Genomic DNA, 72,089 nt, shown 5'->3' with positions numbered 1-72,089 from the left:
TCAGAAATTGGTGATGCCGCCCTACAGCGATGCGTGTCAATAGGTACTTTGTCTTTTAAGGAGATGATCGGATGGAGAGCCGCCGCTGGAGAGGTGTGACCCCAACCCGCCGAAGGAGAGGTTGTGGTTTTCACTGATCATCTAGAACGAGGCTTCTCTCCCCCTGATTTGAAATTCTTTCGGGATGCTCTCAACTTCTACAACCTTCACCCCCAAGATCTAGGTCCCAACTCAATCAGTAATTTATGTCAGTTTCAAGTCTTCTGTGAGGCGTACCTAGTGATAGAACCCACAGTTCCCTTATTTAGCGAGTTCTTCTATTTGAACCGCCAGACAGAATGGGCTGATGGCCCCAGCTTAGAACTCGGCGGAGTCACAACCCAGAGGCGGCGTTAGTGCGGTTTTCCTGATGTCACCTTGCCCAGTCACCGCAAGGGCTGGGGGAGAACTTTGCTTTATTGCAGGAATACTGCACCGACTCAGGAAAATCCTCTGCCGGGTTTCAGAGAAGAGCGTCTTCTAATGGATTTCGAGCTTCCCGGTGCACTAACTCCAGAAAAACAAGCCGCCCACACTTTTGTCTGGGCAAAACTTAGAGCTTCGAACGCCAATGGCTTGACTGGAGTTGACTTGATCCGATGGTAGGTGGAATGGTGCATTATGCCCCTAAGCCGCCGAGATGGACTGATGTGCCATTAAAACGACGATTTAAACAATGCTCAACGCTTCACCAATGTAATGCTTGACTCTAAAGAAGTTAATAGCCTTATGAAGAAGCTATGTGGTGATTCGAAAGATGTATGTTCAAAAATTGGTTTGAAACCATTCTATATCCAGAATCTGGCTCCTCGGGTAAATATATTCAACCATCACCTGACTTATTTGGTATTCCCTTTGTTCTTTGGAGAACTAACTTCCCCTCTTTTCTACTGCTATAGAAAAACGTGCCCTTCTGGAAACGTAGACCAACAAAGCCGCCCGTTGAAAAGGTCATGACTACCACAAAGAAAAAGAAGAAAACCAAAACAGGTGCGGGCGAGTCATCCCTTGTGGGCGAGTCACGGGACATTAAAGAACTCTCCAAGGTAAATGTCTATACAGTCCCTTTAGTGTGTCACATGTTGTTCTAATCATTCAATTTATTCTCAGGGGGGTGACGTTGAAAGTTATGTTGAAGATGCTGAGGTAATTTCAATATCTTGTGACTCAAATATTTCCTTGGAAAAACCTCCAAGGCGGGTTTGTAGGAAAGTCCCTATGAATCATCCAGATGATCATTTGGATCCTAACTTCCTTTTGAAGAAGGCCTTATATACTCCAAAATGCCACACCCGCAGCTCCTCAGGTGATCTTATGGCGGGTCTGCCTGAGAAAACATCCGGTCGTAAACGCCACACGAAGGTACCTTCTCTTTCTTTATCAAATGTACCCTGTTTGTCAATTTGCTCAAACTCGCAAGGGTACATCACTACTTGTTTTACAGCACTTGCTTCAATACTTTACATGTCATTATATATACCTTAACCTTTCGTTTTTAGGGCTCAAGCGAAGAAAAGGAAAACCGGCAGGTCAGTCCCAAGTAGTGAAGCACCTGAAGTCAAGGAAACATATGCCTCTATCTGTGATGCTCTGGTTGAACCAAGTGAAACATATGCTGAACCTCCTGAGAATAATGCTATGGATAATATCCCTCACATTCAAGTTGACCCAGCAGAAACTGACAATGCGACCATGGACCCGAGTCAGAAAGATATTCTAAATCCGCCAAGCCCCCTGAAGTCATCCAAAGATGCTATGCTTGAAGAAGAGGCAGTCGTCATTACTGGGACAGGTCACACGACGCCCGTCTTGAATGTGTTGGCTAAGCATACTGCTAAGGATGTCTCAACCGAAATAGAAAAAGGGAAAGATAAACTTGAGCTTCCCAATATTGATAAATTGAACTTTAAAGAGCTGCATGCGGGATATCTAAGCCGCCTCTCCATGAGTCGGGACATGGAAGTTAGTTTGGTAAATATGATGAAGAAAAGATATGAGGTATGGCATTGTGTAATAAATTACCCCATATATCCCTCCATAGCCCCCAAGGGCCGGGTCATCTTCTTTAAGATGAGTCAGGTCTTGGTTTATTAACCTTGAAAACTTCAACCTGTAGCCCCCAAAGGGCGGGTCATTTTCTAGAATACGATTCGTGTCTTGTTTAATAACCTTGAAAACATCAACCTCTAGCCCCCAAGGGCCGCGTCATCTTCTTGAAGATGAGCCGGGTCTTTTAATAACATTGAAAACTTCAACCTATAGCCCCCAAGGGTCGGGTCATTTTCTTGAAGATGAGCCGGTCTTTTAATAACCTTGAAAACTTCAACCTCTAGCCCCCAAGGGCCGGGTCATTTTCTTAAAGATGAGTCAGGTCTTTTAAAAACCTTGAAAACTTCAACTTCGAGCCCCCAAGGGTCAGGACATCTTCTTGAAGATGAGTCAGGTCTTGTTGAATAACCTTGAAAAAGCTAGTGCATTAGCCCCAAGTGTCAAGTGTATTGCTTGCAATCTGCTTGGGACTTGATGCCAAATGATCAATCCGATCAGGCAGCACCAACCTAACATATCCACCCTGCTTGATTATGTAGGAAACTATAAGTCAGGCTGATTCATCCTTGAGTGGTATGAAAAAAAGTTTGGGACGTCAACAAGAAGCCAGGGCTGCAGCTGAAGAAAAACTTCGAGTCTCTTTGGCAGAACTTGAAAAAACCAAGGCTGAGCACATACTATACAAAGAGTCGGCTGAAGCTGACAAAGCCGCCCTATTTAAACATGCTGAAAATGTCGAGGGTCAGCTGAAACTAGTCACACAGGAATTGACTGGTCTTCGGCGACACATCTCCAAGACGACCGGTGTTGTCTTTGGTACGTATTTGGGATATTATCCATTGTAAAGGACACAAGGCGCCAAGCGACTTATGTTTCATTTGTTCCTTGCAGGCCCTCGATCCACCAATCTTCAAGATGATTGTGTGCTGAAGCTAAAAGCACTATATACCCTGACAGAGCAACTCTATGTTGGCGGCTTATTCACCATCAAGGCTGTGTGGGGTGACAAAGACCCAGTAAAATACACCATTGACATGCTGAGGTGGCTCTCAACCATACCCCAACATATGGAGGAAATAAAGAAATCTTCTGCACGAAAAGGGCTAATCACGGCTATGAGCTGGTGTTTAGCTTATGCCCCAGAACTCAAGCCAGACGAAATAGCAGGCGGGTTTCCTGAGTATAAGGATGATGGCTCAGAATTTACGCAAGAAGACTACGTCCAGTGCGTAAGGGGTGTTCGTCGTGTAGCAAGCCGGCTTGCTGAAAGTCTTGACATGTCCAAGTATCAGTCGGCTTATGATGATAACCATAAATGTGTGGCGCCTCCCAGTTTTGCACCAATGAATCTGACTCCTCAGCGTCGTAAGCATCTTTTTGCCCCTAATGCTGACCCGTCAACCATCTTGATAGAAGAAGCTGGATTTTATGCTTTAATCAATTGCACCTGGGATATGGACAACTTCCACATCCAAGACCCGAAAGCTCGACACAGGGTGACCCAGAGGCGGCTTAAACGAGGCGACTCCCGAAGCTTCAACCTGAAGCAGGAGACTAAACCCGGAGGAAACTTGCCACCGGGTTAATATGGAAAAACTTTGGCCTTCCGCGAGCCATGTAATTTGTTTTTGAGTATACTGGAACTGCTATATATTTGCATGAGTATGGATGCCAAAACTTTCTGGCATTACCTTGTAATATAGGCCGCATGTTTGAGCTGTCATTGGTTAGAAAGTATGTTTTCTTCCCCTCTTTGAAAAGAAGGTCCTTTAGAATCACCAAATTTTGGATGAGTCAGTAGAGCTATTGCATCTCTTCCTGAAAAAGATAACACCATATAAGGTGACAAATAAGCCGGCCGAGTGAGTCACGGCAGGTAGACGATCTTGTAAGGCTCTAGTCATTCCCTAAGAGGTTTTTGCAAAAACCTTTATGTTTTTTAGACTGGCAGATCGGGCTCAAGTCAAGCTTCAGTGAAGCAGGTTCTGTGAAACCATATGATGGCTCTCTCAAGCACCTCAATGTTTTGACCTTGAAATTTCAAGGTCCAAGATTGGATTGACTCGCTAAGAGTACACACGACTTATGGCACGAGTCACAAAACATACAGTCTAGTATAACCATTGTAATGCGTTAATTTTTCGCTAGCCAAGAGGGTATTAAGGCGAAACTCAATGAGTCATAATCCCCCAAGTGACCTATGATCAAGGAAAAACGGGCATAGGATTGCAGAAGACAATGCTATTACTGCTAAACAACCTGGGGACTAGTAGCCCCCAAGTAAGCCAGTTTTATTCGTTCATGATCATATGTTGGCGCCTATGTTTGAACCGTGCATCATGGCACTTGGTCCTCTTTGGCTTATTAGTATCTATGTTTGAACAATCACAACAGAGCAACTCGTCCTCCTTGATACTAATAGCGTCCATGTTTGAATGGTCTCCTTGGCGGTGACTCATCCTCTTGGGCGGCTTATTTAATCAATAAAGACTCATGCTCAACATATAAGTTGAAACGGCAGAGACCCCGAATTTCGTGGGCACCGGCTTTATTGTTGTGACATAAATAGTACACAAGTACTAAACTATGTACATGGATAAGGACCCGATGGCTCTAAGTGTAGTAAGGTCGCAGATGAGCAATGTTCCACGGGCGAGTCATCTCTTCATCCGAGGTTGGCTTGTCAGGGCGAAGATCAATGAAGTAGTAAGAGTCGTTGCGAAGGCTTTTGCTGATGACGAAGGGTCCTTCCCATGGAGGCGAAAGCTTATGCATGCCCGTGTGATCTTGAATCAGTCGAAGCACCAAGTTGCCCTCCTGAAAGACCCGGCTCTTGACCCGTCAGCTCTGATAACAACGTAGGTGTTGTTGGTAGATAGCCGATCGTGCTGCGACTAAATCACGCTCTTCCTCCAGAGCATCCAAGGAATCCTAACGTGCTTGTTCATTATCTGCTTCTACGTATGCGGTGACTCTGGGAGAATCATGCCTGATATCACTTGGAAGAACCACCTCGGCCCCATAGATGAGGAGAAAAGGAGTATAACTAGTGGATCTATTTGGTGTTGTTCTGATGCTCCAAAGTACTAAAGACCCAACAACCCGGAGTTCACTGCAAAGGAACCATGAGCCGTTGGGGCTTGATTCCACACAAGATCTCATGGTTAGCCCGCTCAGCTTGACCATTGGACTGTCGATGAGCCACTGCGGATACATCAAGCCGGATGTGCTCTCACTGACAAAACTCCTTCATTGCCCCCTTGGATAAATTAGTACCATTATCGGTAATGATGCTATGGGGGTAACCAAAACGGAAAATCAGCTTCTTGAGGAACTTGACTGTCGTCCCTGCCTCACAATTGTTGACCGGCTCTGCTTCAACCCACTTGCTGAATTTATCAACCGCCACCAACAGATGAGTCTTTTTGTCAGAAGACATTTTAAATGGGCCAACCATATCAGGCTCCCAAACTCTAAAAGGCCATGTGATTGGGATCATGCGCAACTCCTGAGCCGGCACATGTACTTGGCGTCCAAACTTGTGACACCCATCACATCCGCGAACTATATCCTCTGCATCGGCATGAGCCGTCAACCAGTAGAAACCATCGCGAAAAGATTTTGACACCAAAGATCGAGATCGGGTGTGATGTCCACAGTCGCCAGCATGTATCTCATTGAGAACATGTCGCCCTTCTTGTGGTGAAACACAGCGCTGAAAACCCCCACATGTGCTCGGTTTGTGCAACTTGCCTTTATGGATAACCATGGACTTGCACCGTCGTACGATATGTCTAGCAAAAATTTCATCTGTTGGCAACTCACCTCGGGCTAGATAAGCCATGTAAGGTACTGTCCAGTCAGGAATCGCCTGAAGAGCCGCCACCAACTGTGATTCCGGGTCAGGAACTACTATATCTTCCTCAGAAAGCAACTTCTGGGTGAAGACCAAGCTCTATTGCTCATTTAGCAATCCGCCAGTGGCTTCACGGTTCTGAATAATGTTCCCAATTGGCGCATAACTGACCATGGTGATTGGATGCTCCAGGAAGTAGTGCTTCAATTTCCGGCTTGCCATAAAAATTCCAAAGGCTAGCTTCTGCCAATGCGGATATCGTTGCTTGGACAGAGTCAATACCTCACTGTCAAAATATACTAGCTGATGAACCGGATATTCCTTGCCTTCTTCCTTGCATTCAACAACCACCGCTACACTCACTGCTTTAGAGTTAGCAGCAATGTACAAGAGCATTGGTTCTTTGTCAAACGGGGCTGCTAACACGGGCGGCTCAGCAAGTTCCATATTAAGGGCCTCGAAAGCCTCATTAGCTGCATCGGTCCAAATGAAGTGATTCGTCTTTTTGAGCAACTCATAAAGAGGGATGGCCTTCTCACCAAGGCGACTTATGAAACGACTCAGTGCCGCAATACGACCCGCCATGCACTCGACCTGATTAATGTTAGCCAGCTTGCCAAGCGAGGTTATCGCCTTGATCTTGTTCGGGTTAGCCTCAATGCCACGCTCTGACACCAGGAATCCCAATAACTTTCCTGCACGAACCCCAAACACGCACTTGGTTGGGTTAAGCTTCATCTGATACACCCGAAGGTTGTCGAATGTCTCCTTGAGGTCGGCTAAAAGTGTCTCCTTCTTTTGTGATTTCACCACGATCTCATCGACAAAAGCATGGACATTACGTCCAATCTGACTGTGCAAACAATTCTGAATGCAACGTTGATAAGTCGCCCCTGCAGTCTTGAGTCCAAAGGGCATTGAGACATAGCAAAAGGCACCAAAAGGAGTTATAAAGGCCGTCTTCTCCTGGTCCTCCTTGGCCATCTTGATCTGGTGATAACCAAAGTATGCATCCAAAAAGCACAAATGCTCACAGCCCGCCGTAGAGTCAATGATTTGATGGATACGGGGAAGGGCAAAAGGATCCTTCGGACAAGCTTTGTTGAGGTCTGTATAATTGATGCACATGCGAAAGGTGCCATTCTTCTTGAGAACTAAGACCGGGTTAGCCAACCACTCAGAATGAAAAACCTCAATGATGAATCCGGTGGCCAAGAGTCGGGCGACTTCTTCCCCAATTGCTTTACCCTCTCCTCGTTGAAACAACGGAGGTACAGACGAACCGGCTTCATCTTGGGATCTACATTGAGATGGTGCTCAGCGAATTCTGTCGGTACTCATGGCATGTAAAAAGGTTTCCGTGCGAAGACGTCCCGATTCTCATGGATGAATTCGATGAGCGCGCTTTCCTATTTGGGATCCAAACCGGTGACAATAGTAAACTGCTTAGAAGAGTCGCCTGGGGTGAAATCTACTTGTTTAGTATCATCTGCCGGCTTGAACTTAAGGGGTGATTTAGAATCAACATTTGGTTTTTTGAGCGGGCTCATGTTAGCTGGGTCCACATTGGCCTTGTGGAACTTCAACTCTTCGGTAACGCACGCCAACTCAGCATATGCGACGTCTCCTTCTCTGCACTCCTGTGCTATCTTTCGATCTCCATTGACTATGATGGTGCGCTTAAGACCATGCATCTTAAGCTTAAGGTATACATAGCAAGGCCGGGCCATGACATAAGTCGGCCGCCCGAACAGAGCATGATAAGGACTCTTAACTTTGACCACCTCAAACATCAATGCCTCACTCCTGTAATTGGACTCATCACCAAAAGCCACATTCAACTTGATCCGCCCAACAAGATACACCAACTTGCCTAGTACAATGCCATGAAAAACCGTGGTTGAAGGCATCAAGTCCTTCTCAGCAAAGTTCATCCGCCGGAAGGTGTCATAATACAGGATGTTGATACTGCTACCGCCATCCATAAGGACCTTAGAAAGTGTGTATCCCCCAACCCGAGGCGCCACCACCAACGCCAAGTCGTCAGGGTTATTGATCTGGGGTGGGCGATTGATACGTCCATTTTGCATCATGCTTTCATGTTGATATTTATTGCTTTTTGGGTTGTTATATTACTTGTGGTACCATATTTATGTCTTTTCTCTCTTATTTTGCAAGGTTTATTTGAAGAGGGAGAATTCAGGCAGCTGGAATTCTGGACTTGAAAAGGAGCAAATCCTAGTCCACTATTCTGCACATCTCCAAATGCCCTGAAAAGTTACGTGGATTTTTTCTGGATTATATAAAAAATACTGGGTGAAAGAACTACCGGAGGGGGGCTGCCAGGGCGCCACAAGCCCTGACACCACCACCCCCTGCTGGCGGAGTGGGGGCTTGTGGGCTCCCTGACGGCCCACTAGCCCCCCTCTTTTGCTATATGAAGTGTCCTGGTCCAGAAAAAATCAAGAGGGAGCTTTTTCATGGTTTCGCCGCCGCCACGAGGCGGAACTTGAGCAGATCCAATCTAGAGCTCCGGCAGGACAATCCTGCCGGGGAAACTTCCCTCCCGGAGGGGGAATCGTCGCCATCGTCATGACAACACTCCTCTCGTCGGAGGGGAGGCATCTTCATCAACATCTTCATCAGCACCATCTCCTCTCCAATCCCTAGTTCATCTCTTGTAACCAATCTTCGTCTCGCGACTCCGATTGATACTTGTAAGGTTGCTAGTAGTGTTGATTACTCTTTGTAGTTGATGCTAGTTGGATTACTTGGTGGAAGAGTTTATGTTCAGATCCTTGATGCTATTCATTACACCTCTGATCATGATTATGATTATGTTTTGTGAGTAGTTACTTTTGTTCCTGAGGATATGGGATAAGTCATGTTAATAATAGTCATGTGACTTTGATATTCGTTCAGTATTTTGATATGTTGTATGTTGTCTTTTCCTCTAGTGGTGTTATGTGAACGTCGACTACATAACACTTCACCATATTTGGGCCTAGAGGAAGGCATTGGGAAGTAGTAAGTAGATGATGGGTTGTTGGAGTGACAGAAGCTTAAACCCCAGTATATGCGTTGCTTCGTGAGGGGCTGATTTGGATCCATTAGTTTAATGCCATGGTTAGACTTTGTATTAATTCTTCTTTTGTAGTTGCGGATGCTTGCGACAGAGGTTAATCATGAGTGGGATGCTTGTCCAAGTAAGGGCAGTACCCAAGCGCCGGCCACCCACATATCAAACTATCAAAGTAACGAACGCGAATCATATGAACATGATGAAACTAGCATGACAGAAATTCCCGTGTGTCCTCGGGAGCGTTTTTCCTCCTATAAGACTTTGTTCAGGCTTGTCCCTTGCTACAAAAGGGATTGGGCCACTTGTTCCACCGTTTCTACTACTTATTACTTGTTACTTTTTGCTCACTACGTTTCACCTCACTACACCATCACTTGTTACCGCTACTTTCAGTGCTTGCAGTTATTACCTTGCTGAAATCCGCTTATGAGAGCCTTCGGCTCCTCGTTGGGTTCGACACTCTTACTTATCGAAAGGACTACGATTGATCCCCTATACTTGTGGGTCATCAAGACTCTTTTCTCGCGCCGTTGCCGGGGAGTGAAGTGCCTTTGGTAAGTGGAAATTGGTAAGGAAACATTTTTATACTGTGCTGAAATTTATTGTCACTTGTCACTATGGAAACTGCTCCTTTGAGGAGTTTGTTCGGGGTATCTTCACCACGAACGGAAGCACGAGGAGTTGCTCCTCAACCTTAGGTACCTACTGAAAATATCTTTTATGAAATTCCTTCGGGTATGCTTGAGAAACTGCTGGCTAATCCTTTCACACGAGATGGATCTTCACATCGAGACTTGCATCTAATCTATGTAGATGAAGTTTGTTGGTTATTTAAGCTTGCAGGTTTGCCAAGGATGAGGTAAAGAAGAAAGTCTTTCCTTTATCTTTGAAGGATAAGGCGTTGACATGGTATAGGCTATGTGATGATACTCGATCATGGGGCTACAATCGGTTGAAATTGGAATTTCATCAAAAGTTCAACCTATGCATTTAGTACATCGTGATCGGAACTTTATTTATAACTTTTGGCCTTGTGACAGGGAAAGCATAGCTCAAGCTTGGGGAGGCTTAAATCAATGCTATATTCATGCCCAATCATGAGATCTCGAGAGAAATCATCACTCAAAACTTATATGCTCGGCTTTCTCATGAAGATCGTACCATGCTTGACACTTCTTGTGCTGGTTCTTTTATGAAGAAGGATATTGATCACAAATGGAATTTATTGGAGGGAATCAAACGCAACTCTGAAGATTGGGAGCTGGAGGAAGGTAAGGAGTCAGGTATGAACTTCCAGTTTGATTGCGTTAAATCTTTTGTTGAGACAAACACTTCTAGAGATTTTAGCGCTAAGTATGGACTTGACTCTGAGATAGTAGCTTCTCTATGTGAATCTTTTGCTGCTCATGTTGATCTTCCCAAAGAGAAGTGGTTTAAATATCATCCTCATGTAGAAAGCAACATAGCCTAAACCAATCTAGTTGAGGAGAAAGTCATTACTTTTAGTGATGCTGTTGTTCCTTGTGCTTACACTGAGAAACCACCATACCCTGCTAGGATAAAGGATTATTCTATAGCTCCAACTATGATACGTAGGGGTTACATTAGACCACTTGCACCCCCTTAAGAGATTAGAGTTGAACCTAGTGTTGCTATTATCAAAGATCTCTTAGCCGAAGACATAGATGGGCATGTTATCAAATTCTGTGAGGACTCTGCTAGAATTGCTAAACCTCACGCGAAAGACAAACACGGACCTGTAGTTGGCCTGCCCGTTGTGTCTGTTAAGATAGGAGATCACTGTTACCATGGTTTATGTGATATGGGAGCTAGTGTTAGTGCAATACCCCGTTCTCTATATGATGAAATCAAAGATGAGATTGCACCTACTGAGTTAGAACCCATTGATGTCACTATTACGCTACCTAATAGAGACACTATCTGCCCTCTGGGAATTGTGAGAGACGTAGAAGTCCTGTGTGGTAAGACGAAGTATCCTACTGATTTCCTCGTCCTTGGTACTGCACAAGATAGCTTTTGTCCCATCATATTCGGTAGACCGTTTCTCAACAGTGTCAATGCTCACATTGATTGCATTAAGCAGACTGTCACAGTAAGTTTCGAGGGTGTGTCTCATGAATTTAACTTCTCCAAGTTTGGAAGACAAACCGATGAAAGAGAGTCGTCTTGTAGATATGAAATCATTGCTCTTGCTTCTACTGCCGTACCTCCTACGGATCCTTTAGAGCAATATCTGCTTGAGCATGAAAATGATATGCATATTGAGGAGAGAGATGAGATAGATAAAATTGTCTTAGAACAATATCGTATTCTCAAGAATAATCTGCCTGTTGAACTGCTTGGGGATCCTCCCCCACCAAAGGGTGATCCTGTGTTCGAGCTTAAACAGTTGCCGGATACTCTTAAGTATACCTATCTTGATGAGAAGGAGATATATCCTGTCATTATTAGTGCTCTCCTCTCAGAGCGCGAAGAGAAGAAGTTACAAAAAACTCTGAGGAAGCACCGCACTGCTATTGGATATACTCTTGATGATCTTAAGGGTATTAGTCCTACTCTATGACATCACAAGATTAAAACCGATCCTGACTTTAAACCAGTTGCTGATCATCAAAGGAGATTAAATCCTAAGATGAAAGAGGTCGTTAAGAAAGAAATATTAAAGCTTCTGGAAGCAAGAATCATTTATCCTGTTGCTCATAGTGATTGGGTAAGTCCAGTACATTACGTACCTAAGAAGGGAGGTATCACCGTCGTTCCTAATGATAAGGATGAAGTAATCCCACAAAGGATTATTACCGACTATAGAATGGTGATAGACTTCCGGAAATTGAACAAGGCAACCAGGAAAGATCACTATCCTTTGCCGTTTGTCGACCAAATGCTAGAAAGGCTATCAAAGCACACACACTTCTGCTTTCTAGACGGTTATTCAGGTTTCTCGCAGATACCTGTTGCACAATCTGATCAAGAGAAAACCACTTTCACCTGCCCTTTCGGTACCTTTGCCTATAGACGTATGCCTTTTGGCTTATGTAATGCACCTGCCATCTTCCAAAGATGTATGATGGCTATATTCTTTGACTTTTGTGAAAAGATCGCCGAGGTTTTCATGGATGACTTCACCGTTTACGGGTCTTCCTTTGATGATTGCCTCAGCAACCTTGATCGAGTCTTGCAGAGATGCAAAGAAACCAACCTCTTCTTGAATTGGGAGAAGTGCCACTTTATGGTTAATGAAGGTATCGTCTTAGGACACAAAATCTCTGAAAGAGGCATTGAAGTTGATAAGGCTAAGGTTGATGCAATTGAGAAAATGCCTTGCCCCACAGATATCAGAGGTATACGAAGTTTCCTAGGTCATGCTGGTTTCTATAGAAGGTTCATTAAAGACTTCTCTAAGATTTCTAGGCCTCTTACCAACCTCTTGCAGAAGGATGTTCCTTTTGTTTTTGATGAGGATTGTGAGGAAGCCTTTGAAATACTTAAGAAGGCTTTGATAACCGCACCTATTGTTCAACCACCTGATTGGAACTTGCCCTTTGAAATCATGTGTGACGCTAGTGATTATGTTGTTAGTGCTGTTCTAGGAAAAGAGTTGACAAGAAGTTGAATGTCATTCACTACGCTAGTAAAACTCTAGACAGTGCCCAAAGAAACTATGCCACTACGGAGAAGGAATTTTTAGCAGTCGTGTTTGCATGTGAAAAGTTCAGATCTTACATAGTCGACCCCAAAGTCACTATTCACTCTGATCATGCTGCTATTAAGTACCTCATGGAGAAGAAGGAGGCTAAGAATAGGCTGATCAGATGGGTTCTCCTGCTACAGGAATTTGATCTGCACGTCGTTGACCGAAAGGGTGCTGATAACCCTGTAGCAGATAACTTGTCTAGGCTAGAGAATGTCCTTGATGACCCACTACCTATTGATGACAGCTTTCCTGATGAGCAACTAATGTCATCCGCACCTCACTTAGTGCACCGTGGTATGCCGATTATGCAAACTATATCGTAGCCAAATACATACCACCCAGTTTCACCTATCAACAAAAGAAGAAATTCTTCTTTGATCTGAGACACTACTTCTGGGATGATCCTCACCTTTATAAGGAAGGAGTAGATGGTGTTATTAGACGTTGTGTGCCTGAACATGAACAGGGACAGATCCTGCAGAAGTGTCATTCTGAAGCCTACGGAGGACACCATGCTGGAGATAGAACTGCCCATAAGGTATTGCAATCAGGTTTCTATTGGCCCACTCTCTTCAAGGATGCCCGTAAGTTTGTCTTGTCTTGTGACGAATGCCAAAGGATAGGGAACATCAGTAAGCGTCAAGAGATGCCTATGAACTATTCACTAATCATTGAACCATTTGATGTCTGGGGATTTGATTATATGGGACCCTTCCCGAGTTCCAATGGGTACACTCACATCTTAGTTGCTGTGGATTACGTTACTAAGTGGGTAGAAGCTATCCCAACTAAAAATGCTGATCACCACACCTCTATTAAGATGCTTAAAGAAGTCATATTCCCAAGATTTGGAGTCCCTGGATACTTGATGACTGATGGGGTTCACACTTCATTCATGGTGTTTTCCGCAAGATGCTAGCTAAGTATGATGTCAACCATAGAGTTGCATCTCCTTATCATCCTCAGTCTAGTGGTCAAGTGGAGTTGAGTAATGGGAGATCAAGTTGATCCTACAAAAGACCATCAATAGAACTCGAAAGAACTGGTCTAGCAAACTTGATGATGCACTATGGGCTTATATGACTGCTTATAAGAATCCCATGGGCATGTCACCGTATAAAATGGTTTACGGTAAGGCCTGTCATTTACCTCTTGAGCTGGAACACAAAGCTTATTGGGCAATCAAAGAGCTCAACTTTGATTTCAAACTTGCCAGTGAGAAGCGGTTATTTGATATCAGCTCGTTAGATGAATGGAGAGCCCAGGCATATGAGAATGCCAAGTTGTTCAAGGAAAAGGTTAAGAGATGGCACGACAAACGAATACAGAAACGAGAGTTCAATGTAGGTGATTATGTCTTGCTATACAATTCTCGTTTGAGATTCTTTGCAGGCAAGCTTCTCTCTAAATGGGAAGGTCCCTATGTTATCGAGGAAGTATATCGTTTCGGTGCCATCAAAGTCAATAACACGGAAGGAAATTTTCCTAGAGTGGTAAATAGGCAAAGAATCAAGCATTACATCTCTGGTACTCCCATAAATGTTGAGACCAATATCATCAATGTCATAACTCCAGAGGAGTACATAAGGGATGTTTATCAGCCTGTTTCAGACTCTCAAAATGAAGAGGTATCTGTTTTGGTAAGAAATTGGACTCCGATACTTTTCCAATAGGAAATTTCTTCCGTTTTGGAGTTTTTGGAAAATCAGAAAAATAAAAAGAAGTCTGGAGAGCGAACGAGGCGGCCACAAGCCCTGCCACCGCCCCCTCCCCCTTTGGTGGCGGAAGGCAAGCTTGTGGGCACCTCGTGTGCCTCCCGGACTCCGTTTTCTTGCGGAGGACTCCTTCTGGCCGAGAAAAAAAAATCAATATATAGTTGCCCGAAGGTTTTGATCTCCATATCGCGCAGTTTTCCTCTATTTTTGTTTCGAGCTTGTTGTCTGCCGCAGATTTAGAGCAAAGATGTCTCAGGAATCTGTTGGGGAGAATGATCTTCACCAAGTTCATGAGGATGTAGATGCTGATCTGAAAAGAGTAGAAGTCACGGAAGCCAGGGACCAAGCTAAGGAGAAAACCCAAGCTAGGGAGGAAGTTCAACCTATGTTCAACATTGAAGACGTTGAAGGAGTAGATTTTCTCCAACCCTTCCTCCATGTGTTGTCTCCATCCTTTATTGAACTCTTGAGGTTTTGCGAAACAACTAGTGATCGCAATATTTCTCTTTCTCATGAAGTTGCTTTGCTGGAAAACCATGTCACAGATCTCAAAGGTATAAGTCAAAGATTGATAGCTCTCTTGGAATCAAAGGCGACAACAACACCACCATCACCACCAAAGGAAGACAACTAAGCATTGGTATGGGCAATCCCCTTGGCTTCTGCCAAGCTTGGGGGAGTTGCCCTGGTATCGTATCACCTTTATATCTTTTGCTTTTACCTTTGTTTTAGTTCTTTACTTTTCAGTTTTTATTTCTTCTTTTAGAGGAATAAGTCTTTAGTTTTTAGTTTGAGTCTTTTGCTTTTGTCTCTCCCCCGATGTATTCGAGCTTACGAGCTATATAATAAAGAGTTTCTTAGTCAAGGGCTTTACTTTGTGCCATGATCAAAAGTATGAAAAGAACGATAGCATGAAAGATCATGAGATGATCTTATGGAAAGTGATAACTTCATGTATGACACGTATGATGATTGAAACTTGTTGAGAATAAATCAACATAGACCTCAGTCATTGTTGCAATTAATAGGAAGTAATAAGGAAAGAGAGGTTCACATATAAATATATCATCTTAGACACTTTTTACAATTGTGAGCACTCACGAAACTATTACATGCCTAGGAGTAGATGTTGGACAAGGAAGACAACATAATGAATTGTGTTTGCTTGGTTCCAAACAATGTTATATGATTAGAGATCCCTTAGCATGTGACGATTACTTCCACATCATATTAGCCAAAACTCCCGCACCAAGTAGAGATACTACTTGTGCATCCATAAACCTCCAACCAGTTTTGCCATGAGAGTCCACCATACCTACCTATGGATTGAATAAGATCCTTCAAGTAAGTTGTCATTGATGCAAGCAATAAAAATTGCTCTCTAATATGTATGATCTATTAGTGTGTGGAAAATAAGCTTTGTACGGACCTGTGATGAGGAAGACATAAAAGCGACAGGCTGCATAATAAAATTCTTTATCACAGGAGGCAATATAAAGTGACGTTCCTCCGCACTAAGAGGACACGCATTCAAACCTCAAAAGTGCATGACAACCTCTGCTTCCCTCTGCGAAGGGCCTATCTTGTACCTTTACTTTTTGCCCTTGTAAGAGTCATGGCGATCTTCACCAATTCCCTTTTTTCCTTTGTCTTGGTTACCGTCACATGTTTGGGAAAGATCTATATTCATATATCAACTTGGAGTTGAGTACTTATGCTTTATTATTGTTGACTTTACCCTTTAGGTAAATGGTTGGGAGGCAAAACTATAAGCCCCTATCTTCCTCTGTGTCCAGGTGAAACTTTGACACCATGAGTACCACGTGAGTTGTACCAATTGTGGAAAACAAAAGAGATGATTGAGTATGTGGGTTTGCCTTACAAGCTCTTATTTGACTCTTTCTGATGTTGTGATAAATTGCAATTGCTTCAATGACTATGGACTATTGTTGGTTACTTCTCGGTAAGGTTTTTGCTTCATGCTTTGCTTTGTGAAGGAATTGTTACTTTCCCATAAGAATCTTTATGATGTATTGTTGTTCTATGTGTGATCATCATGCCCTCATGTTCGTATTATGTTTTATCGACACCTTCGTCTCCAAACATGTGGACATGTTTATGGGACTTGGTTTTCGCTTGAGGACAAGCGAGGTCTAAGCTTGGGGGAGTTGATACGTCCATTTTGCATCATGCTTTCATGTTGATATTTATTGCTTTTTGGGCTGTTATATTACTTGTGGTACCATATTTATGCCTTTTCTCTCTTATTTTGCAAGGTTTATTTGAAGAGGGAGAATTCAGGCAGCTGGAATTCTGGACTGGAAAAGGAGAAAATCCTAGTCCACTATTCTGCACATCTCCAAATGCCCTGAAAAGTTACGTAGATTTTTTCTGGATTATATAAAAAATACTGGGCGAAAGAACTACCGGAGGGGGGCTGCCAGGGCGCCACAAGCCCTGACACCGCCACCCCCTGGTGGCAGAGTGGGGGCTTGTGGGCTCCCTGGCGGCCCGCTAGCCCCCCTCTTTTTCTATATGAAGCGTCCTGGTCCAAAGAAAATCAAGAGGGAGATTTTTTGTGGTTTCACCGCCGCCACGAGGCAGAACTTGAGCAGATCCAATCTAGAGCTCTGGCAGGAGGATCCTGCCGGGGAAACTTTCCTCGTGGAGGGGGGAATCGTCGCCATCGTCATCACCAACACTCCTCTCGTCGGAGGGGAAGCATCTTCATCAACATCTTCATCAGCACCATCTCCTCTCCAATCCCTAGTTCGTCTCTTGTAACCAATCTTCGTCTCGTGACTCCGATTGGTACTTGTAAGGTTGCTAGTAGTGTTGATTACTCTTTGTAGTTGATGCTAGTTGGATTACTTGGTGGAAGAGTTTATGTTTAGATCCTTGATTCTATTCATTACTCCTCTGATCATGATTATTATTATGTTTTGTGAGTAGTTACTTTTGTTCCTGAGGACATGGGATAAGTCATGTTAATAATAGTCATGTGAATTTGATATTTGTTCGCTATTTTGATATGTTGTATGTTGTCTCTTCGTCTAGTGGTGTTATGTGAACGTCGACTACATAACACTTCACCATATTTGGGCCTAGAGGAAGGCATTGGGAAGTAGTAAGTAGATGATGGGTTGCTGGAGTGACAGAAGCTTAAACCCCAGTCTATGCGTTGCTTCGTGAGGGGCTGATTTGGATCCACTAGTTTAATGCTATGGTTAGACTTTGTCTTAATTCTTCTTTCGTAGTTACGGATGCTTGCGAGAAAGGTTAATCATAAGTGGGATGCTTTGGCAAGTAAGGGCAGTACCCAAGCGCCGGTCCACCCACATATCAAACTATCAAAGTAACGAACGCGAATCATATGAACATGATGAAACTAGCATGACAGAAATTCCCGTGTGTCCTCGAGAGCGTTTTTCCTCCTATAAGACATTGTTCAGGCTTGTCCCTTGCTACAAAAGGGATTGGGCCACTTGCTTCACCGTTGCTACTACTTGTTACTTGTTACTTTTTGCTCGCTACGTTTCACCTCACTACACCATCACTTGTTACCGCTACTTTCAGTGCTTGCAGTTATTACCTTACTGAAATCCGCTTATCAGAGCCTTCTGCTCCTCGTTGGGTTCAACACTCTGACTTATCGAAAGGACTACGATTGATCCCCTATACTTGTGGGTCATCAGTGATCGGCTCTACTCCATGTGATAGGCGGTTCAGACCAGTTTTGGTATTTCGGAACCGCCGGCTCAACCATATTGATTGCCCTCTGCTTTATTTTCTTATCCCTTTTACATGTGCTAGTGGTGAAGACATGGTATTGCCCGCCATTCAGCTGCTTAGGATTGCTCTGAAAGCCGCCCTGGTTGTTTGGCTGCTGAAAACCACCCTGGTCATTATACTGCCGATTACCTTGGCCAAACGATTGTCCACCATTGTTATGCGAGGCACCTCGCCCTTGAGGACCTAGGTTAGGGAAATCACCGAACGAGCCACCTCGTGACCCGCTCGGGCAAAATTGACCCGATTGGGCGCCTTCGTTACATCCTTGGTGGTCTCTGCATGCTTGAAGACGGAATTCCTGCATTACAAAATAATTTTCACAAGAATGAGCAGACGGGGCACCTAGGGTGCTATGCTTAGGGTAAGGTCCCTTGAGCAGCTCTTCATAATTGCGCGATTTGCTTCCGCTAAAACCTCGATCCTGACCGATGTTTCGGCGCTGGTTTCTGGGACCGGCACTGGCGTTAGCAACCAAATATGACGCGCCATCTTGCTGCCTCCTTTTTCCTTGACCTCCCTAGTTTTTGTTGCGCCCGTGAGTCTGAAACTGGCCCCTAGCTCCATCTACCCTTTTAACTTCACTGGACTTATCATCATTAGAGCCTGCATCCTTCATGTCATCTAACTCGGCGTATCTGGTGAGGGTGTCCATCAACTCGCCCATATCTTGGACCTTTCTCTTAAGACGGTCGAAGTTCAACACGAGAGGCTGAATATGGTAGTTATTTTCCAAGATCAGCACGGCCTGAGCCGTCGTGATGTCATCCGAAGAATGGATAATCTCCGCGACCCGCCTCGTCCAGTGATGAGCCGACTCATCCGCCCACTGAACACAATGTTGAAGATCCACAATCATCATTGGACGCTTGCAAGTCCCTCGAAAGTTCTTAACGAAACGTTCCTTGAGTTATGCCCAAGTATTGATGGAATTGGGTGGTAAATTTTTCAACCACGTGCGAGCCGTCCCCTCTAACATCATGGTGAAATACTTGGTGCAGACCGCATCACTAGCATCAAGCATGTCCATAGCCAGCTCGTAGCTCTCAACCGATGCTCCCGGCTCAAGATCAGGTGTATAATTGGGCACCTTGCGAGGGCCCTTGAAGTCTCTGGGCATGCGCTCGTTGCACAAAGCAGATGATAGGTTGGGGACACCTAAGTTCCTTCCTCCCGATCCACTATACCCGGGAGCCAACTAAGGATATGATGGAACTCCCTGACCCGCCAATGTCGTCGTCGCCTCTGCTTCTGCCTGTCGGGCAGCTCGTGCAGCATTGACAAGCGCATGAGCATTTAATGTCGGCGGCTCGGGCGGGTTGATTTGAGGTTGGTGTCGATGGCCCACGCTGGAATCCGCTAGGGGATCATCTGGGCGAATCTTCGTTTGCCTTACCTATGGCGTGGAGTGCAATCGATCACGACTATCTGAAAACTGCGCCTACTGGACCACCGCCGTCTTTAACATCTCAATAGCATTCCTTTCTTCCACCTCAAGCGCGGTGTTTCCATGGATTGGGAGATTCTCCAAGTGGCGGGTCACAGCCAGCACGTTATCCACCGGTTTGGAGAAGTGACCTTGGGGTGTTTGGAAGTGTTGAGCCGCCTACGGGATCGTTGGGGGTTGCATCGGCTGTTGGACGATCTCGACCTATGGGTTATTCTGACGAGGCGGATTGTGCTCTGCGCTAGGCGTATGTGAGCTGATAAACACACGAGTAGGGTTAAGGTTGGTCGGGATACGACTCTGATGCCTCCTCTGATGGACGACATCAAACGCGACTCGCTGAAGATTAAGTCACCACGACTCCAACTTCAAGTATTCTACCTCTTCGTCAATCCGAGCCTGCTGATCTGCCATCTGGGTCTTCTCAACATCAATCTCGCGTTGTATGTGTGACATCTCCTCCCGAAATTTGGCCATTTCCGCATTGACTTCCTCTTGGTTATCAGCCATCACGTCGATTGCCATAAGTTTGGACATCTCCACCATCATATCTGTCATGGCGTGGGCCGACGTCTTTCAAGACCCACTGGCCCCGTTAGCGGTCGTCGTGTTTGGCTGATTTTGAGTCATCGTTGCCTCCGCCATGTATATGGCGACTTGGCATGGTGGTTCCTGTGGCCCTTCAGAGATACCCGCCTCGGGAAGGCCCTCAAGCCTTCCTTCGTAGAGAGGACAAATTAAGTCAGTATCTCCGATTGGTGACTCGTCGTCAGAGTTGACAGGGGCATCTCCACCAGCTTCCGGTTCATCCGGGAGGCTAACCCCCTGTGTAAAGCCGACGAAGACGTGACTCCGCCTGATCCGGGGCCTGGCAGGTTGAGCGAGCCGAGACGGCTCGATGATGTCGGTGCAGATGTTTGGCTCAGGGACCGGTGTTCCAATCTTGCCGATGAAGACATGAATCTTGCCGAAGGGGGCCCAGTAACCTGATTTGATTGAACCGGCCTCGGGACCCCAGCTTGAATTGTCGGTGTAGTACCTTCCACGGCGGCCCTTAGTCATGAGTCCAACCACATAGCTCCCGAACCCTGGAAGGGCTCCCTTTGAAAACTCAACTCCACCGTGCGCAAGCCCTACGATGGGTGCCAATTGTCATGGTTTTGTCACGGCAGATGTCCTCCTGAGAGGACTTAATGATGGGGGCATTGCTATCCCACAGACAACAGCGCCAGCAATTGACACGTTGACAGAGGCTGGGCTTGGGTTGGTTTTTCCCTTGAAGAGGAAAGGGTGATGCAGCACAGGAGCAGTAAGTATTTCCCTCAGTTTGAGAACCAAGGTATCGATCCAGAAGGAGGGTCTCGTCAAGTCCAGAGTACCTGCGCAAACACAAACAAGCTTGCACCCAACGCTTCAAAGGGGCTGTCAATTCCTTCAAGATTGTTTGCAAAGTGAGATCTAAAGGCGGAAAGTGCAACGAAGTAAAAAGTGTAAGGCTGAAAATATGGTGCGGAGTAGACCCTGGGGGCCATAGTGTTCACTAGAGGCTTCTCTCAAAATAGCAAGTATCACGGTGGGTGAACAAATTACTGTCGAGCAATTTATAGAACCGCGCAAAGTCATGACGATATCTAAGGCAATGATCATACATATAGGCATCACGTCCGAGACAAGTAGACCGATACTTTCTGCATCTACTCTATTACTCCACACATCGACCGCTATCCAGCATGCATCTAGTGTATTGAGTTCATGACGAACAGAGTAACGCTTTAAGCAAGATGACATGATGTAGAGGGATAATCTCAAACCAGTGATGAAAACCCCATCTTTTTACCCTTGATGGCAACAACACGATGCGTGCCTCGCTACCTCTTCTATCACTGGGTGAGGTCACCGCACGGTATGAACCCAAAATCAAGTACTTCTCCCATTGCAAGAATCATAGATCTAGTTGGCCAAACAAAACCCACAACTCAAAGAGAATTACAAGGATATGAAATCATGCATAAGAGAGATCAGAAGAAACTCAAATAAGATTCATAGATAATCTGATCATAAATCCACAATTCATCGGATCTCGACAAACACACCGCAAAAGAAGATTACATCAGATAGATCTCCATGAAGATCATGGAGAACTTTGTATTGAAGATCCAAGAGAGAGAAGAAGCCATCTAGTTACTAACTATGGACCCGTAGGTCTATGGTGAACTACTCACTCATCATCGGAGAGGTCATGGTGTTCGTGAAGAAGCCCTCCCTGTCCGAATGCCCCCTACGCAGGGCACCAGAACGTGCCCCAGATGGGATCTTGCGGGGACAGAAGCTTGCGGCGGCGGAAAAGTACTTTCGATGATCTCCTGATTTTTTTGGGATTTTTAGGGAATTTATAGGCGCAACCACTAGGTCAGGGGATGCTCAGGGGGCCCACAAGCCTGGATGGTGCGGCCTCCCCCCTGGCCACGGGGTGGGGGCTTGTGGGGCCCCTGGGGCTCCCCTGCCTTGGCTCCCAAGCTCCCCAATCTTCTTCCGTTCCAGAAAATTATCTTTTCGGGGATTTTCTTCCGTTTGGACTCCGTTTCAAAATCTCCTGTGAAAGGGGTCAAAAACATGGAAAAAACAGGAACTGGCACTTGGCACTGAGTTAATAAGTTAGTCCCAAAAAATATATAAAAGGCATGCAAAACATCCAAAGTTTGACAAGATAATAGCATGAAACCATCAAAAATTATAGATATGTTGGAGACGTATCAGGCATCGCAACCATGTGGCGAGACAAAGGGGTTATTAGTAGGGAGCAAGAGATGATCTTACCCAGGTTCGGCCCCGCTGGTCGTGGTAAAAGCCTATGTCCTGCTTTGTGTATATTTATGTGGAAATCGATTTCAAGGGTGCGGATTCGCGTGACCTAGCTCTCGATTCATGATAACTTAAGTCTATCAGCCCTAGAGACTCGCCTTTATATATAGGTCGAGGCCCTAGGGTTACAATTGTACGGGTCACGTATTATTCGTGACTTGACATATCTCTAACTCACCTTTACTTTTATCGCAAGGAAACTTCTCGAGGCCCCTTCTTCTACATGGGCCATAAGTCGCCATCTTTATGTCTTGGGCTACATCGGGCTCTTCTGGCTTCGCTTTGTGCCTTCTGCTTGATAAGTCACAACCCATCTTGAACATAATGTTTGAGCCTCCATCATCTTGACCCGACCTCTTAGGGCGGGTATCATGGTGGGATAATATCCCCAATAGTGACCAAATGTTGTTCGGAGTCCCGGATGAGATCCTGGACGTCACGAGGAGTTATGGAATGGTCCGGAGACAAAGATTGATATATAGGAAGAGTACATTTGGCCACTCGAAGGATTTCGGGCATTACTGGTAAAGTATCGGGAGTGAAAAATGGGTTTCGGGGTTCCACCGGGAGGGGCCACCCACCCGGAGATGGACCAAGTAGGACCAAGGGTGGCGCACCAACCCCTAGTGGGCTGGGAAGCCAACCCAAGTGGGCCTATTTCGACCGAAGTGGAAAGAGAGAGAGAGAGTGGTGGGGCCAACCTACTAGGAGGAGGACTCCTCCTCCACCAAACCGAATTGGAGGAGGACTCCTCCCCCTCCTTGGTGCATCGGCAACCCCTAGGGGGTTTTCCCTAGGGCGCCACCCCTCCCTCCCACCTATATATAGTGGAGGTGAGAGAGGCTAGCCGCACCTTAAACCACGTCGCAGCCCTCTCCCTCCACTACTTCGTGACACCCATAGGTTATTCCGGTAGTGCACGGCGAAGCCCTGCCGGAGTAGCATGACCACCATCACCGTCACACTGTCGTGCTGCCAGAGAATTCAGCTACCTCTTTGTTTCTCTTGCTAGATCAAGAAGGCGGATATCGTCATCGATTTGCACGTGTGCTGAACGCGAAGGTGTCGTCCGTTCGGCGCTAGATCGGGATGGAGTTCGTGGGAAGGATTGCGATTTGGATCGCAAAGATGTTCGACTACATCAACCGCGTTTCTTAATGCTTCCCGCTTAGCGATCTACAAGGTTATGTGGATCCGGTCTCTCCTCTCATAGATGATCATCACCATGGATAGATCTTATGTGTGCGTAGGATTTTTTTTTGCCATTCAACCCAACAACAACATTATTTGTGGCCTAAGGAATTTGTGATACATTCCGACCATGAATCTTTAAATCACCTTAGGGGTCAACAAAAATTGAACCGTAAACATGCAAAATGGAGTGAGTTCATAGAATCTTTTCCCTACATTGTCAAGTACAAGAAAGGAAAGGATAATGTTGTTGCCGATGCTTTGTCTAGACACCATATTTTACTCTCACAACTTGATACTAAAATTCTTGGGTTGCAATGCATCAAATAATTGTATGCCAATGACCCATATTTTGTTGAACCACACTCAAAATGTAGTGAGTGCAAAAGTTGGTAAAAGTTCCACTTGCATGATGGATTCTTGTTTCGAGCTAACAAATTGTGCATCCCAGATTGTTCTGTTCGTTTGTTGCTTTTCTAGGAGACCCATGCAGGTGGTCTCATACGGCATCTTGGAGCAAAGAAAACTGAGAGTGTGCTGCTTGACCATTTCTTTTGGCCAAGGATGAGGCATGATGTTAAGCTCTACGTGCTACGTTATGAGGTCTTTCGCAAAGCTAAGTCACGTTTAGACCCTCATGGACTTTATACGCCTTTATCAATTCCTATTACACCTTGGGAAGATATTTCAATGGATTTTGTTCTTGGATGAGCACACACTAAGAGGGGGACTGATTTAGTTTTTTTGATGGTTGATATGTTTAGCAAGATGGCTCACTTTATTCTGTGTCGTAAGAGCAATGATGCTTCACACATTGCTGATTTGTTTTTCAGGGAAGTCATGCGGTTACATGGAGTACCACGCACTATTGTTTCACATCGTGACACCAAGTTTCTGAGTTATTTTTGGAAAACATTGTGGGAAAAGCTAGGAACAAAGCTTCTCTTTTCCACTACATGCCACCCACCAACAGATGGACAAACTGAAGTTGTCAACCACACACTATCCATGATGCTGAGAGAAGTTTTAAAGAAAAACATAAATATGTGGGAAGAGTGTCTCCCTCACGTAGAGTTTGCATACAACAGGGCGGTACATTCGACCACTAAATTTTGTCCTTTTGAAATTGTTTATGGTTTGAAACTTTATGCTCCTATAGATATTTTGCCTTTATCATTGCAGGAGCGAACTAGCCTTGATGCAAGTAAGTGTGCTGACTTCGTGAAGAAAATTCATGAGAAGACCAAGGATAATATTCAAAAGATGACTCAACAATATGCAAAACGAGAAAACAAGAGAAGAAAGAACGTGTTGTTTGAATAAGGTGATCTTGTGTGGGTACACCTGCGAAAGGATTGTTTCCCTAATCAACACAAATTCAGTTTTCAGCCACGTGGAGATGGTCCATTCAAAGTACTTGCAAAGATCAATGACAATGCCTACAAAATTGTCCTTTCGATGGATTATGGTGTTAGTCCAAGTTTCAACATGTTCGACCTCTCTCCATACTTTGGACCATTAGAGTCGAGGACGACTCCTATTCAAGATGGGGAGGATGATGAGGACACCACAACCATCGACAAGTCTCCAACAATTATAAATCCAATCACAAGAAGTCACGCCAAAGTAATAAGTGACCAGGTGAACGCTAACTTAAGTTTACCTTGTAATCTTCATTACACAACTATGCTTTCATCACCATTGTTGGTTGAACTTAGGTATCACATGGAAGAAATCCAATAACCTATGAGTTCTTGAAGCTACCTGTTTGGAGGAACAAGTTTGGAGAAAACAAGTTTCGAGTGAAGCTGATGCTATCATTTTTATTAACTCTGATGTTTCGTTGTTCCACACTCATGTGATTGAGAGACGGGGCCATAGGGGTACATCACCAAAAGCTCCATCATATTATCTTTCCAAGGCAACAAACCTCGCATCATTTGGAGTTGTGAGTCAAAAGTTGTACTCATTCTCGTGGAAGGTATTCAGGCTGTCAAGGCTTCGCGAATTTCCTAGGAGCTCTCCAACAACTTCCAAAGTTGACTGATTATTCCCCCAAGTAAGCCATGCAAACCTTCCTACTTTTGAAACCATTTTCACACCTAGCTAAGGAGGGTTGTCCCTGCTATGAAACCCATCTCCCCCATCTTCTTGAGAACCTTTTGCCAAACCATTCAGCTACAAGCATATGTAGCAAGACTGCTAGAGAGATCCGAGAGATCCTTGCTACCTTTGCTCTTGTGAGTTCATTCACATTCGCGAGAAGGAGCCTCTGGTTCCCTCTAATTAGTGCTATACGGTTCCGGACATTTTTGTGGATTAGTCCCGGTTTGTGTTTCTGTGCTTGTTCGGACAATGGGTTGGAGTTCTTGTAGCTTCGGTCAGCCATCCCCAACGTACGGGTTGCATCTAACCTTGACAGATATAAAGCTAGTTATCCCGACTGCTTGCAGCTAGTTATCCCTTATGATTCCATCCTACGATGTGATGATCAAGGCACACCCATGCATAAACTCGTTCATCGGGTTCATACCTATCACATCCATCTGCCAAATTTCATAATCGAAAAATGCACCTATTGCTAACATGATTCTGATGGACTTAATCATTGCTACGGGTGAGAAAGTCTAATCGTAGTCAACTCCTTGAACTTGTAAAAAAACCTATGCCACAAGTCAAGCTTTATAAACGTCGATATTACCGTCGGCGTTCGTCTTCTTCTTAAACATCCATTTATTCTGAATGGTCTTTCGGCCTTCAGGTCATACTTCCGAAGTCCACACTTTGTTTTCATACATGGATTCTATCTCACATTTCATGGCATCTAACCATTTGTTGGAATTCGGGCCCACCAGTGCTTCTCCATAGCTCGTAGGTTCATTGTTGTTCGATAACATGACTGTTAACATAGGGTTACCGTACCATTGAGGAGCAGTACGTGCCTTTGTCGACCTAGGAGGTTGGACAACAACTTGATCCAAAGCCTCATGATCATCATCATTGGATTCCTCTTCAATTGGTGCAAGCTCCACAGAAACATCTTTCTGCGCTGCGCTACTCTTTGGTTGAAGCAAAGGTTCAATAACCTCATGAAGTTGTATCTTCCTCCCACTCAATTCTTCCGAAAGAAACTCTTTCTCAAGAAATGTTCCGTTTCTAGCAACAAACACTTTGCATTCGGATCTGAGATAGAAGGTATACCCAATTGTCTCTTTTGGGTATCCTATGAAAAAACATTTCTCCGCTTTGGGTTTCACCTTTTGAGGCTGAAGCTTTTTGACATAAGCATCACATCCCTAAATAAGAAATGACAATTTTGGTTTCTTGCCAACCCATAGTTCATATGGCGTCGTCCCAACGGATTTAGATGGTGCCCTATTTAAAGTGAATGCAGTTGTCTCTAACGCATAACCCCAAAACGATAATGGAAAATCGGCAAGAGAGACCATAGAATGCACCATATCTAATAAGGTTCGATTACGATGTTCAGACACACCATTACGTTCTGGTGTTCCAGGTGGTGTCAATTGTGAAACAATTCCACATTGTCTTAGGTGAGTTCCAAACTCATAACTCACATATTCTACTCCTCGATCAGATCGTAGGAATTTGATCTTCTTGTTATGATGATTCTCCACTTCACTCTGAAATTACTTGAACTTTTAAAATGTTTCAAACTTGTGGTTCATTAAGTAAATATAACCATATCTACTTAAGTCATCGGTGAAGGTGAGAAAATAATGATATCCACCGCGCGCCTCAATGCTCATCGGACCACACACATCAGTATGTATGATTTCCAATAAGTCACTTGCTCGCTCCACTGTTCCGGAGAACGGAGTTTTGGTCATCTTGCCCATGAGGCATGGTTCACATGTGTCAAGTGATTCAAAATTAAGTGACTCCAAAAGTCCATCAGCATGGAGTTTCTAGATCTTTTGGCATCAATGTTATGAACATGTGTGTCATCACTATCGAGATTCAATAAGAACAAACCCCTTACATTGGGTGCATGACCATGAAACATATTACTCATATAAATAGAACAACCATTATTCTTTAATTCAATTGAGTAACCGTCTTGCAATAAACAAGATACAAATATAATATTCATGCTCAGCGCAGGCACTAAATAACAATTATTCAGGTTCATCACTAATCCCGATGGTAATTGAAGTGAGAGTGTGCCGACGGTGATCGCATCAACCTTGGAACCATTTCCCACGCGCATCGTCACTTCGTCCTTTGCCCACCTCCTTCTATTCCGTAGTTCCCGCTTTGAGTTGCAAATGTGAGCAACCGAACCGGTATCAAATATCCAGTCACTACAACAAGAGTTGGTGAGGTACACATGAATAACATGTATATCATATATACCTTGTTTCGTGTTGGCTGCCTTCTTGTCGTACAGATACTTGGAGCAGTTCCGCTTCGAGTGACCAGTCCCCTTGCAATGAAAGCACTTAGTTTCTGGCTTGGGTCCAGCCTTGGGTTTCTTCACGGAGGGGAAACTGCTTTGCCACTCTTCTTGGACTTACCCTTCTTGCCCTTGCCATTTTCTTGAAACTAGTGGTTTTATTGACCATCAACACTTGATGTTCTTTCTGAATTTCGGACTCACCGACTTTCAGCATCGCAAACAGCTTGACGACTGATTTATTCATCCCTTGCATGTTATAGTTCAACAGAAAGCCTTTGTAGCAAGGTGGCAGTGATTGAAGAACTCTGTAAGTGATTGTCCCTGGCAAACCCAATTCCCAATTCAGCCATACGGTTGGAATACCCACACATTTTGAGTATGTGTTCACTGACAAACCCGTTCTCCTCCATCTTACAAGCATAGAACTTGTCACAGGTCTCATACCTCTCGATACGGGCATTCTTTTCAAAAATGAACTTCAACTCCTGGAACATCTCATATGCTCCATGATGTTCAAAACATCTTCGAATTCCCGGTTCTAAGCCATACAAAATTGCACATTGAACTATTGAGTAGTCATCCACACGCGACTGCCAAACGTCCATAACATCTTCAGTCGCCGGGAGGGGGCACATCACCAAGCGGTGCATCTAGGACATAAGCCTTTTTGGGAAACCATGAGGACAATCCTCACATTACGGACTCAGTCTACAAAGTTACTTCCATCATCTTTCATCTTGGCTTTCTTTAGGAACACATTAAAATTCAGGGGTGCTACTGCGTGGGCCATTAATCTACAACATAAGTTTGCAAAGATTACTTAGACTATTGTTCAAGATAATGAGTTTAGTTAATCATATTACTAAAAGTCCCACTCAAATTGACTTCCCTCTAGTCTTTCGAGTGATACATGATCCAAATCCACCAAGCCAAGTCCGATCATCAGGAGCTGGTTTCAATGGTGAACATCTTCATGTTTATCATATCTACTATATGACTCATGTTCGACCTTTCGGTCTCTTGTGTTCCGAGGCCATGTATGTATATGCTAGGCTCGTCAAGTTTAACTCGAGTATTCCGCATGTGCAAAACTGTCTTGCACCCATTGTATGTGAACGTAGAGTCTATATATCACACCGGATCATCACGTGGTGTCTCGAAACGACAAACTTTCGCAATGGTGCACACTCAGGGAGAAAACAATTTTATCTTAAAATTCTAGTGAGGGATCACCTTATAATGCTACCGGCGTCCTAAGCAAAACAAGGTCCATAAAAAGGATTAACATCACATGCAAATCATAAGTGACGTGATATGGCCATGATCTTGTGCTTTTGATCTCCATCTCCAAAGCGCCGGCATGGTCTCCATCATCACCGACACAACACCATGTTCTCCGTCATCGTGTTGCCATTAAGGTTGTCGCGTCAACCATGCTTGTACTACTATTGCTACCGTTTAGCGATAAAGTAAAGCATTACATAGCACTTAATGATTGACACGGAGGTCATACAATAATTAAAGACAACTCTATAGCTCTTGCTGGTTGTCGTAGCATCGACATGCAAATTGATATCTTCTATCTATTATATTATTAAGACGATAGAAAACTTGCGGTCAAGATTTATTACTCAAGAGTTAAGATATTTTAATGGCCTAGATTCATCCGCATATTTGCTACAGCCCATAGAGAAAAAATAAATCCTATCACGTACATGTGAAGGACATCACATTGAGGTGTATGTAAAAAAACAAGTAATCAATTTCAGTTAGGATTCTATAACCGGGCAGAAAAAGGCAGGCACGTTAGACATGCCATGAAAAGGACGTTACGTTGTGGTAACGTGGAAAGACAAATACGTATTCAATTTCGGTTAGGATCATAATAATCGGAGACAAAAAGCAGGCACACTACACAGATACCTGAACCAATCTCACGTGCATGTACGTAGCTAGAAAATATTTTATTGGCTCAAGTCTATTGCCCTAATAAAGGGCTGTACTACTAGCATAGCAAACGGTTACACAACACATGCCCTAATCAGACGCTATTCCGGTTGATCGATCGGTATTGCTTACACTCACATCACATATGATATGAGTAAAAAAAATGTTCTCGTAGCAAAGCAACTTTGCATTTTTCTCTTCGGCTTTCCTCTATCACAACTCTAAATTAGGCAACACACTTTTCATAAATTCCAACACATGCAAATGAACGAATTTTGTTGGCTTTAAGACAACATTATCTTTACTAAAACATAAAAAATGTATAAAATATCACATGGAATATTATAAATAAGAACAGAATGAATTAGATTGTGTATATAACTTGATAGAGGTAAACCTCTTATTGGTGGATGTACAAAAGGGCAACTAGACGTTCTAGAAATATGCAAAGTAGATTAAAATCGAGGATAATAATATTTATTTACATGAAGACCAAAACAAAATTATACAATGTTCAGAAGTAGCTAACATTGTTGGATTTACATATGAAATTAGAATTAGTAATTCTTTAATTCATTGCATCCAGTATGCAGTGTGGGTTTCAAATGTTAGGATAATACGGTGAGAGAAGTGGAAGAAGTGGTTAACGAGAGTACAATTGAGACAAATTGACGCATACATTAATCAGTTTTCATAGTAGAGTTCAAGATGGTGAGAAGCGATAAGGAAATATACTGTATCGAAAGAATTACAACTTTTAAAAGGACCACATACACATCATACGAAAGATATTTGATGTGAAAAATGACATACAAATGCCAACACATTACATGCGAAAGTGAGCATATTATGTGATAGAAGAAAAATGTTTTTCAAGGTAAAATATCATACATTCAAGATATAATTCTTTTTGGAGTGTAATAAGTCATATTGATCGTGTTTAACAACATGCGGATGCTAAATAAGGAAACATGTATCAAAAGCGAGTGGGATAATGTTTTCCGTAACTTTCGATAAATACACATAGAAAAACAAGTTAATTTCTTAGACTCTTAACAAAATGAAAAAAAATATGGTGAGCATGTGCGGAAGCATGCATCCGAGACTTGATCTTGCACCAATTGTAAGTCCAACTACAAAACACAAAGGGAAGAGGCTAACGTTGGGTTTAGATATGAGTCATTAATGTTATTTTCAACCATCACTAGAAAATTCTCAACTCTTCAATTTTGAATATATATACGTCAACGAAAAAAGTAGAAGGATTAATGAAACAAACAAGGAATAAATATGAAACTATATGATCTCAGTTGCACACTTAGGACTACAATTATTTGGCCCTCTATTGGCACCTGTAAATATGTAAAAAAAGCACAGATAAAACAATGTAAGAAATTTAGCCATGCAAATGCATGAGTCACCCATATAGTTTGATATAAGAATTATAAACAAAACTAATTTCACTATGTATGTACTACCAAGTCCGAAGATGGCAAAATTTCGAAACACCTTCGACAAAAATTTGCACTTTTAATATGTGCATATTATTTAACTTTGTAATAGATTCTCGAAATTATTTTGGAAAGTTTAGTCAAGTTTTACACATTAAAAATGTTTGTGTATCTAATGATGGATGAAAATATTAATAGCTTCTTGATGTATTACTTTACTTTATCCAAATGAAGGAATGTCCTGGAAAACATAGATTCATTTACAACGATTCAACACAATGCGTCTTATAACCCATGCATTGGGGCGACAACAAATTTGGAAGACAAAACTATATCAAAGGGAACAACATGCATTGAGTCTAGCCGCGCAAATGCGCGGGTTACCCGGCTAGTTAACTATTACAACATGATCATCTCATACATCAAATATTTATCATCATGTCTTTGGCCATATGATATCACAACATACCCTGCAAAAACAAGTTAGACGTTCTCTAATTTGTTGTTGCATGTTTTATGGGGCTCTATGGGTATCTAGTAAGAACGCTTCTTACCTACACAAAACCACAACGGTGATATGCAAGTTGCTATCTAACCTTCTACAAGGACCGCATGTGTCGAATCCGATTCAACTAAAGTGGGATACACAAACACCCGCCAACCATCTTTATGCAACAAGTTGCATGTCACTCGATGGAACTGGTCTCTCATACATGGACGAGTAAGGTTGGTCCGGGTGAAAGCAAAATTGCTCCCTAGGGTGGTTTTGATAATAGATCACAACATATGCATCATTCGAAAAATATGTTTTCCAAGTATATTTCAGAAAAAGTTTAAAAGATGGTATGGCTTAAGGTTTATGTGGAGATGCCCCTGGATGCAAGAAAGGAATAACATTGGCTTAAGCTTCAAGCTAGAAGACTGTTCATTTTATATTTGTGAGAGATCACTTTTGAGTCCATAGGAAAGCCAATACTATTAAAAGGGGATGAGGTAGTAAAATGAACTGACTGCTCAAATGCTCAAAGCTAGCCAACAAAACACTCAATCGTTTTTCCCACATATCCACACTTTTCAGATCCACATTGACAAATTCGGTGTCACAAACATTTCCATATCAGACCCCAACGAGTTTGACCTCACATAGAAACCCTGGCCATTACCACCAAATTGGTGCAACCGAAACCAAGTCGGTGCTACCGAGTTCGGTGTGACCAACATTTTGTTGCCAAGATACACAAAATAGGAATTTCCGAGTTTGAGTATCGGTGCCATCGAGTTTATCCATATGACCGTTAGTCACCTTTTCGGTGCCACCGAGTTTCATATATCGGTCTCATCGATATTCAAAAGTTCACACCTTTGTGCTAGTCGGTACCACCGAGTTTTCAACTTCGGTATCACCGAGTTTGCCCTTTTGTGTGTAACGGTTGGATTTTGGCTGCTGCCTATATAGACCCCTTCACCCACCTCTCATTTGTGGGAGAAGCACTCAGATTACATGCTTCACTTCTAGATTCATTTTTCTGAGAGAGAGCCACCTACTCATGTGTTGAGACCAAGATATTCCAATTTTATCATTTGAAACTTGATCTCTGGCCTCCCCAAACTGCTTTCCACCAAATCAACCTCTCCTACCAATGCATATTCGGTGATAGAGTGATTTTGTGTTAAGGATACTATCTTTAGAAGCACAATAGCAATGAGTTTATTGATCTACCACATCTAATACCTTTTGGAGGGTGGTGCCTCTTAGATTGGTTAGTGTCGCTTGGGAGCCTCCTACTTCGTGTTGTGGAGTTGAACCAAGATGTTTGTAAGGGCAAGGAGATCGCCTACTTCATGAAGATCTACCGTGAGTAAGGCTAGTCCTCTGTGGATGGATACCGTGGTGGAATAGAGAAGGCTGCTTCTTTGTGGACCCTCTATGGGTGGAGCCCTCCGTGGACTCTCGCAGATGTTACCCTCTGTGGGTTGAAGTTTCGACTAACATGGACGTACGATAGCGCCACCTATTAGAACCATGCCAAAAATCACCGTGTCAACATCATGCATTTGATCTCCATACCTTACTCCTCTAGTTTATACTTGCATGTTTTACTTTCTGTTGCTAATATTAGACTTGCATGTGTAGGGTGTACTTGACCTGCTATAAATGTCGTAGCTGTTTCTCAAGTAGAATTGGGAAAAGGTAAAAAAAAATCTTGTCAAGTAGTCTAATCACCCCCCCCCCCTCTAGACATACTTTCAATCCTACAAGTGGTATCACAGCTTTGGTCTCCATTTCATTGGTTTAACAACCTAGGAGAGTATGGCATCTAGTGAGGGAAATTATCATCGTAGAGGTCCATATTTTGATGGCACTAATTTTGCTTGTTGGAAGCATAAAATGAAAATGCATATTCTTGGCATTAATCCTCATGTTTGGGTTGTTGTTCGTGTTGGTGTGCAAGGTAACTTCTTTGGAGAAGGGCATGAACTAGATCGTGATGCGACAGCTTATGAACTGAAGATGATGCAACTTAATGCTCAAGCCTGAGACATCATATTGAACTGCCTATGCCCCAAAAAATTCAACAAAATCAGTCGTATTGAGAATGCAAAAGAGATTTGGGATACTTTGGTTGATATGCATGAAGGTATTGATTCTGTCACATAATCTAAGTTGGATGTGCTTCAAAGTCACCTTGACAAGTTCAAGATGAAGGATGGTGAAGGTGTCACTGAAATGTACTCTAGGCTAGCTCTCGTCACCAATGAGATTGTCGGCTTAAGAAGCGAAGAGATGACCGACAAATTCATCATCAAGAAGATACTTAGAGCTCTGGATGGAAAGTATGACATAGTGTGCACATTGATCCAAATGATGCCAAATTACAAAGATCTCAAACCAACTGAATTCATTGGTAGGATTGTTGCTCATGAGATGTCACTCAAGGACAAACATGAGCTACACAACAAGTCAAGCGGTGCTTATAAAGCTTCATGTGATGCTCCCAGTAATTCAAATGAAAATCTTGTCACTGATGAAGAGATAAGCCTCATGGTCAGAAAATTCAACAAGTTAAGAGTAGAGGTAAAGATAGAAGCTCAAGTTCAAGGCATAAAGAGAAGCGTTCGTCCAGTCATGACCAAAACTGCTACAATTGTGGGAAACCCGGACACTACTCAAATGACTGCTCGGCTCCCTACAAAAGAAGGGAAGAGTCACCTTGAATACGAAGCTCAAGAGACGAGTCACATCGCAAAGAGAGAAGGAGTAGAAAAGATCACTATGAACAAAGACACTCACGGAGAGGCAAGGAATCAGAGAAGAAGGACAAATACACCAAAGGCAGATCCAGAAGAAGACATCAAGCTCATGTTGGTGAATGGGTGTCTGGCTCTGAGTCTGATCACCACTCTGAGAGAAGTTATCACTCCCACTCCAACCACGGTCGAGATGAAGGTGTTGCCGACATTGCACTTGTTTCCACCAACTCCTATGACTTATTTGATTCACCAAATGAGGGAGTCGGAAACTACTTCATGACTACAGTCCCCAAGGTATCACATCCCGAGTATCTTGATTTTAATAGTGATGAGGATGACTTATTAGGAGAAGATGACTTGCTTCTTGATAAAACTAGTGACTGCACTGAAAATGAACTTGCTATTTATCATGCTAGTCAAGTGAAATCGAATGATGATGATAAGAAGGAAATTGAACAACTAACTCAAGAATTAAAAACTCTTAAGTTAGCTCATGAGACTACTCTAGAAGATCATAGAGAGCTTGCAAGAACCCATGAGAAGCTACGCTTCGAGAAGCTCAACTTGGAGCAAGAGCATGAGTTCTTAAAAGCGATCAATGATGATCTTCCAAATAAGAGTTCTTCTTATCTAGCCAAACGATTACTCTTGTCAAAATTTGTTCCACAAGTTAAACATAGGTGTCGGGGGGATAACCCCGGGGTAGGCTCATCAAGCCTGCTCCTTCATTTCCGGGCCAAAGGACATGAACATATACAGTTTCCTAAGGCCCAAGTCTTCTGGCCGGCTAGGCTGCGCCTACCGGCTAGACGACGAGGCGGCCGTCTCTCTAGCCGGCCACGCAACCCCTGTCGGCTAGAGTCGAGGCGGTTACCTCTTCTGAGCTGGCCTGGTCCAGCCAACCGGCTAGGAACGAGGCGGCCGCGCCCAAGCCGGCTGGCCAAGTAGGCTAGCCGGCTAGGATCACAAGTCACATCAGATCGTAGGTCAGGATGACACCTCACGATTAAAGGTAGCTACGCGTCAGCAAAGGTACTGGATCAGGGCGTCCTGTAGGTACGAGCGTCGGCGGCCACGCCGCTGACCTACCCCGGCTCTGATCCATCACCTAGCATAGTGTCGGACCGTCGCACTCCCACTCCATTACAGCACTCGGCGTGGGGAACAGTGGAGGTGGTCGTACTACGTGCCCATGACGAATCTCGTTGGACGACGCTCGACGTACAACGCGTGCTCGGCGTCAACCTTACGCGAGAGCTTCATTGGCCAGCCGGCGGGTCCCACTGCCAATCGAGACCATGCAGACGGCGGGCCCCCCAAGCGACAAGACAAGACTCTAGTGGGCCCCTGGCCAGCCGGCGAGGCTGCCAGCCGGGTCCCACACTTATACCCTTTATCCATATTGTAGGTCGGCGGGTTCGTCTATAAAACCCCCAAGTCGCCCTCCATGCAGGGGGCCGATCATTCCATAGTAGAACAACACTGCATACTCACCAACCACATAGAGAGAGGCAGAGACGAGCCGGCTACTCCCCTCTTCCTCTTCCCAACACAGCTCCAGGAGAAACTCTGTACGTTTTTCATACACATCAAACACTCCGGCAGGACTAGGGGTCTTATCTCTACGGAGAGCCCTGAACCTGGGTACATCGTGCGTTCCATGCGTGTACCAACCTCGTTCCCAGCGCCCACCTTTGTCCCTTCGGTTCTCACCGACTTTAGCCTACCTATGGCATATGTTGTGAGTATTCACCGACATTTGGCACCCACTATGGGGCCGATCGCGGCATCGGCTGGCTTTACGCGCTGGCGGGGCCCCGCACCTACACCACTAGATGCACCGCATCCGGATTAGTTTGCATGCCCGTGGAGCCGCTTTCGACGAGGCAACACCGATGATGATCGACGTCCCCGTCCGCCATGTGGATTCAGACGAAGATTCTGATGACGAGGCGCTTCCTAGCGTCGTCATCGCTGCTATGGAGAACCTCAGCGTTCTCTTCAGCGATTTACGTCTCAACGACGGTTCGCGCTACTTCGGCGAGGACTTCGACATTGAGGCGCTCTGTGCTAGCTTCAGCACGCTCTCTATCGCTGAGATGCCTGTCCATGACGTATATCCTAGCAACGTCCTCTTCTTTGACGGCCCTCCGCCGTCGGTGGGGTTCTTCACCCATACCACGTTGCTGCCATCTCCAACGTCGTGGAGGTGATGGTTATTGGCGCTGGCACCAGCGCGGCTCATGGGAAAGCGTCAGTAGACGCTGGTGAGCCTGCTGCTACCACCGTAGATGCTCTTTGGGACGCCATCGCCGGCCTGAAGACACCCGTCGCTGCTTCCGCAAACCCTACTGACGCCCGGGCCTCACTGGAGGAGGCTCGCAAGCGTATCTTGGAGGAGGGCATCGCCGTAGCCTCGGCAAAACGTCGGATGGAGGCCACGCCACGCGAGTATAACTTCGCATACGGCCTCACTCCGATTTCTGAGGCCCCTAGCCGGCTTGGATCTGTTCACAGCCGCGGCCGGTTCATTGCCGAAGTCCTAGGTGGCGACCTGCCCAGCTACGAGACCCCTGCGGCCAACATGCGAGCAGCGTAGGCGGCCATGGAAGAGATGGCAAGCCTGTAAGGCGAGGAGCGCACCTTCTAGGCGAAGCGGGTCAAGGATCTCCTTGACGCCGCCGACCAGCAACACACTTGGCTTGACCCCGGTCAAGCCCAGTCAGAGTCTCCGGGACCCAACCCCGGAGCACGCCGCAACCCTAGCGGTCAGCATCATGCGGAAGGATCTTCCTCGCATCACCCCTCCGGCCGAAGGGGCGAGGGAAGCCAAGACCGGCGCTCCCAGCGCCAGAGCGAGCACACTTCGGGCTTGCGTCACGGAGGCGACGAGGGCGATTCGGAGTGTGAGATTCTTCACCCGCGAAGAACTCATGTCTCTGGTTCATGAGGCGCCTCTCCTCTCGCCACCCAGGTTGGCGCTCACACTTCCCAGGATGATCGGGACGCCCCCCGGCGTCTCATCGTCCTGGCCCAGTCAGCCCTCCTAGAGGAGGACGGTCCCGTCGGTCTGGCCTGCTTCGGACCCCGGATCCGAGGGGAGCCGTTCCCCCGAGGTTTCACCTTGCCTCGGGACACGCCCAAGTACAACGGCACGGCCAAGCCAGAGGATTGGCTAATGGACTATACCACAGCCGTCGGCATTGCGAGTGGCAACAAGCGCGTAGAGGTCCGCTACGTGCCACTCATGTTGGCCGGCTTGGCTCGGACTTGGCTTAACAGCCTTCCAGCCGGCAGCGTCAACTCCTGGGTGGACTTTGAGGAGGCGTTCGTTCGCAACTTCACTAGCACCTACAAGCGTCCTGGCCGGCCTCGCGAGCTGGCTATGTGCGTCCAGAAGGCCGACGAACCCCTTCGCGACTACGTCACGCGGTAGACGGAGCTCCGGAACTCCTGCGAGGGGGTGCATGAGGTACAAGCCATCCAGTACTTCATTGACGGTTGTCGAGACGGCACCCTCCTCAAGCACAAGCTTATGTGCCCCGAGCCCACCTCCCTGGTGGTGCTCCTGGCCGAGGCGGACAAGTATGCCACAGCCGACTCGGCGATGCGCGTCAAGGTGACCACCTCGGACAAGGCTGTCCCTACATCGGCTACTCCCAAGTCGGCTGGGGACAACCGAGGCGTCCAAAACAACAACAAGCGCAAGGCAGATCAGATGGATTCGTGCTCCAACAGCAAGTTGGTGGCCAGCGTGGAGGGCGAGACGTCGGCTCCTCAAGCCGGCCCTCCGCGGAAGCGTTCCAACAGGAACAACACCAACTGGCTGCCCAGGTAGTCCTTCGAGCAGCTGCTCGATGCCCCCTACAAGATACATTCTGAGGCGCAGCCGTCCACCCATACCCTTCGTCAGTGCAGCTTCGCACGCCGGCTGTCGCAAGGGGATGGCCTGCCGGCACCCCCAGGTGCGCAGGCAGCACCTCGCGCACCGGCTCCTGGCCCTGCTCCGGCTCCGCCGCCGCCGCCTCGCGACGACGGCCACCTCCATGACGAGTACCCTCCTCAAGACGGAGCATTCATCGTCTTCACCAGCGAAGGCAACGACAAGCACAGCCTGCGCCAGAGGCGACGCGAGGTGAATGCCACGGTCCCCCCGGTTCCCCAATACATGCATTGGTCTGACAAAAACCAATTACATGGAGCCGGGTAGACCATCCTGCGGTGATGCCCAACCCGAGGTCATACGCGCTCGTCCTTGACCCCACCTTCGCCTCCAAGAGGCTCACCTGCCGGTTCTCCCGGGTGCTGGTCGATGGCGGCAGCAGCATCAACATCCTCTACCTCGACACTCTCCTCAAGCTCGGGCTCAAGGAGACGGACGTCCTGCCGACCAGTACTGTCTTTCATGGCATCATGCCTGGGCAGTCCTGCTCGCCCATTGGTAAGATCCAGCTAGACGTCCTCTTTGGTGACAAGGCTCACTTCCGCCGCGAGTCCATATGGTTCGAGGTAGTGGACCTTAGCAGCCTGTATCACGCGCTGCTGGGAAGACCGGCTCTGGCCAAATTTATGGCTATACCGCACTACGCCTACCTGAAGATGAAGATGCCGGGTCCCAAGGGCATCACCACTGTTGCTGGCGACTACAAGAAGTCATTCGAGTGTGCCCAAGATAGCAGCCGCCTTGCCGACTCCTTGGTGATTGCTGAGGAGAAGCGGCAGATCGACCGGCTCGTGGCCCAGGCTATTGAGCAGTCGGCGATTCCTTCTCCTCCGTCCCAGTCGGCCGGAAAGGGCTCTTTCAAGCTGGCTAAAGAGACCAAGCAGGTCTCACTCGACCCTGCCAACCCCAAGCAGTGCGCCACCATCGGGGCTGGCCTCAGCCCCAAATAGGAAGGCGATCTCGTCGACTTCCTCTGTGAGAGTCGGGACATCTTTGCATGGTCCCCAAAGGACATGTCGGGTGTTCCGAGGAAGTACGCCGAGCACAAACTTCACGTGCGACCGGATGCAAAGCCGGTGAAACAACCCTTGCGCCGCTTCACCGAGGGGAAGCGACGCACGATCGAAGAAGAGATCACGCGGCTCCTTGCAGCCGGCTTCATCATGGAGGTTTTCCACCCGGACTGGCTGGCTAATCCAGTCCTGGTGCTGAAGAAGAACAACACCTGTCAAATGTGTATTGACTACACTAGCCTATATAAGGCCTGTCTAAAAGACCCTTTCGCGTTGCCTAGGATAGATCAAGTGATCAACTCCACTGCAGGCTGTGAATTGCTGTCGTTTCTGGATGCTTATTCCGGCTACCATCAAATCAAGCTGGATCCAGCTAATCGCCTGAAGACCTCCTTCATCACGCCCTTCGGGGCCTACTGCTACACCACCATGATGTTCGGTCTGAAGAACGCAGGTGCGACGTTCCAACGCTGCATGCAACAGTTTCTACTACCATAGATCGGCAGAAACATCCACGTCTATGTGGATGACATCGTCGTCAAGACAAAGCAGCACTTCAGCCTCCTCGACGACTTGCGGGAGACGTTCGCCAACCTGCGCTAGTACAAGATCCGGCTGAACCTGGAGAAGTGCGTTTTTGGGGTTCGAGGCGGCAAACTCTTGGGGTTCTTCATGTCCGCCCGCGGCATCGAGGCGAACCCCGAGAAGATCGGCAGCATCGAGCGGATGGTGCGGCCGGCTCGAATCTTTGACGTCCAGAAGTTCGCCGGCTGCCTGGCGTCCCTTAGCCGGTTCGTCAGCCGGATTGGCGAGAAGGCCCTTCCACTCTACCAGCTCATGAAGAAGACAACGAAGTTTGAGTGGAACGACTAGGTGGACGAAGCCTTCCGTGACCTCAAGAGGGTCATCTCGAGCCTGCCAATCTTGGCAGCGCCGTCTGAAAGGGAACCCATACTCATATACATTGCAGCGACCACTCGCATGGTTAGCGTAGTGCTGGTAGTTCAGCGTAAGGAGGAGGGCAAGGCACTACCAGTGCAGCGTCCTGTCTACTACCTTAGCGAGGTCTTGTCCGCCTCCAAGCAGAACTACCTGCATTACCAAAAAATGTGTTATGGTGTTTAACTTGCTGCAAAGAAGTTGAAGTAATATTTCCAAGAGCATGCCATCACTGTGGTAAGCACCGCTCCACTTTCAGAAACATGGGAAACCGTGATGCCGCGGGCAGGATTGCCAAATGGTCCATCACCATGGCGGACCATGATATTCGGTACGAGCCTCGCACCGCCATCAAATCTTAGGTGGTGATCGACTTCTTGGTCGACTGGGTCGAGACCCACTTTGAGCCACCGCCTCCAGACTCCACGAATTGGCGGATGCACTTCGATGGCTCGAAGATGCGAACAGGACTGGGAGCCGGCATCGTCTTGACGTCTCCGAAAGGGGACCAGCTCAAGTATGCTCTCCAGATCCACTTCGCCGCCTCCAACAACGTCGCCGAATACGAAGCACTTGCTCACAGCCTCCGGCTCGCCAAGGAGATTGGCATCCGGCGGCTCATCTGCTTCGGCGATTCAGACCTGGTGGTACAGCAGGTATCTGGCGAATGGGACACCAGGGATGCCAACATGGCAAGCTACCGCTTCCTCATCCAGCAGCTCGGCGGCCCCTTCGAGGGCTGTGAGTTCCACCACGTTCCCAGGGCAGAAAATGAGGCGGCTGATACACTGGCAAAGATCGGCTCCACGAGACAGGCTATTCCAGCCGGCGTCTCCCTCGAGCAACTCCATAAGCCGTCTATCAGGTCATCTCCCGAGTCGGCATTGATCTTCGTGTCGGCTGACTCTACGGTACAAGCGCCATCGGCTCCACCAGCTAGGCCGACTGCAGCTCTTGGGCCGGCTACGCTGGCTATGCCGACTCCAATAGCGGCACCGGCCGAGTCTACGGTGCAAGCGCCGTCGGCTCCACCAACTACGCCGGCTACAGTTCCTGTGCCGGCTACGTTGGCCATGCTGACTCCAATAGCAGCACCGGCTACAACAACAACTCCGACTCCGCCGAGTCTCGAAACATGTCGTCTCGACACCCAGTGGGTGGACGTCATGGAGGTAGACGGCGAGCCAGCTACCGCAGCAACACCAGAGACACCTCGTCTCGAGCCCACGACCGCGGCTCCATCAAGCTCGAGGGCTGCGGAAGCCCCTAACAGTCAGGTCGAGGCAGAGGTGACCCTTGTGTCGGCTCCGTCGTGGGCTCAAACTATCCTGGCCTTCCTCCTTCGCGGCGAGCTTCCTCAGGACGAGGCGGAGGCGAGGCAGATCCAGTGCAGGTCTGCAGCCTACGCCATCATCAATCGAGAGCTGGTGCGGCGCAGCGTGACCGGCGTGTTCCAACGCTGCGTCGAATCAGAAAAGGGACAGGAGATCCCAAGAGACATTCACCAGGGGGAGTGTGGGAATCATGCCGCCTCTAGAACCCTGGTGGCCAAGGCATGCCGCCATGGATTCTAGTGGCCCACAGCCCTCGAGGAGGCCATGGATCTAGTCGACAAATGGGAAGGCTGCGAATTCTTCAACACGAAGAGCCATATGCCGCCTTCGGCCCTCAAAACCATCCCCCTGTCATGGTCATTTGCCGTCTGGGGACTGTACATGGTAGGGCCCTTCAAGACGGCTCGTGGTGGAATGACCCACCTCCTGGTAGCCGTCGACAAGTTCACTAAGTGGATTGAAGCCAGACCTATCAAGAAGCTTGATGGCCCCACGGACGTCAAGTTCATCACAGACATCTCTGTTTGATATGGCGTTCCCGCCAGCATCATCACCGACAACGGCACCAACTTCGCCAAAGGCGCTCTAGCGCTCTACTGTTCCAAGGTAGGCATCCGGCTCGATTTGGCATCAGTGGCACATCCCCCGTCGAATGGCCAAGCGGAGAGGGACAACGGCCTGATCCTGGCCAGCATCAAGCCAAGACTGGTGGCACCGCTGGTCAGATCGGTCGGCTGCTGGATTGAAGAACTGTCGGTTGTGTTATGGAGCCTCCGCACCATGCCCAACTGGTCGACCGGCTTCACTCCGTTCTTTCTTGTATACGGGTCCGAGGCTATTATTCCCACGGATATCGAGTTCGACTCGCCTCGGGTCACCCTATACACGGAAACGGAGGCGAAGGAAGCAAGAGAAGACGGTGTGGACCTCCTCGAAGAAATAAGGGACTTGGCCTTGAGCCGGACGGCCATCTATCAACAGAAGCTGAGATACTACCACAGCAAAAAGATCAAGCCTCTCTCTTTCAGGGAGGGAGACTTGGTCCTCAGAAGAATCCAGCGCACTGCCGGCTAGCACAAGCTCTCATCCCCATGGGAGGGACCCTTCATCATCAGTAGGGTGTTGCACAACAACGCTTACTACTTGATCGATGCCGAAAAGCCAAGGAAGCGCAAGAGGGACGACTCCGGCCAGGAGACGGAACGTCCATGGAACGCGGCGCTGCTTCGCTCGTTCTATTGCTAGAAGGCAAGTATCAAACAATGGAAAGAGCATGCATGTGTATCTTTCTCCCTCTTCAGGGATCATCAACAAATGCAATAAAAAGAGCATGCCTCATGTTTCTTTTTATTGAGAGTTTTCACTCAGTGTACGCCCCTTGACCGGCTTCAATAAGCTCAGGGGCTACACCGCGTACACCTCTTGCTGGCTTCATCAAGCTCTGAGGCTACGCAGCGCATGCCCCTTGCTGGCTTTAACAAGATCGGGGGCTCGCTAGCCGCTCGGACGCCTTCCCTATTGTAAAAGAACACATAGTGTAAGCCGGCTGATCCCTGGTCACCTCGTACGAGCTTGCGGACTGGATCCGGCCGTCTGGCTTGCGAGGTGACGCCAGGTAAGGCCGGATGCATGCAAAGTTCGGCTACAAAGGGTCGCCGGCTCGGGCTGGCTCGATCATATTTATGATCTCATTCAAGCCAGCCTCTGTTGGTTTATGTCTTAGTCTTTAAGTCTTGATGGCTTAGAAAAATCTAAGTCTTGTGTTGTAAGGTCCGAAACCTCGACCCAGCCACAGACCGGCTCCCGGCTGTTGGGCTGGCGGGGTGGAAGCTTGGGAATACAAGGATTGGAGAAAAAAGGAGTCAACAGGAATCAAAAGACAAAGATATAAAACAACAAGCATGGCAATACAAATATAATGCTGAATACATGCATTCAAAAAAGCATTGGCCCACGGCCCACGTTCATTACATCCCTCAGTGGGTGGAACAAAATAAAAAGGACACCGGCTACGGGGTTGCGGCCTCATCGGTCGCTCTGGCCGCTGCCTCTGAAGTGGGGGCTTCACCATCCCCGGCTGCTCCCGAGGCGGTTGTGTCGTCTCCTTCGCAAGGGCTCCCAGCTCCGACCTCACCGGAGTCGGCGTACGCCGCACCGCTGGAGGCGGCAACCGATTCCATAGCGTGGGCCGCCTCGCTGAAGCTGCCTTCAGGGTCCTAGAGCTGAAGGTCGTGCAGGTCCTCAGGGATCACACAGCCATCTTCACCCCGCTCCAAGCCAAAATCGTCCCAAGCAGCATACTCGGTGACGCCACTGGCCCTCACGCGCAGTGCCTCCTCCACGCCCTACAGCTCCACCTCCGAGCCGTCGCGCTGAGCGATGAGCTTGCCCAAGTCCAGGTTCCGGTACCAGGACTTGGCCAAGCGCAGGGCCATGTAGGCAACGGCGCACGCAACACAAGCGCACCAGGCATCCAGGCGTTCCCCGCCAGCTGCAAGCCAGCGGGAGAGTCGGCTCATTGATGCTGGCTCCACGCCCTCCGGCCACAGAGCCGCCACCATCGACGAGCCTGCAACCTGAAGCTGAGCCACAGACTCACCCAGGGCGTGCAGGCGGGCCCGAATGCCCACCCCGATCTCCTCCACACTCCAGTCGGAGGTAGTATCTACCTCCTGCCCAACCGCGCGGTGCTCCTCATGGCTCACCTCGACGGCAGCGTCGACTGCGACCTGGGTTGCAGGGAAGAGGCCTGAGATAGCCAAGCCAGGTCACAAGGGCGTAGTAAGAGGAGGAGATAGCCAAAAAGCTAAAGACAAAGCAAGGGAGAAAGACTCGTGATGGAAGGCGCCATCGGTCTCATGGGAGCTCTCGAAGACCTCGAGCTCCCGCACCTTGCTCGCATGAGCAAGGCGGGCAACCTCCTCCTGGAGAGCCGCCGCAGACTCCAAGGCCTTGGCCAGCTGCGATTCCTTCTGGACAATGGCCTCCTCCTTCTCCCTCAAGGCGGCGTCCTTGAGGTTCATCTCCTTGAGATGAAGCGACGCGAGGCGGTCCACGTCGGCAGAGTAGGAGGCCTCCTTCTCCTGCAGCGTGTCGCGTAGTCGCTCCAGTTCGACCCGGCTGGCCGCCTCAAGCTCCTTCTTCTCCTTCTGGAGAAGGGCTAGCTGCTCCTGAAGCCGGTTGCCGGCACCACGCAAGGCATCCCGCTCCGTGGCAACTTCGCCCAGCCGGACTTCGAGCTCGGCGATCCGGCCATCAGTTGCCACGTGATGAGTTCGCAGCTCATTGTAGGCATGTGCCTGAGCATCATAAAGCTCCTGCCGAAAAAGCAAAGAAGAAGCAGGATTAAGATTCGGCCTGGTTAAAACTTAACTAGCCCGATTCTCGGGGGCTACACCCAGTGGGTGCACTGGCACGCCCCCACTAAAGAAGCAAAACAAGGAAAAGAAGCTCTAAGAGATTCGGACCGGCCGACAATCGGCCGGCCCGATTCTCGGGGGCTACACCCAGTGGGTGCGCTGTCGCGCCCCCACTGACGCAAAAGAGGAGAAATACAAAACCCAAAGAGGAGGCACCTACCTGGGTGCGGGCCTCTAGGCGCTCCATATCGCCACACACCACGCGGGCCGACTGCTCCACCTTGGACCGGCCACTGGTAAATAGCGATACCAGCTCCGGGACGCCGGAGAGCGCGGTGCCGGCGGGCAGTCGCATGCGTGCCATGTTGGCCGCCCGCCATGTCTTCTTGGGCCGGCTCCCGACCCGGCCTCCAGCTCCTCGCGCGACTGGGCTGTGGTGGGGAACGACGATGGCACCGGCTCCAGGTGCCGGCTCGGCTGCCGGCGCTGCCTCCTCAACGGGAGGTAGATGGGCCGCATCCGGCACATCCATGGCCACGCCTGGCACATCAGGGGCCGTGTCTAGAGCGTCCAGGATCAGCTCCGGCGCGTTCGGCGCCGCCTCAGCCCTAGGGGAGTCAGGGATCGTTTCCAGATCCACCGGCGCCGAGGCATCCGGCCGTGAGGGCCGGGCCCCCTCGGTCCTCGGGGCGAGCCTTGAAGCCGCTTCGCTAGCTGGCTCCTCCGCGAGAGCATGTGCGGAGGGGTCATGTCTAGCCTTCGCACGCTTCTCCGTCGGCTTCTCGACCCGGCTGGGGCGAGACTGGCCCGCGGCCATCTTCTCCGGGGCCACGTCCCACCGGCGCTTGGACTGCGTCTCAAGCTCCCTCTGGCAGCATCAGCTGCTTCCCAGCCAGCCCGCTCGGCTGCGGAGGCGGTGTCCTCCTCCACATCCTCCGCCTCCCTATCAAGCCAAGATTTAAGGAACGAAGCTTCCCACAAGATAAGCGAGGAAAAGGGGGAAGAAATCTTACCCCGCCACCATAGGCACCTGACTCCGACCAGCAGCACGACGCTTCTTGGCGCCGCCTGCTCGCGTTCCGGCTGGAGGACCCGGCGCCGGCTGCTTAGGATCCGGTCGGGATGCTGTGGCACCCTTGCCCTACCTCCCGGCCGACTCATCAGCGGTGGTTGCCCCGGCCCTTTGACGCCGGTCGCGCGTCAATGGCGGGCTGGTGAGCTCCTCCACCCCGTCGGAGTCCTCCTCGAAGGCTGCACCAGAGAAGAATGAGGGAGTCTCATCGTCATCCGTCCAATCGGCGACGGAGGGCCGCGGGTACTCACCAGACGGCTCTGTCCCTTCCGACTCAAGTGGGTTCTCCGAGCCTGCGGAGGAGTCCGAGCGGGATTCAATCATGCCCTCATCCTCAATCTCTGAGGCGTCGGACATATCCACACCGGGAGCGGGCGGACGGAGGGATCCCTGCAGACTCTCAAACAGCTGCGAAAGGGGATTCAATCGCCGGCTCAGCAAGGTGGTCGGATGCAAGACAAACAACGAAAAATGAAAAGGCCGCTTACCATTGGAGGCGGACGGGCCCTATTGAAGGGGGTCATCCCCCATGTCCATTCCCCGCCCCCGTCCATGCGGGCTGTGGAGATCAGGTTCACCTGCCGCGCTACCGCGCCTGGGGTGAACCCCTTGGTGGACAGCCGGCAGGGATCATGCCGGCCGCTCATTTGACAAACCAGATGTGGCCGCCTCTGTAGTGGCAAGATTCAGCGGGTCACCATAGTGGTGAGCAGATCGCGGCCAAGGAGGCCACTCTTCTCCAAAATCTCCAGGTGGGCGCAGATCAGCGCCACCTCGGGAATCGGCTTGGGGGTCTTCGCCGCCCAGTTCAACCGCGTCGGCAGGTCGATGTTGAACGGAGGCATGTTGAGGGCGTCCAGGGCGGGGTCGGCGTTCTTCACGTAGAAGAAGCCCTTCTGCCACTGCTTGATGGATTCCTGCAGTGGCATCTGGGGGAAGCCCGACTTCGAGCGGTGATGCACCAGCGCGGCTTCACACGGCGTCATCGGGCGCGGTCCTTGGAGCTTCTCCACCTCGGACTTCTCCATGGCCATGGATTGCTGCTTGAAAAAGAACAAGCTACGCCACAAATCGATGCGGGGCTCGATCCCCACAAAGCCCTCGCACAGGATCACGAAGGCCGACAGCTGTAGTATGGTGTTCGGCGCCAGGTGATGTGAATGCAGGCCGAAGAAGCGAAGCCACTCGGAGAAGAAGGCGCTGGCCAGGAGCCCGAAGCCCCGGTAGAAATTCTCAGTGAAGACCACAACCTCTCCCACGGCAGGTGTGGGGGCAGTCTCTGCGCCAGGGAGTCGTACCAGCACCTGGGAGGCTGGGGGCAGCAGCCGGTGATGGCAGAGCGCCGGAACCCCCGCATCCCATTTAAACCCCCACGAAGCATCGTGGGGAGGGGATCCGGTGCGCTTCCAGCACCGTGTATTACGGGCGGTAACGCTTCCCTAAGCCCAACCGTCGTGGAGTAAATCCGTAGGGGATCTCTCGCGTGGAGGCCGAGGGGGCGTCGTGGCGGGACCCAGGGCCCAGGCCCGGTCCTGTCATCAGTAATCACCATCATTACATCAGGCGGGGCCTGACACGTGGTGCTCTCTGGGCGACCTACGACGAAGCCGAGGCGTCTTTCGAAGCCAGCCGGTTTCGGAGCCGGCGCTCCTCGTCACGAATAGCGGCAAAAATACCAAGACAAATCAACAAGTCGGTGAGGCCACCCGCCCGCAGGCGGCAGGCCTCTCCAGCTTTGGGGACTACTGTCGGGGGGATAACCCCGGGGTAGGCTCGTCAAGCCTGCTCCTTCATTTCTGGGCCAAAGGACATGAACATATACAGTTTCCTAAGGCCCAAGTCTTCTGGCCGGCTAGGCTGCGCCTACCGGCTAGAGGACGAGGCGGCCATCTCTCTAGCCGGCCAGGCAACCCCTGCCGGCTAGAGTCGAGGCGGTTACCTCTTCTGAGCCGGCCTGGTCCCGCCAACCGGCTAGGAACAAGGTGGCCACACCCAAGCCGGCTGGCCAAGCAGGCTAGCTGGCTGGGGATCACAAGTCACATCAGATCGTAGGTCAGGATGAGACCTCACGATTAAAGGTAGCTACGCATCAGCAAAGGTACTCCATCGGGGCGTGTGGCAGGTACGAGCGTCGGCGGCCACGCCGCTGACCTACCCCGGCTCTGATCCATCACCTAGCATAGTGTCGGACCATCGCACTCACACTTCATTATTGCACTCGGCGTGGGGAACAGTGGAGGCGGTCGTACTACCTGCCCATGACGAATCTCGCTGGACGACGCCCGACGTACAGCGCGTGCTCGGCGTCAACCTTACGCGAGAGCTTCATTGGACAGCCAGCGGGTCCCACTGCCAATCGAGACCATGCAGCCGATGGGCCCCCCAAGCGACAAGACAAGACTCTAGTGGGCCCGTGGCCAACCGGCGAGGCTACCAGCCAGGTCCCACACTTGTACCCTTTATCCATATTTTAGGCCGGTGGGTTCGTCTATAAAACCCTCCGGTCGCCCTCCATGCAGGGGGCCGATCATTCCACAGTCGTACAACACTGCATACTCACCAACCACATAGAGAGAGGCAGAGACGAGCCGGCTGCTCCCCTCTTCCTCCTCCCAACACATCTCCAGGAGAAACTATGTACTCTGTTCTTACACATCAAACACTCCGGCAGGACTAGGGGTCTTATCTCTACGGAGAGCCCTGAACCTGGGTACCGTGCGTTCCATGCGTGTACCAACCTCGTTCCCAGCGCCCACCTTTGTCCCTTCGGTTCTCACCGACTTTAGCCTACCTATGGAATATGTTGTGAGTATTCACCGACAATAGGAACACTAGTAACAAAGGCAAGAATGTTTCTTCATCTACTAACAACTATGCTAAAGCTAAATCCAACAATGTTGTTGCTAGTAGCTCTATTGATTCCACTAACGATTCTCTTAGCCAAGTTACACTTGAGCAAGAAAATGATCTATTGAAAGGGATTATAGAGAAAGGTGTCTTCAAGATCCTTGGCGGAAGTAAACAATTCGAGGAAATTGTGCGCGAGCAAGGAGGACATCGGAAGAAACAAGGTGTTGGTTACTTCAACGTCAATGGAGATGTTTGGGAAGAAGGTCCATATCCCACTCCTAAGTTTGTTCCCCAAGAGGAGAAGTGTGTTCCCACTCCTTCCAAAGGAATTAGCTCACAAGATGGTCTTCTACCACAAGACCAGAAAGGCAAGGGAAAGCTTCAAGATGACATTGACCTATTTGAAGAATAACCCCAAACCAAGGTCAAGAGGATTCCCAAGGACACTACTAGCTCTACCTCAACAAGTGCTACCACAACACCAAGGATTCCCATCAATTTGATGTGGATCCCCAAGAGGAAGAAGTAGGGAAGTTCTTGAGGGGTGACTCCGCCAATGAAATTCACTCTTATTAATTTTAGCAAAAACTATTTGCAATCAACCGCAACCATATGCATTAGTTCAAGGAGTTACACATTCCCTCAAAGGTAAGAAAGGAACAAGGTAATTAATGCTACTTTGGACATCATCCCATTTATGTTTCACTCCATGTCCATAGATATTCTTGCATATGTTCCTCGTGCTTTGGGACTAACCCATGCAGGTGAGAAGAGTATGAAAACAACAAGGATTGCTCCCAACTCAAGATGATCTTCATCAACTTTGAGCATCCACCACTACTTCACCTACTTGAAGTCTTCTATGAAAAAACCCAAGGTTAGTTGATCCCTCTTAGTGGGGATTTCATATCAAGGGGGAGCTTTACTCTAAGACGTGAGTATAAGAATCTCCTAAGGATATGAACACATTAATGCTTATGTAAAAGTGGTAACCCCACTTGTGCTTAATGATGAGTATGACCTATGATCAAGTATTCTTACTTGGATCCTATGTCAATATACTCATATATAGATGACTTTGTCATCACCCAAGTGCTTAATAGCTGCTAGGATGTTTGTGCATGTTCACCATGTTTTCTTTATCATTTTATTGTGTGAGCATGTTCGTCTACATGTGTTTGTTCATTCGAGGACATCTAATTGTTGTTATTTGGCTCTTGATTTATTTTTTTTCCAATTGGATGGACAAGAATGCCTAGGACCCTTCTCTAGCTATATATGCTATCTCATCTCAAGTTCTATTCATGCTTCATCACAAAACTTGAACAAGCACTTGTCGATCCCTCTATGTGAAGGAGCACTCGGAGTTCCGTAACGTCAATGGCTGACCTCCAAAACCTCTTTGTGAATGAACTCGGTGAAACCAACTTCACAAACTCAGTTCCACCAAAGTACAGAGTTGATCTAGGTTTTCCATCTCGGTACCACCGGAATAACAAACTCGGTTCCACCGAGTTTCCCTGTCAGCTGACACTAGAGGAACTCGGTAACACCAATTTCGTAATCTCGGTGAAATGGACAACGAATGGGTATATATACTAGCGGACGGGTTCTTTGATTTCCAATCGTCAAAGCCGTTTCACCTCAAACCCTAAGCTGCCTCCTGGACCCCTCGTCGTTGATACGTCTCCAACGTATCTACAATTTTTGATGGTTTCATGCTATTATCTTGTCAAACTTTGGACGTTTTGTATGCCTTTTATATATTTTTTGGGACTAACTTATTAACTCAGTGCCAAGTGCCAGTTCCTGTTTTTTCCGTGTTTTTAACCCTTTTCAGAGGAGAATTTTAAACGTAGTCCAAACGGAATAAAATCTGCGAAATGATTTTTTCCATAACATAACACGCACGGGAGACTTGAGAACCAAGGCAAGGGACCTTCGAGGAAGTCACAAGCCCACCAGGCCCGGCCTAGGGGGAGGGCCTACTAGGCTTGTGAGCTCCCCGTGGCTCCCGTGCCCTAGGTTTTCCGCCTATATATTCCCTAAAATCCCAGAAAAAATCAAGATATCATCGAAAATACTTTTCCGCCGCCGCAAGCTTCTGTCTCCGCAAGATCCCATCTGGGGCACGTTCTGGTGCCCTGCCGGAGGGAGCGATTCGGATACGGAGGGCTTCTTCATCAACACCATGACCTCTCCGATGATGTGTGAGTAGTTCACCATAGACCTACGGGTCCATAGCTAGTAGCTAGATGGCTTCTTCTCTCTCTTGGATCTTCAATACAAAGTTCTCCATGATCTTCATGGAGATCTATCCGATGTAATCTTCTTTTGCGGTGTGTTTGTGGAGATCCAATGAATTGTGGATTTATGATCAGATTATCTATGAATCTTATTTGAGTTTCTTCTCATCTCTCTTATATGCATGATTTCATATCCTTGTAATTCTCTTCGAGTTGTGTGTTTTGTTTGGCCAACTAGATCTATGATTCTTGCAATGGGAGAAGTGCTTGATTTTGGGTTCATACCGTGTGGTGACCTCACCCAGTGACAGAAGGGGTAGCGAGGCACGTATCGTGTTGTTGCCATCAAGGGTAAAAAGATGGGGTTTTCATCATTGGTTTGAGATTATCCCTCTACATCATGTCATCTTGCTTAAGGCGTTACTCTGTTTGTCATGAACTCAATACACTAGATGCATGCTGGATAGCGGTCGATGTGTGGAGTAATAGTAGTAGATGCAGAAAGTATCGGTCTACTTGTCTCGGACGTGATGCTTATATGTATGATCATTGCCTTAGATATCGTCATGACTTTGCGCGGCTCTATCAATTGCTCGACAGTAATTTTTTTACCCACCATGATATTTGCTATTTTGAGAGAAGCCTCTAGTGAACACTATGGCCCCGGGGTCTACTCCACACCATGTTTTCAGCCTTACTCTTTTTCTTCGTTTCACTTTCCGCCTTGAGATCTCACTTTGCAATCAATCTTGAAGGGATTGACAACCCCTTTATAGCGTTGGGTGCAAGCTCTTTTGTGTTTGTGCAGGTACTCTGGACTTGACAAGATTCTCCTACTGGATTGATACCTTAGTTCTCAACTGAGGGAAATACTTACTGCTCATGTGCTGCATCACCCTTTCCTCTTCAAGGGAAAAATCCAACGCAAGCAAGTCTCTGTTAATGTGTCAATTTCTCACGCTGTTGTTTGAGAAGTAGCAGAAGGATTTCTGGCACTGTTGTCGGGGAGGATCAAGTCAAGACTCATCCAAGTAAGTGTCGCAAACTCATCTCTTGAATTTACTTTTTATTGCCTCTCGTTTTCCTCTCCCCCACTTATGAAAAACAAAAATTTACAAAAAGATTTGCCTTTTCGTTCGCCCTTTTCTCCCGCTTGCTTTCTGTTCGCTTGTGTGGGATAGTCTACCTGTCCTCATGGCTAGATCCACCACTTTGAACATACTCCCGAGAACGAAGTTCTCAATTTCAAACAAATTGAGGGAGAAAACTTAAAGGACGCTTGGTATAGGATTTGCAATGCTCAGAGTAGATCTACTCATAAGCAATCTACTACCGTCCTGCTTCACATCTTTTATGTGGGTATTTCTCCTTGGAATAGGTACATTCTTGACACCATCGTAGGTGGAAATTTCTTGGGTAGCCATACCGTCGATTCTTACGGAGTTGTAATAAATTTGGTAGGCTCACCCCCACTCATGGTTAATGGAACTAACTTAACTCTGGAACATGTGATGCATAGGCTGGATGTCATTGAAAATAAAGTTGCTACGATCGAGCTTATTGAGAACTTGGATAAAAAGATCCACAATCAAATCACTTAGTACAGATCCAAGGTAGGAATGGTTTTGAAAAATTTAAAGGAGAAGGAACCCACAGTTAACGAAAAACTAGGTCATGATTCCGCTAGGATTGGCAAACTAGAGGATGTTATAACCAACTTGGGTTCCGCTTTTGCCGCTGTGCAGAATACTCCAATTTTTGCCCCCAATAAGGTTGATACGTCCATTTTGCATCATGTTTTCATGTTGATATTTATCGCTTCTTTGGCTGTTATTTCACTTCACGGTACAATTTTTATGCCTTTTCTCTCTTATTTTGCAAGGTTTACATGAAGAGGGAGAATGCCAGCAACTGGAATTCTGGCCTGAAAGTGGAGCAAAGTTGAGATACCTATTCTGCGCAACTCCAAACACCGTAAAAATCAACGAGGATTTTTTCCTGATTTATCAAAAATACTGGGCCGAAGAAGTTCCCGAGGGGCACCAGGGGGTGCCCACAAGCCTGCGCGGCGCGGCCACCCCCCAGGTCGCGCCATGAGGGCTTGTGGGCAGCCCACTGGCCCATTGGCTCCCTCTTTTGCTATATGAAGGGTTTCGTCCAGGAAAAAATCAAGGAGGAGATTTTTCGTGGATCCGCCGCTGCAACGAGGCGGAACTTGAGCAGAACCAATCTAGAGCTCCGGCAGGACGATCCTGCCAAGGAAACTTCCCTCCCGGAGGGGGAAATCATCGCCATCGTCATCACCAACACTCCTCTCATCGAAGGGGACTCATCAGCATCAACATCTTCATCAGCACCATCTCATCTCCAAACCCTAGTTCATCACTTGTAACCAATCTTCGTCTCGCGACTCCGATTGGTACTTGTAAGGTTGCTAGTAGTGTTGATTACTCTTTGTAGTTGATGCTAGTTGGATTATTTGGTGGAAGAATTTATGTTCAGATCCTTGATACTACTCATTACCTCTCTGGTCATGAATATGATTATGCTTTGTGAGTAGTTACTTTTGTTCCTGAGGACATGGGATAAGTCATGCTAATAGTAGTGATGTGAATTTGGTATTCGTTCGATATTTTGATGTGTTGGATGCTGTTTTTCCTCTAGTGGTTTTATGTGAATGTCGACTACATAACACTTCACCATTATTTGGGACTAGAGGAAGGCATTGGGAAGTACTAAGTAGATGATGTGTTGCTAGAGTGACAGAAGCTTAAACCCTAGTTTATGCATTGCTTCGTAAGGGGCTGATTTCGATCCACTAGTTTAATGCTATGGTTAGACTTTGTCTTAATTCTTCTTTCGTAGTTGTGGATGCTTGCGAGAGGGGTTAATCATAAGTGGGATGCTTGTCCAAGTAAGGTAAGTACCCAAGCGCTGGTCCACCCACATATCAAACTATCAAAGTAACAAACGCGAATCATATGAACATGATGAAACTAGCATGACAGAAATTCACGTGTGTCCTCAGGAGCGTTTTTCCTCCTATTGTCCAGGCTTGTCCCTTGCTACAAAAGGGATTGGGACACTTTGCTGCACCGTTGCTACTTTTGTTACTTGTTGCTTGCTACGAATCATCTCACCACACAATCACTTGTTACCAACAATTTCAGTGCCTGCAGATTTTACCTTGCTGAAAACCACTTGTCAGATTCTTCTGCTCCTCATTGGGTTCAACACTCTTACTTATTGAAAGGACTACAATTGATCCCCTATACTTGTGGGTCTTCAAGAATCTTTTCTGGCGCCGTTGCCGGAGAGTGAAGCGCCTTTGGTAAGTGGAACTTGGTAAGGAAACATTCATATAGTGTGCTGAAATTTATTGTCACTTGTCACTATGGATATTAATCCTTTGAGGGGCTTGTTCGGGGTATCTTCACCTCGAACGGAAGCACAAAGAGTTGCTCCTCAACCTGCTGTACCTACTCAAAATATTTGCTTTGAATTTCCTTCGGGTATGCTTGAGAAACTGTTGGCTAATCCTTTTACAGGAGATGGAACATCACATCCAGACTTGCATCTAATCTATGTAGATGAAGTTTGTGGTTTATTTAAGCTTGCAGGTGTGCCCGAGGATGAGGTCAAGAAGAAGGTCTTTCCTTTATCTTTGAAGGAAGGCATTGACATGGTATAGGCTATGTGATGATGCTGGATCATGGGACTACAATCGGTTAAAATTGGAATTTCATCAAAAGTTTTATCCTATGCATTTAGTACATCGTGATCGGAATTATATTTATAATTTTTGGCCTCGTCACAGAGAAAGCATCGCTCAAGCTTGGGGGAGGCTTAAATCAATTCTATATTCATGCCCCAATCATGAGCTCTCGAGAGAAATTAGCATTCGGAACTTCTATGCTCGGCTTTCTCATGATGATCGCACCATGCTTGACACTTCTTGTACCGGTTATTTTATGAAGAGAGATATTGACTTCAAATGGAATTTATTGGAGAGAATTAAACGCAACTCTGAAGATTGGGAGCTTGAAGAAGGTAAGGAGTAAGGTATGAATTTCACGTTTGATTGTGTTAAATCCTTAGTGGAGACAAATACCTTTAGTGATTTTAGCGCTAAGTATGGACTTGACTCTGAGATAGTAGCTTGTTTGTGTGAATCCTTTGCTGCTCATATTGATCTCCCCAAAGAGAAGTGGTTTAAATATCATCCTCTTATAGAATTCAATGTAGTTAAACCCAATCGAGTTGAAGAGAGAGTCATTGCCTATAATGATCTTGTTGTTCCCAGTGCTTACATTGAGAAACCACCTTTCCCTATTAGGGTAAAGGATCATTCTAAAGCTTCAACTGTGATACGTAGAGGCTATATTAGAACACCTACACCCCCTGAGAAAATTAGAGTTAAACCTAGTATTGCTATTATCAAAGATCTTCTGTCCGAGGATGTTGAGGGACATAATATTCACTTCTATGAAGATGCTGCTAGAATTACTAAACCTCACGCTAGAGACAAACATAGGCCTGTTGTTGGCATGTGTGTGGTTTCTGTTAAGATAGGAGATCATTGTTATCATGGTTTATGTGACGTGGGTGCTAGTGTTAGTGCAATACCTCAATCCTTATACGATGAAATCAAAGATGAGATTGCACCTGTTGAGATAGAACCTATTGATGTCACTATTCAGCTTGCCAATAGAGATACTATCTACCCTATGGGAATTGTTAGGGATGTTGAAGTCTTGTGTGGTAAAACGAAGTATCCTGTTGATTTCCTCGTTCTTGCTACCGCACAAGATAGCTTTTGTCCCATCATTTTTGGCAGACCCTTCCTCAATACTGTCAATGCTCATATTGATTGTGAGAAGCAAACTGTCACTGTTGGTTTTGAAGGTGTGTCACATGAGTTCAAGTTCTCTAAGTTTGGTAGACAACCTCATGAAAAGGCGTTGCCTAGTAGGGATGAAACTATTGCCTTAGCTTCTATTGTCGTGCCTCCTACTGATCCCTTAGAGCAATACTTGCTTGAGCATGAAAATGATATGCATATGGATGAAAGGGATGAGATAGATAGAGTTGTCTTAGAACAATATCCTATCCTTAAGAATAACTTGCATGTTGAACTGCTTGGGGATCCACCCCCACCAAAGGGTGATCCTGTGTTCGAGCTTAAACAGTTGCCTGATACTCTTAAGTATGCCTATCTTGATGAAAAAGAGATATATCTTGTTATTATTAGTGCGAGCCTCTCAGAGCATGAAGAAAAGAAGTTACTAAAAACTCTGAGGAAGCACCGTGCTGCTATCGGATATACTCTTGATGATCTTAAGGGCGTTAGTCCTACTCTATTCCAGCACAAGATTAAAATTGATCCCGATTTCAAACCAGTTGTTGATCATCAAAGCAGATTGAATCCTAAGATGAAATAGGTAGTGAGAAAAGAAATACTAAAGCTCCTGGAAGCAGGTACCATCTATCCTGTTGCTCACAGCGATTGGGTGAGTCCGGTGCATTGCGTCCCTAAAAAGGGAGGCATTACCGTTGTCCCTAATGATAAGGATGAATTGATCCCACAGAGGATTATTACTGGCTATAGGATGGTGATCGATTTTACGAAACTGAATAAATCCACTAGGAAATATCATTAGCCTTTGCCTTTTATTGACCAAATGCTAGAAAGGTTGTCCAAACACTCACACATCTGCTTTCTAGACAGTTATTCTGGTTTCTCCCAAATACCAGTTGCACAATCTGATCAGGAGAAAACCACATTCACTTGCCCTTTCGGTACCTTTGCTTATAGATGTATGCCTTTTGGCTTATGTAATGCACCTGCCACCTTTCAAAGATGTATGATGGCTATATTCTCTGACTTTTGTGAAAAGATTGTTGAGGTTTTCATGGATGACTTTTCCGTTTACGGGTCTTCCTTTGATGATTGCCTCACCAACCTTGATCGAGTCTTAGAGAGATGTAAAGACACCAACCTTGTCTTGAATTGGGAGAAGTGCCACTTTATGGTTAATGAAGGCATCATATTAGGACATAAAATTTCTGAAAGAGGTATTGAAGTCGATAAGGCTAAGGTTGATGAAATCGAGAAAATGCCATACCCCACAGATATCAAAGGGATAAGAAGTTTCCTTGGTCATGCTGGTTTCTATAGAAGGTTCATTAAAGACTTCTCTAAGATTTCTAGGCCTCTTACCAATCTCTTGCAAAAGGATATTCCTTTTGTCTTTGACGATGATTGTGAGGAAGCCTTCGAAATACTTAAGAGGGCTCTGATAACTGCAGCTATTGTTCAACCACCTGATTGGAACTTACCTTTTGAGATCATGTGTGATGCTAGCGATTATGCTGTTGGTGCTGTTCTAGGGCAAAGAGTTGATAAGGAGTTGAATGTTATTCATTATGCTAGTAAAACTCGAGACAGTGCCCAAAGAAACTATGCCACTACGGAAAAGGAGTTTTTAGCAGTCGTGTTTGCATGTGAAAATTCAGGTCTTGCATAGTTGATTCCAAAGTCACTATTCACACTGATCATGCTCCTATTAAGTACCTCATGGAGAAGAAGGACGCTAAACCCAGACTTATCAGATGGGTTCTCTTGCTACAAGAATTTGATTTGCACGTTGTCGACAAAAAGGGTGCTGATAACCCAGTAGCAGATAACTTGTCTAGGTTGGGGAACGTTCTTGATGACCCACAACCTATTGATGATAGCTTTCATGATGAGCAATTGAATGTCATCAATGCTTCACGTAGTGCACCGTGGTATGCTGATTATGCAAACTATATCGTTGTCAAATACATACCACCTAGTTTCATGTACCAACAAAAGAAGAAATTCTTCTTTGACTTGAGACATTACTTTTGGGATGATCCTCACCTTTATAAGGAAGGAGTAGATGGTGTTATTAGACGTTGTGTACCCGAACATGAATAGGGACAAATCCTACAGAAGTGTCACTCCGAGGCCTACGGAGGACACCATGCGGGAAGGGAGATAGAACTACACACAAGGTATTGCAATCAGGTTTCTATTGGCCCACTCTCTTCGAGGATGCCCGTAAGTTTGTCTTGTCTTGTGACGAATGTCAAAGAATATGTAATATTAGCAAACGTCAGGAAATGCCTATGAACTATTCACTTTTCATTGAACCATTTGATGTTTGGGGCTTTGATTATATGGGACCTTTTCCAAAATCGAACGGGTATACTCATATCCTAGTTGTTGTTGATTACGTCACTAAGTGGGTAGAAGTTATCCCCACTAGTAGTGCTGATCAGTACACCTCTATCAAGATGATGAAAGAAGTTATCTTCCCTAGATTTGGAGTCCCTAGATATCTAATGACCAACGGTGGTTCACACTTCATTCATGGTGCTTTCCGTAAAACGCTTGCTAAGTACGATGTCAACCATAGAATTGCATCTCCCTATCACCCTCAGTCCAGTGGTCAAGTAGAGCTAAGCAATAGATAGATTAAACTAATTCTGCAAAAGACTGTCAACAGGTCTAGAAAGAATTGGTCTAAGAAGCTCGATGATGCACTATGGGCTTATAGAACTGCCTATAAGAATCCCATGGGCATGTCTCCGTACAAAATGGTGTATGGGCAAGCATGTCACTTACCTCTTGAGCTAGAGCATAAAGCTTATTGGGCAATCAAAGAGCTCAACTTTGATTTCAAACTTGCCGGTGAGAAGAGGTTATTTGTTATTAGCTCGCTTGATGAGTGGAGAACTCAGGCATATGAGAATGCCAATCTATTCAAAGAGAAGGTTAAGAGGTGGCATGATAAGAGGATACAAAAGCGTGAGTTCAATGTAGGTGATTATGTCTTGCTATATAACACTCGTTTAAGATTCTTTGCAGGCAAGCTTATCTCTAAATGGGAAGGTCCCTATGTTGTTGAGCAATTATATCGTTCCGGTGCTATCAAGATCAACAACACGGAAGGTAATTGTCCGAGACTGGTAAATGGGCAGAGAATCAAGCATTATATCTCACGTACTCCCATAAATGTTGAAAGCAATATCATCAATACCATAACTCCAAAAGAATACCTAAGGGACATTTATCAGCCTGTTTCAGACTCCAAAAACGAAGAGGTATGTGATTCGGTAAGAAAACAGAGTCCAAAACTTTTCCAGTAGGAATTTTTCTCCGTTTTGGAATATTTGAAAAAATACAAAAATTGGAAGTAGTCCGGAAAGTGCGCGAGGAGGCGACAAGCCTGCATGGCGCGGGCCCCCCTGGCCGCGCCGTGAGGGCTTGTGGCCACCTCGTGCGCCTCCCGGACTCCGTTTTCGTGCAGGGTACTCCTTCTGGTATGGAAAAAATCATTATATATACTTCCGTTTGGTCTGACCCCTGCATCACGCAAATTTCCTCTGTTTTTCGTTTCGAGCCTATTTTCTACTGCAGATCTAGGTCAAGATGTCTTCTCAGGATTCGGAGGGGGGGAGCTATGTGGCTGATTACCTCGCTAACCCCAAGGTCTATGGGGACTTGGATCGTTATGGCTGGACCACTGATGAGGAAGAAGATTATGATCCCAAGGGGAAGGAACAAACAAGCTCCGATGAAGAGGAGGCTCCTCTGCCTCAACCTGGACACACTCATGTGGACTTCAAGAAGTCGAGTCTCCCTGACTCAAGGAAGAAGCCTAAGACCTTGTTTATCCCTTCTCATTTCTTGCAGGAAAGTAAGCAGGAGTTATGCCAAAGGGTGTGGAAGCTTGAAGAGGAAAATGATGATCTGAGGGAGCAGAATTTTGTGCTCAAGTGGGAATTAAACAAGCTCAAGACCTCTGCAACAACTCCTCCACCTTCACCACCAAAGGAAGACAACTGAGCATTGGTATGCGCAATCCCCTTGGCTTGTGCCAAGCTTGGGGGAGTTGCCCCGGTATCGTATCACCATCACATCTTTGGCCTTTACCTTTGTTTTAGTTTTCCTTTTCAGTTTTCTTTTTCTCTAGTAGTTTAAAAGTCTTAGTGTTTTAGTTTTGAGTTTTGCTTTGTGTCACCCCCGATTTATTCGAGCTCGTGAGCCATATAATAAAGAGTGTCTTAGTTGAAGGGCTTTGCCTCTCGCCATGATCAAAAGAGTGAGAATAGAACAAAAGCATGAAAGAACATGTAATGATCTTATGGGAAGTGATGGCTTCACATATAAAAAGAATGAGGATTGAAACTTGTTGAGGGTAGGCAAACGTAGACCTTGGTCATGGTTGCAATTAATAGGAAGTGATAAACAAGGAGAGGTTCACATATAAATATATCATCTCTGACACCATCTATGATTGTGAACACTCACCAAACTATTGCATGCCTAGAAGTAGATGTTCAACAAGGAAGACAACATAATGAATTGTGTTTGCTTGGCTCTAAACAATGTTATATGATTAGAAATCCTTTAGCATGTGACGATTGCTTCCACCTCATATTAGCCAAAACTCCTGTTGGAAATATGCCCTAGAGGCAATAATAAATTAGTTATTATTATATTTCTTTGTTCATGATAATCGTTTATTATCCATGCTATAATTGTATTGATTGGAAACACAATGCATGTGTGGATATATAGACAAAACACTGTCCCTAGTAAGCCTCTAGTTGACTAGCTCGTTGATCAAAGATGGTCAAGGTTTCCTGACCATAGGCAAGTGTTGTCACTTGATAACGGGATCACATCATTAGGAGAATCATGTGACGGACTAGACCCAAACTAATAGACGTAGCATGTTGATCGTGTCATTTTGTTGCTACTGTTTTCTGCGTGTCAAGTATTTGTTCCTATGACCATGAGATCATATAACTCACGAACACCGGAGGAATGCTTTGTGTGTATCAAACGTCGCAACGTAACTGGGTGACTATAAAGATGCTCTACAGGTATCTCCGAAGGTGTTCGTTGAGTTAATATAGATCGAGACTGGGATTTGTCACTCCGTGTGACGGAGAGGTATGTCGGGGCCCACTCGGTAATACAACATCACACACAAGCCTTGCAAGCAATGTAACTTAATGTAAGTTGCGGGATCTTGTATTACGGAACGAGTAAAGAGACTTGTCGGTAAACGAGATTGAAATAGGTATGCGGATACTAACGATCGAATCTCGGGCAAGTAACATACCGAAGGACAAAGGGAATGACATATGGGATTATATGAATCCTTGGCACTGAGGTTCAAACGATAAGATCTTCGTAGAATATGTAGGATCCAATATGGGCATCCAGGTCCCGCTATTGGATATTGACCGAGGAGTCTCTCGGGTCATGTCTACATAGTTCTCGAACCCGCGGGGTCTGCACACTTAAGGTTCGACGTTGTTTTATGCGTATTTGAGTTATATGGTTGGTTACCGAATGTTGTTCGGAGTCCCAGATGAGATCACGGACGTCACGAGGGTTTCCGGAATGGTCCGGAAACGAAGATTGATATATAGGATGACCTCACTTGGTTACCGGAAGGTTTTCGTGCATTACCGGAAAAGTTTCGGGCTCATCGGTAGTGTACCGGGAGTGCCGGGAGGGGTGCCGGGGACCATCGGGAGGGGTGTCACGCCCCAAGGGGTCTCATGGGCTATGGGAAGAGATAAACCAGCCCCTAGTGGGCTGGAATAAGTTCCCACTAAGGCCCATAAGGTTTGAGAAGGAAAAAACACAAGGTGGAAAGAGTTTCCAAGTGGAAAGGTGGAATCCTACTCCAAGTAGGATTGGAGTAGGACTCCTCCACCTCCAATTTCGGACAAACCTTTAGGTTTTGAGGCTGCCTCCTCCCCTCCCTCCCACCTATATATACGGAGGTTTTAGGGCTGATTTGAGACGACTTTTCCACGGCAGCCCGACCACATACCTCCACGGTTTTCCCTCTAGATCGCGTTTCTGCAGAGCTCGGGCGGAGCCATGCTGAGACAAGGTCATCACCAACCTCCGGAGCGCCGTCACGCTGCCAGAGAACTCTTCTACCTCTCTGTCTCTCTTGCTGGATCAAGTAGGCCGAGATCATCGTCGAGCTGTACGTGTGCTGAACGCGGAGGTGTCGTCCGTTCGGTACTAGATCGTGGGACTGATCGCGGGACGGTTCGCGGGGCGGATCGAGGGACGTGAGGACGTTCCACTACATCAACCGCGTTCACTAACGCTTCTGCTGTATGGTCTACAAGGGTACGTAGATCACACATCCCCTCTCGTAGATGGACATCACCATGATAGGTCTTCGTGCGCGTAGGAAAATTTTTTGTTTCCCATGCAACGTTCCCCAACAACTCCCGCACTAAGTAGAGATACTACTTGTGTATCCATAAACCTTCAAACCAGTTTTTCCATGAGTGTCCATCATACCTACCTATGGATTCAATAAGATCCCTCAAGTAAGTTCTCATCGGTGCAAGCAATAAAAATTGCTCTCTAATATGTATGATCTATTAGTGTGTGGAAAATAAGCTTTATACGAACCTGTGATGAGGAAGGCATAAAAGCGACAGACTGCATAATAAAGTTCTTTAACATAGGAGGCAATATAAAGTGACGTTCCTCCGCACTAAGAGGACACGCATCCAAACCTCAAAAGCGCATGACAACCTCTTCTTCCCTCTGCGAAGGGCCTATCTTGTACCTTTACTTTTTGCCCTCGAAAGATTCATGGTGATCTTCACCAATTCCTTGTTTCGCCTTTATCTTGGCTAACGTCATATGCTTGGGAAAGATATATATTCATATGTCAACTTGGAGGTAGGCATTCATGAATTATTATTGTTGACATTACCCTTGAGGTAAGCAGTTGGGAGGCAAAACTGTAAGCCCCTATCTTTCTCTGTGTCCAGCTGAAACTTTGATCTCATGAGTACGAAAGAATGATTTGTAGCAATTGTAGAGAACGAAAGAATGATTGAGTATGTGGATTTGCTTTACAAGCTCTTATTTGACTCTTTCTGATGTTGTGATAAATTGCAATTGCTTCAATGACTAAAGGCTATCGGTTGTTAATTCTCGGTAAGGTTCTTGATCCATGCTTTACTTTGTGAAGGAATTATTACTTTAGCATGAGAGATTATATGTTGGTATTGTTGTTCTGATCTTGATCATGATGCATGCATGTTCGTATCTTGTTTTACCGACACCTCTCTCCCTAAACATGTGGACATATTTATTGAGCTCGGCTTTCGCTTGAGGACAAGCGAGGTCTAAGCTTCGGGGAGTTGATACGTCCATTTTGCATCATGTTTTCATGTTGATATTTATCGCTTCTTTGGCTGTTATTTCACTTCACGGTACAATTCTTATGCCTTTTCTCTCTTATTTTGCAAGGTTTACATGAAGAGGGAGAATGTCGGCTACTGGAATTCTGGCCTGAAAGTGGAGCAAAGTTGAGATACCTATTCTACGCAACTCCAAATGCCGTAAAAATCAACGAGGAATTTTTTCCTGATTTATCAAAAATACTGGACCAAAGAAGTGCCAGAGGGGCACCAGGGGGTGCCCACAAGCCTGCACGGCGCGGCCACCCCCCCAGCCCGCGCCATGAGGGCTTGTGGGCAGCCCACTGGCCCACTGGCCCCCCTCTTTTTCTATATGAAGGGTTTCGTCCAGGAAAAAATCAACGAGGAGATTTTTCGTGGATTCTCCGCCGCAACGAGGCGGAACTTGAGCAGAACCAATCTAGAGCTCCGGTAGGACGATCCTGCCGGGGAAACTTCCATCCCGGAGGGGGAAATCATCGCCATCGTCATCACCAACACTCCTCTCATCGGAGGGGGCTCATCACCATCAACATCTTCATCAGCACCATCTCATCTCCAAACCCTAGTTCATCACTTGTAACCAATCTCTGTCTCCCGACTCCGATTGGTACTTGTAAGGTTGCTAGTAGTGTTTATTACTCTTTGTAGTTGATGCTAGTTGGATTATTTGGTGGAAGAGTTTATGTTCAGATCCTTGATGCTACTCATTACCTCTATGGTCATCAATATGATTGTGCTTTGTGAGTAGTTACTTTTGTTCTTGAGGACATGGGATAAGTCATGCTAATAGTAGTCATGTGAATTTGGTATTCGTTCGATATTTTCATTTGTTGTATGTTGTTTTTCCTCTAGTGGTGTTTTGTGAACGTCGACTACATAACACTTCACCATTATTTGGGCCTAGAGGAAGGCATTGGGAAGCAGTAAGTAGATGATGGGTTGCTAGAGTGACAGAAGCTTAAACCCTAGTTTATGCGTTGCTTCGTAAGGGGCTGATTTGGATCCACTAGTTTAATGTTATGGTTAGACTTTGTATTAATTCTTCTTTCGTAGTTGCGGATGCTTGCGAGAGGGGTTAATCATAAGTGGGATGCTTGTCCAAGTAAGGGTAGTACCCAAGCGCTGGTCCACCCACATATCAAACTATCAAAGTAACGAACGTGAATCATATGAACATGATGAAACTAGCATGACAGAAATTCCCGTGTGTCCTCGAGAGCGTTTTTCCTCCTATAAGACTTTGTCCAGGCTTGTCCCTTGCTACAAAAGGGATTGGGCCACTTTGCTGCACCATTTCTACTTTTGTTACTTGTTTCTTGCTATGAATCATCTCACCACACAATCACTTGTTACCGACAATTTCAGTGCGTGCAGATTTTACCTTGTTGAAAACCACTTGTTAGATCCTACTACTGCTCGTTGGGTTCGACACTCTTACTTATCGAAAGGACTACAATTGATCCGCTATACTTGTGGATCATCAAAGGTCACCAAGTCTGTTTTTGTTCCCAAAAATAGTGGTGAATCATCTAGCAAGAAAGATGAAAACTTTAAGATGATAAGTGATCACGCTACTTATGGTTTGAGCACCAAAGACGACGATACGTGATTCTATCACCTTATGCCTAGCTAAGGGCGTTAAAAAAATAGCGCCTTTTGGCAGGTAACCCAATAAATATATTTCTTTTTCTTTCTGTTTTGTTGCGTCCACACCATCATAATTCTGTTATGGTTGTGTTTTTTGTGTTTCTTTTTGTTTTTGAGCCAAGCAAATCCTTTATGACTAGTCTTGGTGATGGTTGTTTAATCCTGCTGGAAAAGACAAAAAAAATTCTCTCACAAGATGATTTTTAATTTTTATTAAGAAAGAGCTTTTGAGTTGATTCTTTTTCTGCTAGTGGATATGCCTTTTGCCCACGTATTCGTAATTTTTCAGAATTTTTTAGGTACCTAAAGTATACGAAGTATATAGATTGCTACAGACTGGTCTGTTTTTGACAGATTCTGTTTTTGTTGAGTTGGTTGCTTGTTTTGATGAAACTATGGATATCGGGGGGTACTAGCCATGGGAAAGTGAAAATACAGTAGCCTAACACCAATATAAATAGAAATCAAGATTGCTACAATACCTAAAGTGGTGGTAGTTTGTTTTCTTGTGCTAATGTTATCATGAGTTTCTGTTGAAGTTTTGTGTTATGAAGTTTTCAAGTTTTGGGTGATGTTCTCATGGACAAAGAGATAAGGAGGGGGAAGATCTCAAGCTTGGGGATGCCCAAGGCATCCCAAGCCAAATTCAAGGACACCAAAAAGCCTAAGCTTGGGGATGCCCCGGGAAGGCATCCCCTCTTTCGTCTTCAATCCATCGGTAACATTACTTGGGGCTATATTTTTATTCACCACATGATATGTGTTTTGCTTGGAGCGTCTTGTATATTAGGAGTCTTTTCATTTTGTTGTGTCACAATCATCCTTTCTGCACACCTTTTGAGAGAGACATGCACTCATCGTGATTTTGCTATAATGCTCATCGTGCTTCACTTATATCTTTTGAGCTAGATAATTTTGCTCTGTGTGCTTCACTTAGATCTTTTAGAGCATGGCGGTGCGTTACATGGTAGTTGGCTTATGCTATGAAAGTAGTTCTAAAGGTGATAGGTACCCAAAGAGGATACAAAAAACTCCATCTTCATGTGCATTAAGTAGAAAGAGAAGTCTTGATTCCTCTCAATTAGTTTTGAGACATGGATTTGGTACTATTAAGAGTTGTGTTAGTAGGGTGTTGTGAATCTAGAACTACTTGTGTTGAAGTTAGTGATTCCCGTAGCATGCACGTATGGTGAACCGCTATGTTAGGAAGTCGTAGCATAATTGATCTATTGATTGTCATCCTTTGTGTTGAGGTCGGGATCGCGCGATGGTTAACACCTACCAACCCTTCCCCTAGGAGTATGCGTTTAGCACTTTGTTTCGATTACTAATAAAAACTTACGCAACAAGTATGTGAGTTCTTCATGACAAATGTGAGTCCATGGTATAGATGCACTTTCACCTTCCACCATTGCTAGCCTCTCTAGTGCCTCGCAACTTTCGCCGGTGCACAAACCCACCATATGCCTTCCTCAAAACATCCACCATACCTACCTATTATGGCATTTTCATAGCCATTCCGAGATATATTGACATGCAACTCCCACCGTTTTGTCTCATGACTTGTGCCGTCACTCTCATACTGCCATTGCATGATTGTAAGATAGCTAGCGAGATGTTTCAACGTCATACGCCAAGCTAGATCGTTGCACATCCCGGTACACTGCCGGAGGCATTTCCTATAGAGTCATCATCTTTCTAAGCTTTGAGCTGTGAGTAAATAAAAGTGTGATGATCATCATTATTGGAGCATTGTCCCATGTGAGGAAAAAAAGAGGCCAAAGATCCCAAAAATAGAGGCCAAGAGCCCAAATAAAAAAAGAGAAGAGAGAAAAAGAGACAAGGGACATTGCTACTATCTTTTTCCACACTTGTGCTTCATAATAGCACCATGTTCGTCATCATTGAGAGCCTCTCGTTTCGTCACCACCATATGCTAGTGGGAATCTTTATTTTATAACTTGTCTTGTATATCCAATGATGGGCTTCCTCAAAATTGCCCTAGGTCTTCGTGAGCAAGCAAGTTGGATGCACACCCACTAGTTATCCTTTTGAGCTTTCACATACTTATAGATCTAGTCCATCATTTGTATGGCAATCCCTACTCATTCACATTGATATATATTAATGGGCATCTCCATAGCCCTTTGATACGCCGAGTCAATGTGACCATCTCCTCCTTTTTGTCTCACAACCACCACCACACTCTATTCCACCTATAGTACTATATCCATGGCTCACGCTCATGTATTACGTGATAGTTATAAAAAGTTTGAGAAAGTAAGAGTGCGAAAACAATTATTTGGCCAATACCGGGGTTGTGCATGATTTAAATTAGTTGTGTGAGGATGATGGAGCACAGCCAGACCACATGATTTTGTAGGGATAACTTTCTTTGGCCTTGTTATTTTGAAAGTTCATGATTACCTTGCTAGTTTGCTTAAAGTATTATTGTTTTCATGTCAATAGCAAGCTATTGTTTTTAATCTTACGGATCTGAACATTCATGTCACATGAAAGAAGTTGCAAAGGACAACTATGCTAGGTAGCATTCCACATCAAAAATTCAGTCTTTATCACTTCCCTACTCGAGGACGAGCAGGAGTTAAGCTTGGGGATGCTTGATACGTCTCCAACGTATCTATAATTTTTGATGGTTTCATGTTATTATCTTGTCAAACTTTGGACGTTTTGTATGCCTTTTATATATTTTTTGGGACTAACTTATTAACTCAGTGCCAAGTGCCAGATCCTGTTTTTTCGTGTTTTTGACCCTTTTCAAAGGCGAATTTTAAAGAGAGTCCAAATGGAATAAAAACTGTGAAATGATTTTTCCCATAACAAAAGACACACGGGGGACTTGAGAACCAAGGCAGGGGACCTCCGAGGAGGTCACAAGCCCACCAGGCCCGGCCTAGGGGGGGCGGGCCTACCAGGCTTGTGAGCTCCCTATGGCTCCCCTGCCCTAGGTTTTCCGCCTATATATTCCCTAATATACGAGAAAAAATGAAGAGATCATCGAAAGTACTTTTCCGCCGCTGCAAGCTTTTGTCTCCGCAAGATCCCATCTGGGCACGTTCCGGTGCCCTGCCGGAGGGGGGGATTCGGATATGGAGGGCTTCTTCATCAACACCATAACCTCTCCGATGATGCGTGAGTAGTTCACCATAGACCTACGGGTCCATAGATAGTAGCTAGACGGATTCTTCTCTCTCTTGGATCTTCAATACAAAGTTCTGCATGATCTTCATGGAGATCTATCCGATGTAATCTTCTTTTGCGGTGTGTTTGTCGAGATCCGATGAATTGTGGATTTATGATCATATTATCTATGAATCTTATTTGAGTTTCTTCTTATCTCTCTTATATGCATGATTTCATATCCTTGTAATTCTCTTCGAGTTGTGGGTTTTGTTTGGCCAACTAGATCTATGATTCTTGCAATGGAAGAAGTGTTTGGTTTTGGGTTCATACTGTGCGGTGACCTCACCCAGTGACAGAAGGGGTAGCGAGGCACGTATCGTGTTGTTGCCATCAAGGGTGAAAAGATGGGGTTTTCATCATTGGTTTGAGATTATCCCTCTACATCATGTCATCTTGCTTAAGGCGTTACTCTGTTCGTCATGAACTCAATACACTAGATGCATGCTGGATAGCGGTCGATGTGTGGAGTAATAGTAGTAGATGCAGAAAGTATCGGATTACTTGTCTCGAACATGATGCATATATGTATGATCATTGCCTTAGATATCGTCATGACTTTGCGTGGTTCTATCAATTGCTCGACAGTAATTTCTTTACCCACCGTGATATTTGCTATTTTGAGAGAAGCCTCTAGTGAACACTATGCCCCCCCCCCCCGGTCTACTCCACACCATATTTTCAGCCTTACTCTTTTTCTTCGTTTCACTTTCCGCCTTCAGATCTCACTTTGCAATCAATCTTGAAGGGATTGACAACCCCTTTATAGCATTGGGTGCAAGATCTTTTGTGTTTGTGCAGGTACTCTGGACTTGACGAGATTCTCCTACTGGATTGATACCTTGGTTCTCAACTGAGGGAAATACTTACTGTTCCTGTGCTGCATCACCCTTTCCTCTTCAAGGGAAAACCCAACGCAAGCAAGTCTCCGTCAATGTTTCAATTTCTGGCGCTGTTGTTTGATAAGTAGCAGTCGTTGCCCTTGAATTCCCGTGCTTCTGTGTTGCTAAGAATCGTCGCCGCCGACGGAATCTTCACCGTCGTCGCCGCCGTAGCCGGACCACCACCAAGCTAGGGTATGGTTCGGACCCCCTCTGTCTTCCTCCATCTGATTCATATGCAATGGGAAATATTTATCCACAATCCACTATGTGCAACATATCTATCCACCAGATGAATCCCATAGATTAAAGAACTAGGAAGTTTTTAGGGTTAACAGTCCGCAAACCCCATCTCGGTGACTCGGAGTTGCAAAACTCGGTGCTACCGATTTTGAACCTAGGATTCCTAAGAATGGACTCGGTGAGACCGAGTTGTCATTTTCGGTTCCACCAAAATGATGACCAAGTTTCTATTAAGGAGTTTAGGTGTCTCGTAGACTCCAAAAGTTCAAACTCGGTTCCACCGATATGAGTTCTGCAGAAAGTTTAAACTAAGGATTTATCTGTTCAAAATTTCAAAAACATCTGAATTTTGTGATGCTCATCCTTTCTATCTTGCCTATATCCACTTCACGGGTTTTGTTGTTTGCTGCTGAGTTTGTGCTTGCCTGACAGATATGTCTGGTTCAGAAGATAGTCAGAATGACTTCAGAGAGCAGAGTGTTCAGATGGACTGAGGCACTAGTCCAAAGAAGTCTGCTTCAGACCCAAGTTCTCCCAGCTCTCATGGTTTGCCCAAGGCAGCCACCAGGAAAAGGAAGAAGCTAGTTTCAGATGAAGAGGACTCGGATTTTATGCTAGAAGAAACTTCAGCTCCTTCAAAGGCTCCAAGGAAAGCTGTCAGGAAAGTAACTGCTACCCATGTTGATCTGAGAGCACCTGAACATTTCAGGAAAATCACAACACTTTCCAAGGAAAGCTGTCAGGAAAGTGTCATCTTGTTGGCACAAATACTTCAATGTTTGAAGACCCAGAAGATGCTGAGGAAGAAGCTCCTGAGGAGATCCCAGTTCCTCCCAAGAAAAAGAAGTTGATGGATGATGCATTGAAATTTTCTCCTAAGCCTCCTGCCAAAGCGAAGAAGGTTGTACCTCCCAAAAGGACTACCAAGGACATACCTGCACCTGCCAAGAGCAAAGGCCATGCATCGAGTTCCCATGCTGCAAAGGAGGAAGAAGATGAGAATGCACCAATTCTCAAGAAGCTCAGACCAACCCTTCCAATTCACAATGTTGCTCATCCAATAGCAGAAGATATGAAGAAGAGGAAGGATGGCGGACTAAGAAAGTGGAGAGCTAACGATCCATATGTTGTCACAAGAAGAACTGTTGATCCAAGGTTTCACACCAAGGAACAAAAAGATTTTTATGAGACTGTCTTGTTTGACAAGAGTCTTGCTGTCGGTGATATAAGGTATGTCGACTCGGCATATATCAAAGAAAATGAGAATTTATTTCCCCATGTCCAAGATAACTTCAGGCTGGTTGACATTGAAAAGTTTGTTGGCAAAGAGATGACCCCATGGAATGACGAGCTAATCATGCAATTCCATGCAACTGTTCATTTATATGATGACTCTTTAGTCTGGATGACTCATGGTCATAAGTATGAAGCCACAATTGTTGAATGGGCTACTATCATTGGTGCCCCCAAGAAAGAAGATCGAGATGTAGATGTGTATGCACAAGCAAAGTAGAGTCACAACTCAATGGCCAATATGTACAAGACAATTCCACACAAGTACTTGGCTAGTCACAAGATGGGTTCAATGTAATTTCCGCAAGCGGGCATTCCTACAACAAACACAATTCTGAGATACACCCTGATGCCTAAATCAGGAGACGAAAAGATGATTAGAGGACATCCCATCAACCTGCTGCACCTGCTAGACACTCATATCAGATCAGAGTGATGGATTTGATAGTAGAGACTATCCGGAGAACCGCTGCGGATCAGAAGAGATCATGTGGATATGCTCCTTACATTCAGATGCTTATCAATGCCAAGCTAGGCAAGCATGCATATCTACTTGATTGTCCCCATCTACCTCTTCAGCCAGTGTTTGAAGAAAATGAAGTGGTAATTGACGACAATGATCCCAACTCAACTGCAGCAAGAATTGCAACAGAAGCTGAGGCTACTAGAAATAGGCCACCACCAGTTCCACAGCTCAAAACTCAAGCTGAGCAAATGGCATTTCTAGTTAGCTCTGTCCAAGGCATGAAGAAGAACATTCACGAGATACTGCAAAGTCAGAAAAGCCTTGAGAGAGTCATGCAAACAAAGTTACATGACATGGATGTGAAGGTTTCTGAGTTGACAACTATAGTCAAATAGCTTCAACATGAAGTTGACTCAGTGGAGATCCCACGCTCAGAAGATGAAGATGAAGATGATGATGAGGAGGAGGAAGAGCCTCCTCCTCCCACTACTACTGAGTTCTGCACCAGGACTAGGTC

This window comes from Hordeum vulgare, chromosome 4H (genome assembly GCF_904849725.1).
Source record: "Hordeum vulgare subsp. vulgare chromosome 4H, MorexV3_pseudomolecules_assembly, whole genome shotgun sequence".
In the NCBI taxonomy this organism is placed as follows: Eukaryota; Viridiplantae; Streptophyta; class Magnoliopsida; order Poales; family Poaceae; genus Hordeum; species Hordeum vulgare.
Note: the sequence above shows the minus strand (reverse complement) of the source record.